Consider the following 72,089-nt stretch of genomic DNA (forward strand, 5'->3'; position numbering starts at 1 on the left):
GCTATTGATGACATTGGTATGTTTAGTTGCTAATTTCTCCTACTTAATCTTTCCTTTGTCCTTTGCCTTTAAATATGTTGGTCTCCAAATTTCAATCTGTTTCCTCTTAAACAAAACCAGTATTGAACATAGGACCCGGTCATCTATGCCAGTTTTATAATTAGCTTCTATAAGCATATCTTTATGTGGATGTATATATTAAAGCATTGTCAATTGCATTGTAATGTTTCAAACTGTGGTGTAAACAGGAAATATATTGCTGAGGTGCATAAGTTCTAAATTTACTCGTTATCCATTGACACAAAACTGTGCCCCACTGTCCCTCAGGGATATCTCAGTTATAAAAGTTCTAGATTTTCTCATGTCAGCGTATTCTTCAGAGGCTGGTTGAGCAGTTCTCTTATTATTTAAATAACAGAAAACTCTTACAAGTTGTTTTTCTTCTCATATGATGTATGTAAGAACATAGCCATACCTTGATTCTACAGATATATCTGCTGCCAGTCAAAGTTCAGCTGCCCGACTTCCAGAAAGGTCTCTCTCTCTCTCTCTCTCTGAACTGATTCTTCTATATTGTATGAATTATTTGTAAAACAAGTTGTGCATATTTTAGCTTGTTAATTTCACCAAAGTTTTCCTCCTATCCCCATGAAAGATTAGACTCTACATTGGATTTATGTTAAGAATAAATCATTTGGGGAACAAAAACTTCATATTCTGGAAAATGGACTGGCTTTTTATGTTGTAAAAAATGAATAACCATGTTTTACAACCTCCATCCCCCCCCCCCCTAGGAGGTGATGTAATGGTTGAAAAGTTGGAGTAGCAGCCATAGGAACTAAGATTTGAATCTAGGAGAGACGGGTCTAGGGGAAGTCGTCCTATCAATGTAAATGTTGATGGGTAGAGTTAACTTGTACCTGCTATAGGCATTACTCATTAGGAGATAATAGGCTATGTTGCTTAGACTCTTCAAAAATACCGACGAGTGCATGTCGGATTCTCCAAAAATACACTACTTTTGGAGAGTCCGAGCAACATAGTTATAGGTACTCAATGCTAGTGGGACAGTCGGTTTATGCACAAGTTGTCCTGGAGGCCACTTAATATAAAATGATAAAATGAGAATAATCATATAATAATATTCTTGATAGCTTTATAGATCTACGCGGGGGAGCTTCTAATCTATGATGTAACAGGGTAAAGTTGAGCACTGAGGAGATTGAGAGAGAAGAAGAAGCATGGCGTGAGGATTTATATTCGTCTAACAGAAAATTTGCAGAATACTATAATGTAAGAATGCCCTTCTGCATCATTTTTGTCTATTTTCTTCTTGCCGGCCTTTCCATTCTAAGGTTCTGATACAAGCATGGTTAGCTTGGGGCTCATTAGGATGGGCTTCTACATATGGATGATAGCTTGGAGCCCGAAGAAAGCCACGGAGCAATAAAGACACATGGCCATAGGTGATCAAGATGCTAATTGGTCAATCAAGAAGGGCCCTTGTGGGTTATTTCCTAAAATAGCCACTTTTAGGCTATGTTTGGAATAGATTATTTTTGCAAAGGCAATAACTATAGATGGTTGCCTTAGCCATTATCTTCCTTAGTTTATGATGTTTATGATGAATTGAGACCTTTTAAGCTTGTAGTTTCTAAATCATGCCTAGCATTAGATTAATCAAGTAGTTGTTAATTGTAGTTAAGTGATTAAGTGGATTTCCGATATTGCTCGTGTTAACTTCTTTCGAATGAGACTCGATGATTGATTAAGAGAAGTTAACACAAGCAAAATTGGGAATCCACCCTAATTATTCAACTACAATTAACAACTAATTGATTAATTTAATGCTACGCTTCACCTAGAAACTACAAGCTTAAAAACTCTCAATTCATCATATACTAAGGAAGAAAGTGGCCAAGGCAACTATTTATAGTTATTGCCTTTGCAAAAATAACCTATTACAAAAATAGCCCAAAGTGGCTTCTTTAGGAAAGAACTCACAAGAGCCCTTCTTGATTGACCAATTAGCATCTTGATCACCTATGGCCTTGCGTCTTTATTGCTCCATGGCTTTCTTCGGGCTCCAAGCTATCATCCATATGTAGAAGCTCACGCTAATCATGCTTGTATCAGGTTCTTCCACAGATTTGGCTAAAGGCTCACGTTACTTAAGAAAATATTTGACTTACTTAAGAAAATATTTGACTTTATATGTTTCATGTCTAAGGTTTTGGAGCAGATCCTTGGTGTTCTTATTAAACTTGTCAAAGATATAAAGTTGGACCATCAGCATAAATATGTAAGTTTACCATTGTGCTGTTGTTTCTTGTTCAAATTAAGGCTTCATCATTCCTCTGATTTGTCTAATGGACTATGGTCCCTAACACTTGACTAGTTTCAGATATTCTGTGGAGTGTGGACATTGCTGATGGTTTTTTGCTCTTTAAGATAGATGTTTGTTCTGATTATAATTATAATTCATGGATCCATTAATAGGATGAACTGCAAAAGACGTGGTTGTGCAAAAGATGTGAGACCATGCGGGCAAAATTAAGGTATGAGATACCTGATTCTTGTTCTGGTTTATTGTACCACCTGGTGACTTGCCTTTTTTTTTGTGTGTGTGTGTGTTGGAGAGAATTTGGAGAGTCGAATAATTTCTTCTATTCATTTGTGTGATCATTGACTGGCTATTAGTTTTTCAGAAGGGTTCTCTTTCTTTTCTTAGATTACTGTGAGGTTGGAATTGAGTGCAAAGCTCCGTTCAACTATTGCTTCCTCAACCTTAGTATGATGACCCCGTGTCAATTGCCTAGTTTCTGCTATGAAGGTTGTGATCTTGCACTTCAGTGTTTGAAGCCCTGGCTGGAGTTTTTTTTAAAATTTGTTTCTTTATCTATTTGGGAAGTACCTTGTTTCTCATCCGGTTCAGGGATTGAATTTTGTCATCCAGGGGACTCCAAGGCAGTGATCGTTCTCTTTATATTTCATGATATTTTCAAACTAATGTGTTCTATCAGTTTTCTCCTTTACATACAAAAGGATATAATTTCTTGAGAAATCTCACATAGTAATGTATTACTTTCAATGAGAGTTTTTTTTTTTTTTTTTTTCATGTGGAATCCCCAGAAATTTGTTTAGCATGATAGTGTTGTCATCAACTTCAATAGCTGTTTAGCATGATAGTGTCGTCATCAACTTTAATAGCTCTTCTAAAGGACATCATCTCTTGTTTTAAGACTTGTAGCATTGAGATTTGAAATACTAATATTATGATCATCAAGTATTAGTAGCTCCTGACAGTTCCTATTTGTTCCCCAGAGTTCTGGAACATATTCTCCTACTTGAGACTTATACCCCAGAAACTGTTCCTGCTCTTCACAAAATAAGGTAAAGAAAGATGACTTAATAAATATTTATTGCATTTTAAATGTCGAAGAAAGTATACTTCAGTCTGCCATCATCCCAGGAAATATTTGATTGAAGCAACAGAGGAAGCATCACTTGCATATGAGAAAGCGGTACACTTTTTTATACTATTCTAATATTGTTTTTTCAGTTTGATGGATCATTTTCATTCTTATTATATTTGCTTGAGTTGCTTACACTTGTTCCTTGGACCCTCACACTGCATTTGGGAGAATCATGGAATCTTGATCAGCCAGAGATTATTTAATGCTCGTGTTAAGAGTGCAAGTGCGTTAGGCGTACATTGCGAGTTTGAATCCTGTGGTAGACAAAAACATGGTCTTACATTCTGAAAGGTAGAGGGGTGGGCCCATTGTCCACTGAGTTTCGAACCATGTGCCAACTAGCACAGTAGATTTCTCAATTATAAACCAAAAAGACTAGCGGTAATCTGCTATATGCAATGGGAAGATAGCCTGGCACCATGTCATTCACCTTCCCAAAAACTGCGTCAATTAGGATTCTTCATGGGCATCTTTCATTTTGCATGTTATGTCATCGGTGACGAAGGACCTTGATGATGAAAAAAGTGACCTCTTATAAAATTGAAGAAAAGTATATTAGACTTCAATGGATTAGGACTTCAGGAGTTCTTTCCTGCATATTTTTCCTTGTCTTTGGTTTCTCCTCACTGTTTTGTTTTGACAAAAGTAGCTCAATACTTGAGCAAATGCCATCACTATATAAGGGTCTCTATCTGGCTGGTATGGTGTTGAATAAGGATGAAATCACAGCTTTGGCTTGAAACTGATTTATCCATTAGTCTGATTTTGTGGGGGCATGGGTTTGCTCCTAAACATCTATTCCACAAATACTAGGTGATTTCTTCCTATATGTTCTAGCCTTGGTGGACAAAGTTACCTGATACCTGTTGCTGATGGGAGGTGGCAGGTATCCGGTGGAATTAGTCGAGGTGCGTGCAATCTGACTCAGACACCACGGTTATCAAAAAACAAAAGCAGCTATTCCTGTATTTTCTCTTCTTGTAGGGTTTCTGTTTTTTCTCTGTTCATTGTGCTGAACTGTAGGTTGACAAAGAGTGCATCTGCGGCATGAAATTTAAATATACTGTCAGTAAGATAGTAGAATCTAGCTCTGTTTAGTGCTTGGCACCACAAGACTGACATGTATTTAATTGTGAAATATGTTAGGCTTCCCGCCTTCGTGAGTATCAGGGCGTTGATCCTCATTTTGATGAAATTGCTAGGCAGTACCATGACATTGTAAAGGTAAAGAAAAATCTCCGCGAGTTTTGTTAGTTATTATTAGTTCATTATTTTTCCTTTTTTGGAGATAAAGGTTAACTCTGGCTCATCCAAACAGAAATTGGAGAGCATGCAATGGACCATTAACCAAGTTGAAATGGACTTGAATCCTTTGCCTGCTCACTTCAGCACCTAAGGCATCTCTCTCCATATTCTGGACAAGGTTCATGTAATATCCATAGTGTTTTTTTGTATCATAGAAACATGTATAAAATTGCTGATTCTCATATTTGGATTTATTAAACACTTGAATATCGACATATATGATGTTCTATATTTCCGTTTGCTGGACGGTTAAAAAGCTAGTCTCTCAGCCACCTTAAAGATCCTAACAAAGAAGCGAAATGTTTTCTGAATTGCAATCTTTCTGAGGGGACTATAGAACACACACTTAGCAGTACAGATTAGATATATTCGGGGTAGTTTGGTGTAGGATACTAAGTCAAATAGTCTCGGGATAAAATAATAGTCCTGTTATAAAAAAATTGTTGCCTTATTTGGTTGCAAGTTCAGGATAGGTTATCCTTAGACTAACAAATAGTACCGGGATAAGTTATCCCATTCTTTCGATGGTTTAAGAAATTTGGAGCTATTTATATGTGAAAATAGAAATTGATTGTAAAGGCTACAGGCGTGTTTGGATTGACTTATTTTTAAGTGTTTTTAGCTTTTAAACACTTTTTAAATTTTAGTAGTGTTTGACAAAACTAAAAAGTGCTTTGAAGCACTCACCTTTAAGCTAAAAAAAATATAAAAATAAGTCAAAAATCAAAAGTAGGGTCTCTCCTACTTATGACTTTTAACTTTTAACTTATAAGCTACTTTTTAAAAAACGCTTATAAAGTTAAGTCGCTTCACAAATTATTCATTTGAATGGTTGTAATCATACAATTAATTGATAATGGGTGAGTGATTGGTGAGGATGTGGGGAAAAAAACTAGGGAATGCGGTTGTGCAGGTGAATCAAGTTAGACTAATTTATTTATTTTTTAATTTAATTCTTTTTTATCCTTCCAAAACAATTCATTATGTTACAATATTTATTGTAGATTTATTAATATTAATTTAATTATTCAAATGAAAAAAGAGTTCAAAAACGTATAAAATCATTTTTTTTCATTTCAATACTTAAAGATTTAAAAATTGTGCTTGAATAAGGCACTTCTAAGAATCAATTATTTTTTTTTATAAATGATATGCATGTATATTTTTGTTATAGATTTGTTCCAATTTTCAAAAGTAGTGTTGAAAACATATTTTTGTTTGAGTTTACAATATTTCTTTTGTTTCAAATTTTAAATAGATTATTGTTTTAATGAAGTTGTGAAGTTTTATTTATGTGTGACATAAAAGTTTTTTTTTAAATATTAAATATATGAAGGGTATTTTTATAAACAAACAATCTATTTTTAGAAAAAATGCATGCATATTATTTTTAGTACCACAAACCAAACAATCACTAAAAAATAATATCAGGATAACTAATCTCAGGCCAACTAATTTCAGTATAACTAATTCCAGCATAACTTTTTTCCAACCAAACTACCCCTAAAGGCTATAAAAATTTCCTAACATCCCAAGACAACTAATTTCGGTATAATTAATCCCAGCATAACTTGTTTTCTAACCAAACTACCCCTAAAGGCTGTAAAAATTTCCTAACTTTAGAGAGGATAAAGAAATCCAACAGTAGGGTAACATTCCAATTAATAATAACAAACCAAGAGGACATGCATTTTAACTTAGGCCAAATCCATCGATAGGACCTCAAACTTATCCCGAAAATTCACTTAGACCCCTAAATTAAAGCTTGTACCTATTAGACTCCTAAACTTCCGAATTTTGTTTCAATTGAACATTTTTTACCTACGTGGCACACTGCGTATTATGCACTCACGGAAGGCGCGTGAAAAGTATTTTTTTTAACTAAATCTTGAATAAAATGGTGCCAAGTGGCAATGTGAGCCCCCCAAAAATTATTAATGAAACAAAATTAAAAGAAACAAAAGAAAAACCTCTTTTTTTTTTCTCCAACTTCTTCTCCAACTCATTTTCTTCATTTTTTTTTCCTTAAACTTAAATTTGTTCGTCTGAGGTTCAAGGTTCCATTATAGTAATGCCTTCATCCTTGGCAAAAATAATCACGATGATGAAATTAAAGGTTTCTCATTCAGTTGAAAAAGTCAAAGTAAACTTGAAGAGTGATATATTTGCTTTTATTTCCATGAAAACACATGAGTTCAGGGCTGAATTCCTTCAATTCAAAATAAAATAACTTGTGTCCATGGTTGAATTCGATTTAAAATCTCTGCTGGCAAAGATTCTAAACTCAATGTTTTTGTTGCTGTTTAAATCTTGTTAAAATTGTTTGAATTATTAATATAGTGGCTAAAATATTAGTTCTTGAAATTTCAATGGTATTTGACAATGAAGAATATAATTTAGATTTTAATTTATTGTCTTAATTTGATCGTTGAAAAAAAATGGAGAAAAAGAATAAAAATGGAGTTGTGTGAAGACAACGGGGGAAGGGGATGAAGACGACGGGGTGGGGGGTGGGGGTGAAGACGATGACTGTGTGTGTGAAGACGATGGGGGGTGGAGTGGGGGAGAGGGTGGTAAAGACGATGTATATGTGTGTGAGGGAAGACGACGGCGGGGGTTGGGGTGGGGTGAAGAAAATGGAAGACGACAGAAGGGGGTAGGGTGGGGTGAAGAAGATGATGATTGGGGGGTGGGGGTGATTTTTTTTTTAATTAAAAAATTATTATTAAATAGAAAAAAAGTTAGCAATTCCACATATATTTTTTTGCCACGTGTTTTTTTTTATTGGACATTTTTTCCACGTCACGCGAGTGTAACATAATCTCTATACACATTTTGCTGATTGTGTAAAAAATGTCCAATCGAAACAAAATTAGGGGGTTTAGGGGTCTGATAGGTACAAGCCTTAATTTAGGGGTCTAAGTGAATTTTAAGGATAAGTTTGAGCTCCTATCGATGAGTTTGGCCTTTAACTTATTTCCACTGCGGTTTAGTGCCGGTTTGAATGCATATATTCTTTCTACCTAGGCCATTATTATCATCTTGAAAATCATCAATTTTCCTAACATTTCTAGAAAATAAAGAAATAGAAATTGATGTCATCTTTTATTGATCCAAGGTTACAGGTCAAACTTCTATTAAATCTTAATGCAATAGTGGAAAGCTACTTGACCGTAAATGAAGGATAATATAAACATTTAAACTTCAGAGGCACTACCTACTTCCTTTTCACTAAAATAGAGTATGTCACTATTGATTGGAATACTAAAAATAGGAATATTTATGGCAGCAAACTTCGAACAGAAGGACAGCCATGACATCGTCATGTTGCGTCTTTGATTTTTTGTTCATACCCCCTCTTTTTTAATATATCCGATAGATAAAATTTCTTATATTTAAAATAATTTATCTTTACATTTAGGATTTTACAAATGATTTACAACCATACAAATTAGCTTCTATGATTTACTTTAAAAAATAAAATTTTAAAATATTCTTTCTCTATTTAAAATACTAGTTAAAGCGTACGTGTCTCGCACGTATAACGTTTGATTATTTAAAATTAAATAATTTTATATATTGTGGAGATTTTTAATGAAGTGTAAATAATTTAAATTACTTTTCAAAGATTCTTCACACTTTAATATAATAATGTAAACATATACTTTAGTGTAAGCGCACGCGCACACACACATATACACACATATATAACCACAAGAAGTTCCAAGTCATTGATGGATCATCACTAGGGTGGACAAACCCTTCTCAAAGGATACTCCGGCTGTTCCGTAAGCTCTTTTAACTTAACTGGAGTCATTCTATAAAGAGGGATAGGGCCAAAATGAGTGTTCGGAGGAAGATCAATCCCAAAATCGATTTTTCCATCGGGTGGGATACCAAGAAGGTCATCAAGGAAGACCTCAAGAAATTCACTCACCACTGGGATGGAACGTAAAGAAGGACCCTCCGAGTTAGAACCTTTAACCCGTACCAGATAATAGAGACACCCCTTGGAGATCAATCTCTGAGCTCTAAGATATAATATAAACCTCTCCTTAGGAACTAGGGAACCACCCTTCCACTCAATAACCGACTTGCTAGGGAATCTAAAGACGATCCTACTGCTCTAACAGTCTAGAGACGCATAACAAGAGTACAACCAATCCATCCCCAATATGACATTGAAAACAATCCATCCCCAATTTGACATTGAAATCAACCATATCTAATTCAAATAGATCCACCACAGTTTCTTTACTACTGATAGATACCACACACCCTCTATAGACTCTTCTACCAGTTACAGAGTCACCTACTAGGCTAGAAATAGAAAAAGGGGTTCAAAATACACTCGGGACCAAACCAAAATGCACAGCCACAAAGGGGGTCACATAAGAGTGGACCCTGGATCAAGTAAACAATACACATCATGAAAAAAGAGTTTCAACATACCAGTAACGACATCAGGAGATGCCTTGAACTCTTAAGGGACAGTGAGATCATCAGGACGATCCTGACCAGTGCCGAGGCCCGAAGTAGCACCCCTTGGTGCAGGAGTTAGAAAAGTGGCAACCGGTATCCTATTTTCCCCAGTGACAATCCTTGTGGGACACTCCCACTGTATGTGACCGAACTGACCACAACTAAAACACCTATTTCTCCCTTTATAGCAATAACTGCGGTGCAACAGACTCTAAAATTGATAGGGAGGATAGGGTGGGGCTGATCGAACTCCACCAGCCCAAAAATGATATTCACCAGAAGACTGAGGATAGAGGACACTGACAACCACATGGGAACTCCTCGGATTCCCTTGCTCAGACCACTGTCCACCACCACTACCACTATTTCTCTACCCCCCCTAATCTATCTATTAGGACTTCTTGTTCTGCCTATTTCTTGACCTTTCCTTATTCTTTCTCATACCAATAGGACCAGACTGACGTAACAGGGATGCCACTATATGGGTCAACAAATGAATAGAACATCAAAACTTAGCATTGGTAACATCTCCTTGAGGTGACTGAGCATGAGTGTCACCTTCCAGAGTTGGGTCAGTGGAGACTTGTGGAACTTCATGGGGAAAATTAGAAGCAGTGAACCTTGACCGAGTCTGTACCCTATGAGTTGAATAAGATCCATCCATGTCATCCTTAGGTAGGACGGATAAGTTTCCACAAGCTTCAGATCATAGGAAAGGCATGATCTGAAAGGCAAACAGAAGAAAATTTAGGGAAAAGTTCAAGACCCTAGACTCTGTAGACCGAAAATAGAAAAACAAGAAAGTGAAACATTCCTAGATGCCTCATGGTCTCTCCCTTATAAGTGTGGTGCGCTACATACCCATAAAAGAAACTCTACTTGACACGGTTTTGTGGACACCTTATGACACCGAAACCTAGGCTCTGATACCAACTTGACACGACTCGAATCAGGGCCTTGTCAAAATGGGCATCTCAAGTCCAACAATGACCGGAGACCACCCCCGATACCCAAACCAACCAACCAAATATATACCCTAAATCTGATAAATTTCGAACATATGACAAGATAGAGTAATTCAAAATGTAATGACTTTGGGATAGGTCTATAACCAAGACCAACCCAACCAAGTCAAATCAACCAATAACAACCCAAACACAACAATAACCAAAACCATATCCATTCCATACCTAAGTCTACAGTTGTCCATACAAAGCCTTTAAATAATGACCAAGAATATCTAGTCGGGACATGCCCCCGACCATAGTAAAAAATAAATGTCAAGAGAATAGTAAAAACATAAGGTAAACTATAACATGAAATGGTCCTTTCGAAGAATGAAAGCTCACCACTTCAGTCTGACTCAAGGTGTCCCCAAATCACTAATTCACTGAGTAGGAGGTGTGATAGTATGGCTAGTTCCAGAATTGCGTGGGGATACAATGCCCAAAGATCGATTAGCGGGTGAACGCTAGTATGTACTCAGTAGTAAGGATAAAATAATGTCATTATTCAAAACCAAAGTAGATAACCATATGCAATCACATGCATATATATATTATGCTGGGAAAGAAAACTGGGTTAAGCATGTATTTGAAAGCATTACCTGGGTTGTGTAGCTTTATCGTCATAATCCACCCACTGGCTATATGGGTCCAGTGTTACCCCCTGGATGGGCCCTAGTATGTGTAGCTGCACAAAATGGAGATATCATAAGGGTAGAGGATTCCCTTAGACCCTTTGCTCTCTATGATACATATGTACGTGTATGTACTTGGGGGATTCCTTTGCACCCTACAAGTACGTGGTCATCAATACCAATCTTCATGTCGGCAAACATGAGTTTGTAGTGTCAACTTTCAGACTCTTACCTTCACAGCTAGCTATCACAACCCGTTAATATTGCCTAATTAATATATTTAACACATAACCAACCACCAGCTCCAGGAGCCAATTATTAAGGCATTATAAAATGGTATCATCATACCGACTATAGCTTGTAAGCAATGTCATTAACCAACACTTAAGGGGATTCCCATGTACCCCATAGACCCCATTATAAAAATAACTTGGGGGATTTTCGTGTACCCCACAAGGTTTTCGTTATAAGTTCACTTGGGGGATTCCCGTGTACCCCACAAGGTTTTCAAAACCATTCTTAACCAATTAACCATTTATGCCATGCATTAGTCGCAAAAAACGAACCAAACCAAGTAGTAATGCATAAACAAAAACAATCGTGCAAGTGGGTTGAGTTTATTACCAATTTCCATTCTAAAACAATTAATTGGGTTCTATGGCCACCAAGGCCTTTTTCAACCATTTAAAACCAACCAAACCAATTTAGGTTCCATTACCACATTATGCAATGCAAGGTTTTCAATAAAAGTCAAACTATGTGACAGAACTATTCTCATAGGCATTTTAAGAAACATATTGAGGGCATATAGTTTCCAAAACCAAAACCAAGAACCAATTGACCATTCCTATGAATGACATGTTCAATTCCACAATTTTAACATGAAAATCATAAGAAAAACATGGGAAAACAGTATTCATCCATTAACAACAAAAACACCCAACATATAATTCAAAACCAAACAATACCCAAAGTTAAATCATGAAAACCATTCATTAGAACATGAATTTAGGTGAACGAACAATGAGGGAGGAGTAATATGCCTTATTTATGAAGATTCACGAAGAGAATTTGGTCTTTAAGCCTCTAGATGAACACTTGAAGAAAACCCTGGCCCAATCTTCTTGAGAGAGTTTAGAGAGAGTTTCAGGAGTGCTTTGATCTTTCCAAGTGACGAATAAGAGATCAATTAATGTTATAGGACATGGGTCTTAAGGGTTTTGGGAGTGGGAAATGTCTAAAATTTCCTGAGCTGAAAAGCTGAAAAATGAGCATAGGAGGGTACGACCACACCACCCAAACTGTACCCATAACATACGAGTGGTACCCTCCGCTTGTACCCTAGGTAGCAACTTGGACTTCAACACTATCTAACATACGGTCACAAGGGCCAAATCGTATCCATAATATACGATTGGTACCCTTAAACCGTACCCTAGGAAGTATTATCAAGGCTAGACATTAAACATCATACGATTTGGCACTATACTTCTTGTACCCTGACATACGACTAGTATGATATCTATTCGTGCTTTGGACAGAAACCAACCAAACCATGTTAATTATCATACGAGTTGTGGATCCTAAATTGTACCCACATCATACGACAAGTACCCTCAAGTCGTATGATGTCCAGAAGCTCATACTCAAGAAATTCTCTAAGGGTCAAAACCCAGGGTGTTTAAGTTCCCCCCACTTTGATCATTCATCCTCGAATGACCGGTAAAGGTAAGCACAAGCACAATTTTAACACAATACTACCCATCAAACTCCCCTTTAACGAAGTTAAAAAAACAAAAGACATTAAGGAATCACTATTTCCTTTAATTGAGACAGACAACATAGATGTTAAGAATACACACTCTTTAACCACGATTATCCAAAATAGAGAGTGAATACGTATACTTGGACTTCATGTCCTCTTTCGCTTCCCAAGTAGCCTCTTCCTCTACAACCCGTGCGTCTAATCTAATATCCCCTAAATACGGCCATACCTTCCACAAAACTTTCAACATGAAGACAATACTCCTCAATTTTCAACCTCTTAACTCTCCCGATAAATATATAACTAGAGGGCATGAGTATTCCCGTATATCCATCCCATGTTAAAGACTAATTGGGAGTTAATGGTGCTAGCGGAAGCCATGAGACCCTATACTTTACACCATTTCGATAATACCACCCCGTCTATCACTATAATCAAGAAACCTCATGTCTTAATCAAAGAGCTTTATCCGCATAACACAATGGTTAGGTACCTACAAATAACCACGCTCCAGCCTATCTCTACTATACCCACTGTATGGATTTCATCACCAAAACTAATGCCCTTAATCACTATCACAAAGGTTTTCACCACGCTCTCTCTCCGCAAATAGTTCATATGACAACATTCATCTCATTCTTCCATCTACACTCATAGCCTTAGCTCCAGTAGTCACCCTAGAATTTCACAACAAAGGACATTTACTCACTCATCCAAAACATCACTATGCTTCTAAGGTTACACCATCCAAACATAAGAAGGGTCTCTGAGGATTTAAAGTATAAGCATCAAGAAAGAGGGGGGGCACTTCTCAATTACGACTCTTATCTGTCTTACTACCCAAGGCGAGACCTACGAAATGACAGATGGTACTATAGGAACGAGGTACTCTAAAGCAACCACCAGGTTATAAATGAAGGATTACTTCAACATAAACACGCCATAATACGAGTCCTTAGGACTGGGCACTAGAAAAAACACAGCTGCATACATCATAGGTAGTGTAACGTAAAGCTAATATTCATATTCAGGGAACAAAGCAAGGATTGCCGCTAGAAACTACTATTTCTTAAAACCAGGCATGATGTAAGACATGAATATACGAATCAGGAGTATCATGGCATAGAGCTTCAACACCTGAAAGCTTTGATTTTCGAGGACCATTATTATCTTTGATTCAGGGGCTGAAGTATGGACATACGCGACAAATAAAATGCGGACCTTAGGTATAAGCACTATTAGAATGTGTGCAATACTAGAAGAGTTCCCTCTTAATCAATATAGGAGAGAATCGCTAGAATAAGAGTAAATTCACCTCGACTTTCCCTTAAACTCAATCGCTAGCAAAAAATTTAAATTTAGCCCTTCGATCTCCATTTTACTATACCTACAAGCACAACACTCCGCTCTAAGGGGTATTACTACGGACATGTCTAGGGACACTTGGCTCTTTTATACCTAAAACCTCATCTATCCAGATTCTACTTGGGGTCTAGCATAGCCTCACAAACCCCATGCCCTAACCCATTTAATAACTTAGCCCCAATCCATCAGTTCAACCTAGACCTTCGGCCTTCAAGTCATAACTTTCCCACTCATGTTTCCCTTGAGTCATCAACCTTGTCTCCTCCGTACATCCCACCAAGCCTACTAATATACCCCCACAACTCTCAATAATCCTCGAACTAACATACTCCCTTCACCAAAATCAATATCTAAGGTTCAAACTTAGTATCTATCAACCATCATGCACTACCTACCAAGTACCCCACATAAAATAAGGGTATATAGTCCACCCTACAAGAAGGTCACCCTAAATTCCTTATTCGCTCACCGATAACCTATACATACTCAGAGGAAACCTTCACTCCTTATGTACAAAAGAACAAAAACATCCTATGGAAAAATACTAAAGCGGACAAACCCTTCTCAAAGGATACTCCGGCTGTTCTGTAAGCTTCTTTAACTTAACTGAAGTCATTTTATAAAAAGGGATAGGGACAGAACGAGTGTTTGGGGGGAGATCAATCCAAAAATTGATTTCTACATCGGGTGGGATACCAGGAACGTCATCAAGAAAGATCTCGAGAAATTCACTCACTTCTGGGACGGAATTTAAGGAAGGACCCTCTAAGTTAGAACCTTTATCCCAGACCAGATAATAGAGACACCCCTTGGAGATCAATCTTCGAGCTCTAAGATATAATATGAACCTCCCCTTAGGAACTAGAGAACCACTCTCTTACTCAATAATAGAACTGCTAGAGAATTTAAAAGCGACCTTACGGGTCTGATAGTCTAAAATGCATAGCACGAATACAACCAATCCATCCCTAATATGACATTGAAATCAACCATATCTAATTTAAACAGATCCATCACAATTTTTTTACTACTGACAGATACCACACACCCTCTATAGACTCTTCTAGCAGTAACAGAGTCACCTACTGTGGTAGAAATAGAAAAAGGGGTCTGAGATATACTCGGGACCAAAATCAAAATGCACTGCCACAAAAGGGGTCACATAAGAGAGAGTGGACCCCAAATCAATTAAACAGTACACATCAGGGGAAAAGAGTTTCAACATATCAGGAACGACATCAGGATATGCCTTAGACTACTAAGGGATAGTGAGATCATTAATACGATCTCGACCAGTGTCGAGGGCCAAAGTAGCACTCTTTGGTGTAGGAGCTAGATAAGTGGCAATCGATATCCTATTTTCCCTTGTGGCAATCTTTATGGGACACTCCCACTGCATATAACCCAACTGACCAAAAATAAAACACCGATTCCTCTTTTTATAGCAATAATCATGGTGCAAAAGACCACAAAACCAGCAAAAAGGATAGGGTGGGGCTGACCAAACTCCACCAGCTCGAAAATGATATTCACCAGAAGACTGAGATAGGGGACACTGACAACCACATGGTAACTCCCTAGATTCCCATGCTCAAACCGCTTTCCATCACCTGTACCACCATTTCTCTGACCCCTCCCCAATTTAAATATTAGGACTTCTTGTTCTACCTATTTCTCGACCTTGCCTTATTCTTTCTCAAACTAATAGGATCGAACTAGCGTGATAGGATGCCCTATCTGGGTCAACAAATGAATAGAATATCAAAACTCGATATTGATAATATCTCCTTAAGGTGACTGAGCATGAGTGTTACTTTTAGGAGTTGGGTCTGTGGAGGCTGGTGGAACTTCATAGGGAAAATCAGAAGCAGCGACCCTTGACCGGGTCTGTACCCCATGCATTGAACGAGATTCGTCCATGTCATTCTCTAGTGGGATGGATGAGTTTTAACGAGCTTCATATTGTCGAAAAGGCATGATCTGAAGGGCGAACAAAAAAATATTTAGGGGAGAGTTCAAGACCCTAGACTTTGTGGCCCAAAAATAGAATAACAAGAAAATAAAACATTCCTAGATGCCTTGCAGCCTTTCTTTTATAAGTGTGGCTCGCTACACGCCCATAAAAGAGACTCTACTCGACACGACTTTGTGGAAACCTCATGACACTGAAACCTGGGTTCTGATACCAACTTGATACAACCCGAACCAGGGCCTTTTCATACTGGGAATCTCAAGTCCAACAAGGATCGGAGACCGCCCCTCATACCCAAACCAATCAACTAAACATATACCTTGAATCGAATGAATTCTGAACATATAAAAAGCTAGAGTAATTCAAAATGTAATGACTTTGGGATAGGTCTATAACCGAGACCAACCCAACCAAGTTAAATCAACTATTAGCAACCCAAACCCAACAACAACCAAAACCATATCCATTCCATACCCCAGTCCATAGTTGCCCATACAAAGTCTCTATACAATGACCAAGAATATCTAGTCGGGACATGCCCCCGACCATAGCCAAAAATAAATGTCAAGAGAATAGTAAAAGCATAAGGTAAACCATAACATGAAATGGGCCTCCTGAAGAATGGAAGCTCACCACTTCAGTTTGACTCAAGCTGTCCTCGAATCATGAAGTCACTAAGCAAGAGGTCTGATAGTATGGCCGTTTCTTGCAAAGATGGATTAGCGGGTGAATGCTAGCATGTACTGAGGAGTAAGGATAAAATAATGACATTATTCAAAAGCAAAGTAAATAACCATATGAAATCACATACATATATATATATACACGTCATACTGGGAAAGAGTGCCGGGTTTAGCATGTATTTGAAACCATTACCTTGGTCATGTAGCTTTACCATCATAATCCATCTATGGGCTATATGAGTCCAGTGTTACCCCCTGGATGGGCCCACTACGTGTAGCCGCACGAACTGAAGATATCATAGGGGTAGGAGATTCCTTTGTGCCCTTCGCCCTCTATGATACATATGTACATGTATGTATTTGGGGGATTTATTTGTACCCCACAAGTATGTGGTCATCAAGACCAATCCTCATGTCGGCAAACATGATTTTCTAGTGTCAACCTTTTGGACTCATACCTTCACGGCTAAATATCACAACCCGCTATTATTGCCCAGTTAAAACAGTTAATACATAACCAAACCACCAATTCTAGGAGTCAATTATTAAGGCATTATAAAGTGGTATCTTCAAACCAACTATTGCTTATAAGCAATGTCATTAGCCAACACTTAAGGGGATTCCCATGTACCCCATAGACTCTATTATAAAAATCACTTAGGGGATCCCGTGTACCTTACAAGGTTCTTATTATATGTTCACTTGGGGAATTCCTATGTACCCCGCAGACTCCATTATAAAAATCACTTGGGAGATTCCCATATACCCCATAAGGTTTTTGTTATAAGTTCACTTGGGGGATTCCCAAGTACCCTACAAGGTTTTCAAAACCATTCTTAACCAATTAACCATTTATGCCATGCATTGGTCTCAAAACACAAACCAAACCAAGTAGGAATGCATAAACCAAAAATAATCTTGCAAGTGTGTTGAGTTTATTACCAATTTCCATTCCAAAATAATCAATTTGGTTTCAATGGCCACCAAGGCCTTTTCCAACCATTTAAAACCAACCAAACCAATTTAGGTTCCATTACCATATTATGCAATGCAAAGTTTTCAATAAAAGTCAAACTATGTGACAAAACTAATCTCATAGGCATTTTAACAAACATGTTGAGGGCATATAGTTTCCAAAACCAAAACCAAGAACCAGTTGACCATTCCCATGAAACCACATGTTCAATTCTACAATTTTAACATGAAAACCATAAGAAAAATATGGGAAAACAATATTCATCCATTAACAACCAAAACCGCCAACATATAATTCAAAACCAAATAATACCCATAATTTGCTAAGGGTCAAAACCCAGGGTATTTCAGTCTCCCCCACTAGGATCATTTGTCCTCAAATGATGGGTAAAGGTAAGCACAAGCACAGTTTCAACACAATACTACCATCCATCTCTTCTTTAACGAAGTTAGAAAAAAAAGACATTAAGGAATCAATATTTCCTTTAATCGAGACAGACAACAGAGATGGTAAGAATACATACACACTTTAAGCATGATTATCCAAAACGGAGAGAAAATATAGATACTTGGACTTCATGTCCTCTTCCGCTTTCCAAGTGGCCTCTTCCTCCACAACCCATGCATCTAATCTAATATCCCCTAAATATGGCCACACCTTCCACCAAACTTCTAACATGAAGACAACACTCCCCCATTTTCAACCTACCAAACTACCCTCACAAATACATAACTAGAGGGTTTGAGTATAACTATATATCCATCCCATGTTAAAGACTAATTGGGAGTTAATGGTGCTAGCAGAAGCTATGAGACGCTATACTTTACACCATTCCGACAATACCACACCGTCTATTACTATAATCAAGAAACCTCATGTCTTAATCAAAGAGCTTTGGCCGCATAACACAATGGTTAGGTACCTACCAATAACCACACTCCAGCATATCTTTACTATACCCACTATATGGATTTCGTCACCAAAACTAACACTCTTAATCACCATCACAAAGGTTTTCACCAAGCCTCTCCTCCATAAATATTTCATATGACAACATTCATCTTATTCCTTCATCTACACTCATAACCTTAGCTCCAGTAGTCACCCTAGAATTTCAAAACAAAAGATGTTTACTCTCTCATCCAAAACATCACGACGCTCCCAAGGTTAGACCATTCTAACATAAGAAGGGTCTCTAAGGATCAGAGTATAAGCATTAAGAAGGAGTGGGGTCACTCCTCAATTACTACTTACTTGTCTTACTACCCAAGGTGAGACCAGGGAAATGACATACGATACTATAGGCACGAGGTACTCCAAAGAAACCACCTAGGTTATAAATGAAGGATTACTTCGACATAAACACACCATAGTACTATTCCTTAGGACTGGGCACCGGAATAAGCACAACTGCATACATCATAGGTAATGTAACATAAAGCTGAGATTCATATTCAAGGAATAAAGCGAGGATTGCCGCTTGAAACTACTACTTCTTGAAACCAGGCATGACGTAAGACATGAATAGACAAATCATGAGTATCATAGCATAGAGCTTCAACACCTGGAAGCTCAAATTTTTTAGGACCATTATTGCCTTTAATTTAGGGGATGGAGTATGGACATACACGATACATAGAATGCAGACCTTAGGCATAAGCACTATTAAAATGCATGCAATACTAGAAGAGTGCCCTCTTAATCGAAATAGGAGGGAATCGTTATAATAGGATTAAATTCACCACGACTTTCCCTTGAAGTCCACCGCTAGCAAAAAATTTAAGGTTAGCCCTTCAATATCTATCTTAGTACATGTACAAGCACAACACTCCTCTCTAATAGATATTACTACAGATATGTACTAGGGATACTTGGCTCTTTTATACCTAAAACCTTATCTATCCAGATTCTACCTGGGGTCCAGCATATACTCACAAACCCCATGACCTAACCTATTCAATGACTTAGCCCCAATCCATCAGTTCAACCTGGACCTCCGACCTTTATGTCATAACTTTCCCACTCTTGTATCCCTTGAGTCATCAACCTCGTCGCCTTCACACACCCCACCAAGCCTACCAATCTACCCCCACAACTCTCACTTAGCAATCCTCAAACTAACATACTCCTATCACTAAAATCAACATCTAAGGTTCAAATTTAGTATCTATCAACCATCATGTACTTCCTATCGAGTACCTCGTGCAAAATATGTGTATATAGTCCTCCCTACAAGGAGGTCACCCTAAATTCCCTATTCGTCTGCCGATAACCTATACATACCCGAATAAAACCATCCCTCCTTATGCATAAAAAAATGAAAGCACCCACGGGCAAACACTACGAAAGACAACCCCTACTCAAAGGATACTTCTGCTATTTTGTAAGCTCCTTTAACTTAATTGGAGTTATTCTATAAAGAGGGATAGAAACAGAACGATTGTTCAGAGAGACATCAATCCCAAAATTGATTTCTCCATCATGTAGGATACCAGGAAGGTCATTTAGAAAGACCTCAGGAAATTCACTCACTACTGGGATGGAATGTAAGGAAGGATCCTCCAAGTTAGAACCTTTAACCCAGACCAGATAATAGAGACACCCTTTGGAGATCAATCTCTAAGATCTAAGATATAATACGAACCTCTCCTTAGGAACTAGAGAACTATTCTCTCACTCAATAGCCTGCTTGTTAGGGGATTTAAAGACGTCATTATAGGTCTAACATTCTAGAGACGCATAATACGAGTGCAACCAATCCATCCCCAATATGACATTCAAATCAACCATATCTAATTCAAATAGATCCACCACAGTTTCTTTACTACCGAAAGATACCACACACCCCCTATAGATTCTTCTACCAGTTACAAAGTTACCTACTGGGCTAAAAATGGAAAAAGAGGTTCGAAATACACTCGAGACCAAACCAAAATGCACAACAACAAAGGAGGTCACATAAGAGAGAGTGGACTCCAGATCAAGTAAATAGTACATATCACGGGAAAAGAGTTTCAACTTAACAGTAACGATAATAGGAGATACCTCATACTTCTATGGGATAGTGAGATCAATAGGATGATCCCGATTAGTGCCGAGGCCCGAAGTAGCACCCCTTAGTGTAGGAGATAGAAAAATGGCAATCGATATCCGATTTGTCCCAGCAGCAATCCTTGTGGGACACTCTCACTGAATATGACCCAACTGACAACAACTAAAATACCGATTGCTCCCTTTATAGCAATAAACACAGTGCAACCGACCATAAAATCATCAGGAAGGATAGGGTGGGGCTGACCAAACTCTACCAGCCTAAAAATGATATTCACCAGAAGATTGAGAATAGGTAACACTAACAACCATATGGGAACTCCCCAAATTCCCATGCTCAGACTACTGTCCACCACCTCTACCACTATTTCTCTGACCTCTCCCCCAATCTGAATATTGGGACTTCTTGCTCTATCTATTTCTCGACCTTTTCTTATTATTTTTCACACCAATAGAATCGTACTGGTAAGACAGGGATGCCCTATTTGGGTCAACAAATAAATAAAACATCAAAACTCGATACTGGTAATATCTCATTTAGGTGACTAAGCATGAGTGTTACCTATCAAAGTTAGGTCAGTGGAGACTGATGGAACTTTATGGGGAAAATTAGAAGCAGCGACCCTTGACTGCGTCTATTTCCTATGAGTTGAACGAGATCTATCCTCGTCGTTCTTGGGTGGGACGGATGAGTTTCCATGAGCTTCATATTGTCGAAAAGGTATGATCTTAAAGGCAAACAAAAGAATATTTAGGGGAGAGTTCAAGACCCTAGACTTTGTTGATCGAAAATAGAATAACAAGAAAGTAAAACACTTCTAGATGTCTCGTAGCCTCTTCCTTATAAGTGTGGCGCGCTATACACCCATAAAAGAGACTCTACATGATATGACTTTGTCGAAACCCCATAACACCGAAACCTAGGCTCTGATACCAACTTGACACGACCCAAACCAGGGCCTTGTCATAATGGACATCTCAAGTCTAGCAAGAACTGGAGACTACCTCTGATACCCAAACCAACCAACCAAATATATAATCTGAATCAGATTAATTTTGAACATATAACAAGATAGAGTAATTTAAAATGTAATGACTTTGGGATAGGTCTATTAATGAAACCAACCTAACCAAGTAAATTCAACCAATAGCAACCCAAACCCAATAATAACAAAAACCATATCCATTTCATACCCAAATCCACAGTTGTCCATACAAAGCCTCTAAACAATGACAAATAATATCTAATCGGGATATGTCCCCGACCATAGACAAAAATAAATGTCAAAAGAATAGTAAAAGCATAAGATAAACCATAACACGAAATGGGCCTTTCAAAGAATGGAAACTCACCACTTCAGTCTGACTCAAATTGTCCCTAAATTACCAAGTCACTGAGAAGGAGGTGTGATAGTATGGCTGATCCCTGCATAGCATGGGGATACACCCGAAGATAGGTTAGCGAGTGAAAACTAGCATGTACTTAAGAGTAAGGATAAAATAATGTCATTATTCAAAATCAAAGTGAATAACCATATGCCATCACATGCATACATATATATATCATACTGGGAAAGGGAACCGAGTTTAGCATGTATTTGAAACCATTACCTGGGTCGTATAGCTTTATAGTCATAATGCATCTACGGGCTATATGGGTCTAGTGTTACCCCCTGGACGGGCCCTAGTGTGTGTAGCCATACAAACTGATATCATAGGGGTAGGTGATTCCCTTGTACCCTTCGCCCTCTATGATACATATGTATGTATAAGTACTTGGGGAATTTTCTTGTACTCCACAAGTACGTGGCCATCAAGACCAATCCTCATGTCGGCAAACATGAGTTTCCAGTGTCAACCTTTCAGACTCATACCTTCACGGCTAGCTATCATAATTCGCTATTATTGCCAATTAAAACATTTAACACATAACCAAACCACCAATTCCAGGAGTCAATTATTAAGGCATTATAAAGTGATATCGTCATACCGACTATAGCTTGTAAGCAATGTATTAGCCAACACTTAATGGGATTCCCATGTACCCCACAGACTCTATTATAAAATCACTTGGGGGATTCCCGTGTATCCCACAAGGTTTTCGTTATAAGTTCACTTAGGGAATTACTATGTACCACAAAAGGTTTTTAAAATCATCCTTAACCAATTAACCATTTATTCCATGCATTAGTCTCAAGAATCAAATCAAACCAAGTAGTAATGTATAACCAAAAACAATCATGCAAATGGGTTGAGTTTATTATCAATTTCCATTCCAAAATAATCAATTTGGTTTCTATGGCCATTAAGGCTTTTTCCAATCATTTAAAACCAACCAAACCAATTTAGATTCCATTACCATATTATGCAATGCAAGGTTTTCAATAAAAGTCAAACTATGTGACAAAACTATTCTCATATGCATTTTAACAAACATGTTGAGGGCATATCGTTTCCAAAACCAAAATCAAGAACCAATTGACCATTTTCATGAAACCACATATTTAATTCTACAATTTTAACATGAAAACCATAAGAAAAATATGGAAAAACAATATTCATCTATTAATAACCAAAAACCTCAACAGACAATTCAAAACTAAATAATACCCATAATTAAATCATGAAAATCATTCATTAAAATATGAATTTAGCTTAACTAACAATGAGGGAGGAGTAACATGCCTTATTTACGAAGATTCATGGAGAGAATTTAGTCTTTAAGTCTCTAGATGAACACTTGAAGAAAACCCTAGCTCAATCTTCTTGAGAGAGTTTAGAGAGAGTTTTAGGAGTGCTTTGATCTTTCCAAGTGAAGAATAAAGGACCAATTAATGTTATAGGAGATGGGTCTTAAGGATTTTGGCATTGGGAAATGTCTAAAATGTCCTCATCTTAAAAGCTGAAAAATAAGCACTGGATGGTACGACTATACCACCCAAACCGTACTCACAACATACGAGTGGTACCCACCACTCATACCCTAGGCAGTAGCTTGGACTTCAATACTGTCCAACATACGACCACAAGGGCCAACTCGTATCCATAACATACGATTGGTACCCTTAAACCGTACCCTAGGCAGAATCATCTAGGCTAGACATAGGACATCATATGATTTGGCAGTATACTTCTCGTACCCTAACATACGACTAGTATGATGTCCATTCGTGCTTTGGATAGAAACCAACCAAACCACACTAATTATCATTCGAGTTGAGGACCCTAAATTGTACCCACATCATACGACAAGTACCCTCAAGTCGTATGATTTCCAAAAGCTCAAACTCAAAAAAATTTTAAGGATCAAAACCAGAGTGTTTCACAACCACTCTATATAATAATTGTCCTGACTCTTCGTTACCGTGCATGTACACTGAAATAATTAACTCCTCCTTCACTAAACATTTAAGAAAAAAATATTATATCAAATAAGTTCAATATAAAGTTAAAAGTGAAAAACAAAAGCTTACGTAGCAAGAAGATCGAATACGAAAACTACAAGTGTTTGATTCTAGAGAGACTAAAGATGGAAAAAAATTTAAAATTGTTTTGTTTGTGTAAATATTCAAGAACGAATTGATGATCTATGGCATAAAACTTGCCTCATCCCATTAGTTCTTCAACCTGGATTGCACAATTACATAACTTTTGTTATTTAATCATATAAGTAAAAAAGAAATCAAGTAAACTTACCATCATCAAAATACATAATATAATTCTTTTAGAAAATTCATCCTATAAATATATATGAGATCAAATCTAGTATGATTCACACACAAACACACGTCGGAGCACATATCTCTCTCCACATAAACTTTAATATATATAAAATTTAGTGTTGGGTTTTAATTTGGACTCCATAATATTTTGGTATAAAAAATAATTATTCCAACAGCAGTGGTAGCCCAATGGTAAGGGATTGGTCTACCCTACCCAGAGGTCGAGGGTTCGACTCTGGGTATGGACAAACACTCTGTTGGGAGCTCTTCCCCCTAAATGGGGCCCGACGCGGGGCGAATCCGGATATAATCGGACTCCTAAAAAGCAGGTACCGGACACCAAGTGATTTAAACTAAAAAAAAAAAAAAATTAACATGGACAAGGAATTCTAGATGAAATACATAAACGCAATTAGTTTTGGGTGGCTATTAATTGTCCTTAATTGTGATGACTACTAAAATTAGGAATTTCTATATATATAGTTTTATTAAAATAAGGAAAGTTTTTTCTAAAAAAGGTATTTAATTCATCTTTAAATCTTTATTATTTGAGAAAAATAGTGAAAAGACGATTTTATCTATTGTAGAGTATTTTAATGAAAGATAAAAAGTTCAAATAACATTTATAAAATCTTTTACACTTTTAAAATATTATAGATTATAGATATAGATTATAGATTATAGATATAGATATAAATATTTAGTCAAATGTTATAATATAAATAAAATAATTTATTAAAAAATAATAGTAATAAAAAAGGAAATAATTTTACTTGGGAAGAAAGTAAGCCACTTTAACATAATAATAATACAGGAAATAATTTTACTTGGGAAGAAAGAAACCCTTTTCAACAAAAATAATAACAATAATAAAGGAAATAATTTTGCTTGGGGAGAAAGTAACCCTCTATGAAAGTCGGCGTGTTTATAACGTCTGCGCGTTTTGCTACTGTTTGGAACTTATAAATACCGAGGCATCATCCCTTTCCAGTTCAAAAATATCGAATTCCATTCATCAAGCTTTCTTGATTAGCCATCCGAAGGTTAGCCTTTCATCAACTCCAAATATTCACAGAATTTGTCGTACAAAAACGTACATGGTCGATATCAACGTCGTGGAGATCCCAGCATCATTCGATCCATTTGCTGAAGCCGAGGAATTCAGCACCCACGGAACCAAGGAGTGTGTACATATCCGCATACAGCAAAGGAATGGAAAGAAAAGCTTGATAACTGTTCAGGGGCTGAAGTTGGAGGGTCTAAGGAAAGAGTACTCGAGTTACGAAAAGATCCTCAAAGATCTCAAGAAAGAACTGTGCTGCAACAGCAATGTCATGCAGGACACGGAGCTTGGCAAGGTGATACAACTCCAGGGCGATCAGCGCAAGAATGTCTCTCAGTTTCTTTCGAATGCTGGGATTGTGAAGAAGGATCAGATCAAGATTCATGGTTTTTAATTAGTTGCTGCATTAATATAAGTATTGTGTGTGAATTGAGTGACGGTTGACCTGTTTCCTTTTTCTTTAGTTTTTTTTTTTTTTAATATCAGCTACTTGTATTGCTCATGATATTGTCATGAATTTCATCTGTTCTTTGTTTTTCAATAATAAACACGGGTCAATTAATTTTGTAGCTCTTCATAAAATTTGTATTTAATTTTGTCCTGACTAGGTCGACCCACTTGCTTTGACGAAAAATTTTCAGTTAAATCCATGAAACTGAACCCATAACCAGCCCATGGCTTTACTAACACCTGACCACACCAACCCCATAAATGAAAAGGGGTCTGAGCGGTGTTACAATATTTTGACGCGCATACGGCACAACCGAGGACTAGCCCGGACCCAAAAGCTGACTTTTGGGTCAACCGGCCTGGTAAAGACTATTTTAATGTTAATGAAGTGTGATTTTTCTTTTTATTTCTTATTCAAAATAATTATTGTTCTTGTATTTGTTTCAAATCATAAAGGTGTGATAAAAAATATGAAACTATCATCATTTGTGTTGATTAAAAGATTCAAAAAACTTATCCTACTATATTTTACCAAGCATAGCACAAAGTTTAGTATATCATCATCATATGAAACTTTCACCCTTCAATATTTTACCAAGCATAGCACAAAGTTTAGTATATCAGATTTTTTAAAATTAAATTTGATTCAGTTCATTAGGATCCGGGTTTAGAGCTCACGCTTGGGCCCAATCCACTGGTTTGGTTAAAAGCTCAGACCGGTGGTTTGGTTAAAAGCTCAGACGTGAAACCGGACCTTATAATAAAGTGAATTGTACTGGTCCGATTCAGATTCCACACGCCAATATAAGAAAGTGAACTGTACTGGCCCGATTCAGAACCCACACACCAAGAAAATAAACTTTGTTTTTTGTAAGACATTTTTATTATTCACTAGTTACTAATAGCCCGTGCAAGACACAAGACAAACAAGAGGAACACAAAACAACCATAAACAGTCCAATACACCCTTTAAAACAGTCCACAAATCACAATAAATCGTGGACCAAATGGAGACCTCACTCGGATTCGACAAATAGAATAAGAATACAAGAAACAAAGGTGTATTTGACACCCAAAACAACCACAAATCGTGAAGAACAAGATGACAACAAGAACACAAATTTTCGGATTCAACAAGACATAAAAACAGTCCACTACAAACAATAACAAGATTATAAGAATAAAAGGATAGATAGTGAGATATAGATTTGTTACAAGACTTAGGAACAAAGTGTGATTCAAACACTAAACTCCTAATTAATGTAACAACAACACCACACTCTTACGGTGACCGCTAAGGGAATCACTCACCTCAAGATCCACCGTTTCCAAGCAAAGAACAATATTGGCTTTTCCAAGCTCTATACTAAGGATGACTTTTTCAAGCCCTAACTAAGAACTATACTAAGGTGTTTCACTTTCCAAAGAGAGAATAAGTCTTTCAAATGTTCATTATTCATCAACTAAAGAGAATTGACCTAAAATAGACTATATATAGTATATTACAAAAGAAAGATAAAATGACTCCAATGCCCTTAATGAGGTGGGTGGCAATGGAGTGTCATTTAGACAAAAATAAAAGACCAAAATGATCTTGAGGATAAGTGACCAAAATGACCTTAATAAAAGGGGCCAAAATCATGAACCATCAAATGTGGTCCAAACCCATGAGTCCTCTAGTCTTCAAGGCTCCAAGCAATCTTCCACACACGGGTTTGTTTGATGGCATGCTCAAAATAACTCCTACAAGTATGATCCATGCCCTCCATAGGACCAAAGCTTGATTTTTCACGTAGTAACTTTGAATGATGCCATTGAAAGCTAAGGCAGCCATTTCACTTGCATCAGTGTTGAAGCCTATATATTGAACGAAAGTACATCATCTTGTGTAATTGGTGTTGATCAACTTGTTTGTGAAAATTATCCCCCACTTGAATATGTGTGTGATGTTCTTAATAGAACTTAAGTGAGTGAAGTATTTGAAAATTTTGGTCAAAAAAGTGGGAGTGAACCCAAGATCTCTTCTTGGGGTAATCTTGTGTTTGGAACATCCTTGAAACTTGATATTGATCATTTAGAGCGTGAGGAACTTGCTTGTTCCAAATCTGTCCATGAGGTAGATCACACTCTCTTTAGGTGTAATGTCTTGTTTGAAGATGATTTAAACACTTCTAATAAAGCTAATGGTGAAAATGATGTTATAGCTTGCCTTGGAAGCTATAGCCTGTATTATAACCCACTTTGGTGTGAAAACATTCCTCCTAAAGATGGAAATCTCTTTTTGGAAGATGAGATTACTCTTAGGGGTAAAGAATGTGTAGTTGCGGAAGCTGCTTCTTCTTTTAATTTATGTGACTTTATTGTTGAGAGTACTCATGGTTATTATTGGGAAACTAGTAGGGAGTACACACATGAGGGCACCTTGGTAGAAGTTGATTTGAGTGATACCTTTCTCTACTCTCTATTTGCTTTGGATGATATGTATGCTATTATTGAGAGTATGTCGTGTAGTTTGGGTGTAGACCACGGGAAAGAAAAGTATTGTCTAGACCCATGTCTATGGCCACTTTTCCCATTTGACCTGGTGCCAAATGTAGAAATAGTGATGTTGGTGCACCCAACTTGTTGCTTGGTCTACATGACAAGCAAAGTATCACTTTTGGTGTATTCTATAACCAAATCCTTTGTACATCTTTCATTGAGTTTTTAATACTCACTTCAAAGGATTCTTGGTTATACTTCAAGTATGTACCCCCTTGGCGTGATAATGTTTATTATTGTTCTAACCCTAACCCTCATGCCATGAGGATGTTGTGCTTGTTTGTCCTTTCTCTTGTTTTGCAAGGTACGGATTCGAGGTCGAATCCTTTTCAAGAAGGGGAGGATGATACAATGAAATGGCCACCTTAACTTTCGATGGCATCATTCAAAGTCGCTACGTTAAGAATCAAGCTTTGGTCCCATGGAGGGCATAGGATCATACTTGCAGGGGTTATTTTGAGCATGCCATCAAACAAACCCGTGTGTGGAAGATTGCTTAGAGCCTTGAAAACTAGAGGACACACGGGTTTGGACCACATTTGATGGTTTACAATTTTGGCCCCTTTTGTTAAGGTCATTTTGGTAACTTAGCCTCAAGGTCATTTTGGTCTTTTAGCCTTGTCTAAATGACACTCCATTTCCACCGACCTCATTAAGGGCATTGGAGTCATTTTATCTTTCTTTTGTAATATACTATATAGTCTATTTTAGGTCATTTCTCTTTAGTTAATGAATGATGAACATTTAAAAGACTTATTCTCTCTTTGGAGAGTGCAACATCTTAGTATAGTTCTTAGTTAGGGCTTGGAAAAGTCATCCTTAGTATAGGGCTTGGAAAAGTTAATATTGTTCTTTGCTTGGAAACGGTGGATCTTGAGGTAAGTGATTCCCTTGGCGGTCACCGTAAGAGTGTGGTGTTGTTGTTACATTAATTAGGGGTTTAGTGTTTGAATCACCCTTTGTTCCTAAGTCTTGTAACAAATCTATATCTCACTATCTATCATTTTATTCTTGTAATCTTGTTATTGTTTGTAGTGGATTATTTTTGTGTCTTGTTGAATCCGAAAATTTGTGTTCTTATTGTCATCTTGTTCTTCACGATTTGTGGCTGTTTTGGGTGTCAAATACACCTTTGTTTCTTGTATTCTTGTTGTATTTGTCGAATCCGAGTGAGGTCTCCATTTGGTCCACGATTTGTTGTGATTTGTGGACTGTTTTAGAGGGTGTATTGTACTGTTTGTGGCTATTTCGTGTTCCTCTTGTTTTTATTGTATCAAACACTAGGAGGACATAAATTGATCTTACAAGAAGAGTCAATTTCGTCATCAATAGGATCAACTAGTGTATCCAAACTCACAATATGTACATCATCAACAAAAGGTAAGGAATTATTAGACTCATAAATAAGAAAGCTACTACTCACACTCAATGGCTTACTAGCCACACAATTGTCATTCACATGCACTAAAGTGTAAGAGTTAACTTTTGTACTTTTAAGATCTTGAGTAGACTCTTTCTTGCCGTGAGGTGAAGGTCCTCCACAATCTTGGACAACAACTTCCTTTTGGCGTTGTTCGCCTTCGCTTGCCATGTTGGTACCTACACAAATGTCCTTAGAAATGGAAGGACAACCAATGTTATCACGGTTTAGTAGCAATCCCCTCACTTCGCTCCACATATCCTCTTATTTTCCCACTATTGGATTACCACTTTGCACTCCCTTACTCCGCTCAATCTTTTATCTCTCATAATAATTCGGATTGGAGTAGGTAGGCACTTCTCTTTGTGGCTTGGACAGCAAGTAAGTCATGAGGTGATTCCCTCATTGGTCTCTTACAACACTAGGACAATTTTGCACGTTAGGAACTTGATGTCGTGCAAACCAATCAGCACCTAAATATACATGAACGTAGGGTAAGAGAAGAACATCGCACCACACCTTCTCATGGTATTCATATTGGGAGAAGACAACTTTTACCCTCTCGGTAACCTTGAACTCGTCCAATGAGTATGGAACAAGTAAAGGCTCTCGAAACAACCCCAAGTAGTTGACCATGGACGGAAGGATGTAGTTTTTATAGTACCTATCATTCAACACAATATGGCAGCCCGGTATCCCACAAATGGTCACCTTTTTGGAGTGTATACTTCTTCTCGGATCAACATTATAATGCACACAAGTACCTCTTGGTTTTGGAGATGCACACCTTCTTCTTCTCGTTAGACAACCTCCACTTGAACTAATATAACCATTCACACTATATTGACCTTGATAAGAAGAACTACAAGGTGAAGAATATGAATCTTCACACTCCTCACATGCACTCTCATCATAGCTCTCATAAGCTTCGCGAATGAAAGAGTTACACCTAACACTAAATCTAGGTTTGGAGTGAGAAGTTTAGGACTCCTCACATGCCCCAACGTCATCATAAGAACATTCATGAGGTCCTACATCATCTTCAAAATCACCATAAGCACTAGGCACTTCATTCACCTCATTTTCTCCCTCAAAATTGTAACTCCTAAATCTGCCCAAGTTTTGTTCATGGCTATTTTCATAGCCTCCACAATCTCCCTCAACTTTGTAGCCATAAAACCCCTCACTACAATCATAGTCTCCCATGTTGTAGTCATAATAATCTCCGGCTATCGAAGACATGTTACTCTTATATCACCTTTGTACCTACACAATGAACAAATAAGATTAGTAGTAAAAGCTTCTCACTAACACTCGTATACACTCACCTTTGTGATTCTCACAATTGGAGCGGCGAATATTGAAAGTTGCTTAAACTCCAGTAGTCAATAGGATATCAATTCTACTTGGTAGCCGGAATAGATTCTTGTTTGATCGACTCAAGACAGAAAAATAAAATTTACTTACGAACTTGAAACAAAGAAGTTACTACAAGTTAAAAATAAGAAAAATCACACAAATAACGAAGACACGAAAGGAGCGGATTCAATAATTAATCTACAACTAAGTAAGTGATTACTAGTTGTTAATTAATTCTAGAATCAAGACAGGAAACTAAGGAAACAATAAAGTGAAACTAATAATCTAAAATTTGAGCCAAAATTCGATGCTTGAACAGTAACTTGATGATGTGGCAGCCACGTATTGGTTGCGGTTTCTACAATTTTTATTTTTCAAACCCCAAGTCTTGACCAATTTTAATTTGGATTGGTGGAATTTGTTTTAAGGAGGGAAGAATAAGTCTTGGAGCCTTTTTTTCAAGTTTCAAATTTCAAAACTTAACTTTTGTAGTACTTTTCCTTAAAACATGGACCCTTGTTTCACGGGAAAGTGGTTGAGAAGTGATATAAAGTCTTTTAGTGGTTGGGGGTCTTTCAAGACTAACAATTACTTACACCTCTTTCCTTCACCTTTTAGGATCTATCATTCACTTTATGTTCTAACAATATATGTAGGAAGGTGAAGAACTTAAAGAAAAATAACAACCACACCAAGAACAATAACAACAATCTTTAAGAACAACAACAATTCCAACGGCCAACTCCAATCCACAACAACAAACGGCCAAGTCTCTTTAGTGTTGTGTCTTCGGTTTTAACAAGAAATGAAGGTTGTGAAAAACTTCAAGAACAAAAACAACAACAGTCCTTTCAACAACAACAACAACCAAACACACGGTTAGTCAAGTTTCTTAACAACAATGTCTACCACAACAATGTTCAACAACAATGGGCCAAGCTTATGTTCACAACAACAATATCAAAATACAAGCTCAAATCAAGATATAGACTCAATGTGTTAGTGAGGAACAAAACTAACACTTAGAGATAATAAAGATAAGTAAAAATCTCGGCCAAGACACAACAAAAACATAATTTTTAGCCAAGAACACAAAATGGACAGATTGTTCTTTTTCTGGAATTTTCAGATTTTTTTTTCAAGTGAGCTAGCCCAAGATTTGATCTTGTAGGAACAAGATCAAGCCATGCTCTGATATCAAATGATACAAGACAAACAAGAGGAACACGATACAGCCACAAACAATCCAATGCACCCTCCAAAACAGTCCACAAATCACAACAAATTGTGGATCAAATGGAGACCTCACTCGAATTTGACAAATACAATAAGAATACAAGAAACAAAGGTGTATTTGACACCCAAAACAGCCACAAATCGTGAAGAACAAGATGACAACAAGAACACAAATTTTTGGATTCAACAAGACATAAAAACAGTTCACTACAAACAATAACAAGATTACAAGAATAAAAGGATAGATAGTGAAATGTAGATTTGTTACAAGACTTAGGAACAAAGTATGATTCAAACACTAAACTCCTAATTAATGTAACAACAACATCACACTCATACGGTGACCACCAAGGGAATCACTTACCTCAAGATCCACCGTTTCTAAGCAAAGAACAATATTGGCTTTTCCAAGCCCTATACTAAGGATGACTTTTCCAAGCCCTAACTAAGAACTATACTAAGGTGTTGCACTCTCCAAAGAGAGAATAAGTCTTTCAAATGTTCATCATTCATTAACTAAAGAGAAATAACCTAAAATAGACTATATATAGTATATTACAAAAGAAAGATAAAATGACTCCAATGCCACCCACCTCATTAAGGGCATTGGAGTGTCATTTAGACAAGGCTAAAAGACCAAAATGACCTTGAGGCTAAGTGACCAAAATGACCTTAATAAAAGGGGCCAAAATCGGAACCATCAAATGTGGTCCAAACCCGTGAGTCCTCCAGTTTTCAAGGCTCCAAGCAATCTTCCACACACGGGTTTGTTTGATGGCATGCTCAAAATAACCCCTACAAGTATGATCTCGTGCCCTCCATGGGACCAAATCTTGATTCTTCACGTAGTGACTTTGAATGATGCCATCGAAAGCTAAGGCGGCCATTTCTCTTGTATCATTTGATGACTTTATAATAAATTTTTAATATTTAGATGACTTATAATAATTAACTATGGGAGATACAATCAACTTATGGGTGAAGCAGCTGAAGCACACGTGTCATAAATATCTATTTTACTTTTTTATTAAATATTATTAATTTTCTGATACATAAATAACTTATAATAATTAATTAGAGATAACATAATAAAATTACGGAGGAAGTAACTTATGAAGCAGGCAGGAGAAACAAACAAGTTGACGGAGACCTGCCTGCTTCTCCTCCCCATTCCCTCTTATAAGATATTACTAGATGTAGAAGTCCGCACTAGCGTGGACCCAATAATAAAGACCTAGCTATAATTTGTAAATGTTAGTTTTGTATGTCGCAATCAAAATTACATCAGAGTTTTTAAGAAAAAAGAGTCTCAATTCAGCTGAATTTGTAGGAATTTTGAAAAAAATCCACTTTCGCAACTCAACTCCATTTTCAGAAATATACAAAACGCACCAAAGTAACAACACAATTTCCATTAGTTCTAGCTCTTCTAAACTACAATCAGTAAATTACAAAATAAACTCAATGCTAAAACATCAATATTGTCTCTCAGATCCCAATTCTCAGAAATATGGCGACAAAGTTTGAGCCTTTGAGCTTTTCAATAGTTTCAGAATTTTCCTTCTTCCCCTGATTTCCCACCTTGGGGCTGTTCCCCTAAGAAAGCTTCATACTGTGCAGGTGGTACTGAAAAATCATCAGCTCTTACAACCAGTTGCTGTTGTAGTAAAAAAGATCCACAACTTAAATAAGCTAATCATCATACAATAAACTACTATATAGGAAGGGCTAGCTAGTAATAATCATCAATTAGTAGAAATACCAAGAAGAGGCTTGATCGGCAAGCTAGCATGCCAACCTTCAACTGCTTCCAAGGTAGCATTATCATATGATAGGATTCTCCACCCAAAAGGACAAAACATCATACTTGATATAAATGTAAGAGAAATTTAAAAGTTCTTTCAAAGCTTGTATTTTATTTTTGATGAAGTATATAAGAAGAGTTCCATTAAAGTCATTAAGATGATGCAGCAAAATTACCAAAGAGAATGACAAGGAGTTTGCTCAATTACAAAATTTTGCCTAATCTACATCTACTACTAAGGAACAAACCCCATGAAAAACTTGTTTACAACTAAACTTGTGTTTTATCAATCGTTATGGTCCCTATAATTGCTCTTTAAGTTCATATAGAACAAAAATAAAATGAAGTAAAGATTTCATAATTTAGTGGCAACTGAGAGCAAGAGGTTTTCATCAAATCCCACACAAGAGTTATTACTATCCTCTCTCATTTGCAATTCATTTATCTTACTTTTCAGTTAGTCCGTTTAAAGAAATGGCTTGCACTTTGATTTGTTTCAGTTAGTGGCGTAAATAATCTAAGAATTTTATGAAAGAACAGTATACATAAAACTTTATTTGCAATAGCATGAGATGGGCTATTTTAATATTGCTTATAGATAACAAGCCTAACATGTAAACGAAGAACATAAATGAACTACGAAATATAATATGACCGATATGAGTTCATCGTAATCTGATAGCTTACCCAACATATCAGGTTGAAATGAATTTGTGCAAACATGCCCTGTATTTAGCTCCCTTGGACTTGTTTGTTCCCGATCTGCTGATAGGGACAATGCCCTATTCCCGATACTTCTCCACCTTGACACTTCTGGGACTGTCAATTGCAGCTTTTGTAGGTATGTTAACCGAGTTTTGAAACTTTTTTCTGCTTAAGTACATCAATATCCTGTCCTGAGTTTCCTTATCATCACTGATTGTGACTTTTGTGGCACGCTTCATCCTGGTTGAGACGAACTTGAATCACGATAACATATATAAGCAAAAACAGTGCAAGAATGAAATGGTTGTCGGTCTTTGCTGGAAATCTGGTGGACGTTGGTGTATTTGCTGCTATTGGGTGGCCTTTGGTGGTCACCTTGTAAGAGTTTCAGAAGGTTAAGAGTGGGCAAAGCAGTAAATCAAAATGATATTCCTCTGCTTCTTAAGTTGTAATTTATATTTTATGGCCTGTAACTCAGATAGCAGATTGATAGGAGTCTGATTAAAATTGCTCGAATCTTGATTGTTGCTGAAGAAACATTCTTCTGAAGCTTCAGTTTTTGGCAGTTTCACACAAAGGCTGTTGAAGTTGTGGAAATTTTGTAAAGAATGTTGTAGCTATTCTGATCTAGACATGAATGCACCCTTTAGCTCTCTGTTAAGAGACACAAAACGCGTTCTGGCTTTTGGGAAGCTACCAATGTTTCCATAGTCAGTGAGAATTTGGGAGAAAGGCTTGTGAGTGACAGGATCAATCCCCATTGCAGCTAGCTTCTTTTTCAGCTTAGTGTTCCATAAGTTTTTCACATCATTATCTGTTCTCCCAGTTAGTTGTTATGCTATTATAGACCACCTGACAATGTTTGCAAGTGTGTTAAACTATAGGCTAAAGGCAATATTTGTCAATGCACCTTCAAAAATTTGTTCCTTTATAGAATCAGTTTCAGTATTTACAACATATTTTTCAACGCTTGTTGTTTATCAGCTACTTTATATTTAATCAAATATGATATCGAATATTTAGTGCATTTACTTAACGAGAAAATGTGGATATTTTCTCGTTATTTTCTAACGAGAAAAAAATATTTATAAATAGCATAATCTGGATACTGAATAAAATGTGTCTATTTAGTGCATATACTTATTTGCAATATATAAAATTTAATCTAAGTGACAATGCTGTGCCTTTCACATACGTGTCACAACTAGGGGAATAAAGGGGTTATTTATTATTTTAATTACAGTCCCTCAAGAACTGCAATTCTCTATATTCACTTCGTCTTAAATAAGTTTTTTTGAGTTCTGGGAATCTTCCCACTTTCACCTACCTTTGTGGTTCTTCCTCTCAAAAAAGAAAAAGAAAGCCATTCAAGACCTTCTAACTCTCTTACAAATGGCTGTTACGGTCTACTAGAAGTCGAAACACAACCCCGTGAAATTATTTTCCCTATAGTATTGAAGGTATGTCATTTCCCATGACTTAAAATCTATTTTATCTTTTATTTTGAGAAATCAAATTCTCAATTTTTCTCCAAATTTGTTCGACTCTGGTCAAATTCGGACGGGATTGACCGAATCCGACACGCAACCTGCATCCGCACCATTATCGTTATGAAATGGCTTCGACAGCAAAAATGAGGAGTCCATGCAACATATATGTGTGTGTACACATACGTACATATACATACACACACATACGTACATATACACGTGTATCTAAAGAATGCATATGACAGAGTTCCCAGGGAGATTCTGTGGAGGTGCTTGGAGGCTAGAGGGGGGCCCGTGGCATACACTAGGTCGATTCAGGATATGTATGATGGTGAGAAGACTCGTGTGAGGATGGTAGGTGGAGATTCGGAGCACTTCACAGTTTTGATAGGGTTGCACCAGGGATCGACTCTTAGCTCATTTCTTTTTGATTTGGTGATGGATGTTTTGACACGTCATATTCAAGGGAAGGTGCCTTAGTGTATGTTATTTGCAGATGATGTGTTTCTGATCGATGATACTCGGGGTGAGGTTAATGATAAGTTGGAAATTTGAAGTCAGACGCTTGAATCTAAAGGTTTTCGGTTAAGTAGAACCAAGACGGAGTACTTGGAGTGTAAGTTCAGTGATATGTCGCAAGAAGATGGAGTGGTTGTGAAGCTAGACTCTCAGTCCATCCAGAAGAGGGAGAGTTTCAAGTATCTAGGGTCTATAATTCAGGGTAATGGTGAGATTGACGAAGATGTCGTGCATTGTATTGTGGCAGGATGGTTGAAGTGGAGGCTCATTTCGGGAGTCCTTTGTGATAAGAAGGTGCCCCAGAAACTTAAAGGTAAGTTCTACAGAGTGGTAGTCTGGACGGCTATATTGTATGGAGCGGAGTGTTGGCCAGTTAAGAACTCCCACATTCAAAAGGTAAAGGTGGCGGAGATGCGAATGTTGCGATAGATATGTGGACGTACCAGAAAAGATAGGGTGAGGAATGAGATTATTTGGGAGAAGGTGAGAGCTGCCTCAGTGGAGGATAAGTTGCGAGAAGTGAGACTACGTTGGTTCGGACATGTGATGAGGAGGGGCCCTAATGCTCCAGTGCGGAGGTGTGACACTCTGGCTAGGGATGGTTTTAGGCGGGCTAGAGGTAGACTGAAGAAATATTGGAGGGAGCTGATTAGGCATGATATGGAGAAATTACAACTTACAAAGGACATGACCCTTGATAGGAAGGTATGGAGGACGCGGATTAGGATAGGGGGTTAGGGGGTGGGAGCGCAGAGGTAGTAATGTGGGAGTGCTCCTTTGGGTCTGAAGTTTCTGGTTCGTAGTGTTGTAGCTGTAGTTTGGGGCTAGTGGTGTTGGCTTTTTTACATCCCGTACTAGTTTATTATGCACTTATTTTTGTGTTTGTTATACGATTAGTTTGTTTTGTGTACTATACTAGTTTATATGCACCTACTTTTTGTATTTGTTATACGGTTATTGGTCCTAAGCCGGGGGTCTATCGAAAACAACCTCTCTACTTCTCTTGAGGTAGTGGTATGGTCTGCGTACACTCTACCCTCCCTTGACCCCACTAGGTAGGAATATACTGGGTATGTTATTGTTGTTGTATGATATTGATACACCTGCTACCTATAGTGGCATGAAGCTTAATGATCAGTTCCTCTTCTTGGGGTGTGAAGTTGTCCTACTTGAGATCAGGCTTCAGACGATTACTCTATCGCTGCTTCTGAATTCTCCCACATCTCCCATATCCTGTTTAAAATTGCACTCATTTAACAAAATCTTACGATTTAGTACTTGAAAAATTGTTAAACAAAATGAATCTTAAGCCTAATTAACTCAAAAGTTAACTCGTGAGGTGATCAAAATCGCCCAAGATCAAATTAAAAGGCATCCTATATCCTCATCTAATTTAGGACAATGTAGCATTTTTCACACATCTAGATCAAGACAACTGAAGCGTGGATAACATAACATTCGACCCAACATTTGAAAACACAAGAGCATGATGATGGGTCCGACTTTAATAATATATATTATAAAAATGGACTTTGAGCATAATTCAATTTCCAATGCTAAATCATGAAGTGAATGAGGATTTTACATGATCATATAAAAAATACCTGATTTCTTAGACATGATTGTCCAATTAGCAATTCTATGCTAGGTTGGGACAAATGTAGATGAGCATAGAGAAGGAGGCACGGGGCTTGAAATGTTACTCCGCTTGCCTTAATGTAGGTCATTTGGTAAGAGAGAAATAGAGGAGCTATTTAATGGGTGGAGATGAGCTTTGCACAGGGCTTGGAAGGTTAGTTCTCATGCGTATGTGAATACTCACATAAGCATGCTGATTTTCAGAACCTCCGTCAATAAAGAAATAGAGAGAGAAAGTTGAAATTTCCCTTTAACAACCAAAACAAACCAATTAAAATTCATTATGTGGTCCAGTAAGATCATCAATTACTCCAAAACATACATGTCAAGCCAAGCTGTGAAATTCAAGAAGTTGATATATGCCGTCCCTCAAATTGTGACTCATCCTCTCCAAAGTCGAGAAAATAATTAATAAGAACTACAAATGAAATCATAAGCACTCGAATACAGGCAATTTATCCTTGCAACCGATACTACCACTTTCAAAAATCGTTGGACAGAAATTTTTGTTGTACATTATTTACATTTCACACCCGAAACCCACCATAGATAGTCCACTTATCCCAATACTTACAAATTCCTCCACATTTCCTAGCTTTATGTTCTCCAAATCAATTTTTTCCTTATATTTTCATATTTAGGGACAAAATTCATTTTGTCTAAAACATTCAAATTATCCTCCATTTCCTACTTTTTGAAAAAATCCCACCAAGTTCAAATACTTCAAGAACTCAAGACAGAAAGAAAAAAAACTCGAAACATGTCATACTACAGAAAAATCTCAAATCTGTACCAAGAAGAACAAATACATTAGTCCACCAATTGTAATACTTAGAAATTCCTCCACATTTCCCATCTTTATGTTCTCCTCACCAAATCTTTAGGGCCAAAACCTTTTTTTGTCTAAAACATCCAAATTATCATCAGTTACCTACTTCTCTCAAAAATCCTACAAACTTCTGGAACTCAAAACAGAAAGAAAAGATCTTAAAACTGCCTGCAAGGGCATCGTCGAGTGGCTGAGTAATGGGTCTCCCATGTGGGAGATCACGGATAGAATTCAATCTCCATATGTCACTCAATCATGAGCTTGTCGCATGTGCTTCCTAATGTGGTCATGAGCTTGTCGCATGGGCTTCCTAATGTGGTATACATCTCTTGTGTGGTTCGCGAGTTATTGCACAGTGAGCAAGTTACCACAAAGTGCTCACCTAAAAGGCAGAGGTTGTGGCTTTGCAAGAAAAAAAAAAGCTCAGAACTTGTATATTAATGCAGAAAAATCCATAATCTGTACAAAGATGAACTATTACACAAGTATTTACTACAATAGAAGCACTAATTCAAGATGAAACGTAACAAAATTTCAGCTCGAAGTCCCTCTTCAATATTTCCCTTAAAGCTACAATATTTCATGAATTCAATTCACCACAAAAAAAAAAAAAAAGAACATTTACCCACAATAAAAACACTAATTTAAGCTAGAAAGTAACACCGTTTCAGCTAAGCAGTCCCACTTTAACCAGTCAACTAACTCCCCACTTCAATCCTCCCCATAAGAAGGCCAAAGTATCACACGAACTCAATTCACCACCAAAATAGTGCAGCATTTATCCACAATAAAACAATAATTTAAACTGAAAAGTAACCAAATTTCAGCTCAACAATTCTACTTTAACCAATCCATTAATCTACTCATCTCTTCAATCTTCCCCGTAAAATCACAGTATTTGATAAAAACTCAATTCACCACCAAAAAAATAAAAACAACATATACTCACAATTAAAACACTAATTCAAGCAGAAAAGTAACATAATTTCAGCTCAAGTGTCCCACTTCAACCACTGAAACCATACTATTTCATGAACTCAATTCACAATCAAAAAACACAAAATTTTTCTAATACTCTGACATCAATTCTCCACACTTTCGATCATAAACAGAAAAAAAATCATCAAAATAGCAAAACAAACCCCAAAAAATAATAAATTTTCTTTTTACACAGCTCCTAAATCCCAATTCTACATAATCTAACTACAATTCATGCTGAAAAGTAACAAAAATTCAAGAGAACAACAAAAAAACAATGAAGTAAAAATTTTCATCATAAATAGGGAAATAAGAAAGACAGTTTTTTCTGGCACAAGCTGCACAAGGAAACAACCTAAATTCTCAACTCAAACAAATCATATAATTAAATCCAACCAAGAAGCACAAATAAAAGCAGACTGAATCTATACAACACGACATATAAACAAATAGGCGACAACCTACAACCTAAACAAAGAACTAAGACAACTTAAGTATTCCCTTTTCCATACAACTACAGCTATACCCACGAAAAGTATCTGTAAAGAGAGCAAAGAAGTAAAAGAGGAAAAAAAAAATACAAGATGACATAAATTGATACAAATTTTCCAACCGTTCATACTAATAATCCACCCAAGGCACATGAAAAATTGAAATTTAAAATAGTAAAAATCACTATCACAAATATCTGTAGCTAACAAAGAGCAAAAAAACCCCAAATTCAGCTGACATGTAGAGCTATATGTAGTACACCACAAAGAGGAAACTAAGTAGGAACGTATTTGACGATTTCAATGGAACGGAAAGACAATTGCAGCAGACCAATTTCCTGTGAGAAGAAGCTTGTGAGAAGAGGCGGTGTAAACAATGGGCAAAAGAGTACAAGTAGCGATGTAAACAATCTGACAAAAGAATTTGTGAAAAGACTTGTTTTCCCTTGAAAGCAGGCATGACGAACTTCGCCTGCTTCCAAGGCTCTTCTATATATTAGAATATAAGAAATCTAAAAGCAACACAAGTGGTTTTTACAGGATATTTTCTCCCATTCAAATTGTAGATAGCTATATTCACCCATTTCCTCCGTCATCTTTGTGGGATAGAAAATAACTTGGTAACTAATGAGTAGACAAGTAGTTTATACAAAAGTGAGAAAAAAGAACCACAGAGAACATAGATTCTAGAAACAATAATCACCAATTTACAGGTTTCCACTTGGGAGCTTTGAAACTCCAACTAGTTAAGGTTGGCCATGTATGATGTCTTCCCTATGGCAGTGCAACAGTCCATAGTGCAAATTTTGAAGAATCACTCCCAAGGTTTGCCTCCATCAACTAGGAAAGTCGTGTTACTAGAAGAGCTTGCCTGGCTGTTTAGCTCCACTTCTCATCATTGTACAAAATTCCTCATAGTTGATTCTTCCATCCTGTAATGTGACAGAATTAGCACACCTTAAGATGACCGTTTAACCTATCAGAAAAACAAATGTTCGGTCTTTTTGGAATGATCAAAGACTAAACAAACCTACATTATCAGCGTCTACTTCAGATATTATTTCCCTTATACTAGCTGGATCGCCTATTCCATGCTCTTCCATAGATGTTTCGAGTTCATCTCTTGTGATAAACCTGCATTATACGAAAAAAAATTCAACTGATTTAACAATTCCACAGGTTTGATCATCCACTGCTGCATTTGCACAAGAGACTTACCCACTGCCATCTTTATCAAAATACTGGAATGCTTTGTATAGGTTTTCTTCTCTTTCTAGTCTATGTTTATGCATGGTGGCAGTGATGAACTCAATATAGTCGATAGAACCATTTCCATCCACATCAGCCTGAAGAGCACAAGGCATTAGTTATTTCATGGCACATCAATTGACAACAAAGTGAAGGGAAGAAGCAGTTAATATCTTCCAAGTAATTCTGCTTTACCGCTTCCATCAATTGCATAACTTCTGCCTCTGTGAGCTTTGATCCAAGTCTGGCCAATCCACTCTTCAATTCTTCATACGTGATTGTGCCGCTATTATCAGTGTCAATATTATGGAACATTGATTTGAGCCCCTGAATTTCATCTGCTGAGAGATTCTCAGCAATGACCTGGTCCCAAAATCATTTCAATTAGCAATGAGCTAGTTCTGTAAAGAGGATACTTCTACAAATGAATTCACAAGAGCGAATAAATATGATCTGCCACTTCGTATCGATTTTTGGATTTTTTTTGTAAAGAATCATATCCTTGAATTAGGTGTTCTACTGTTATATACTTTTACCTGGTACTTTTGCCTGTTATATCAATATACAATTAATTTCATAGAAGAAAGAATTCACAAGGAGGATAAAACGAATCATGCAATTGCACTAGGCCCAAATCAGGAAACTAAATATGCCCAGAGACATTAGGTAGCATGTCAAAGACAGTCTGCACCCAATTTGATCCGATAGTCGAACCTACATTTGCTTATTTGCAACAAATATTGTCAAGCTTCTGTCGGTTAGTGTGAAAAAAAAGAACATTAAAAGAAGAGTACGAAGTTTATTTCTGAAATATGCTCAGAGATTTACATCTAGAAGAACACCAACACACCAAATTCACAAGAATATGATTCACAACAAAAATGGTCGCTTGAACTCACATTATAATTATGTGGTAAAAATTGTCTGTTGAAAGAAAGGGCAGGATGAGTAAATGATAACAAGGACAAAGTAAGGAACGTATTTAACTTTCTTTTGTTTGATGTAGAAGGGGAAGTTCTAAGCTTCTACTGCTTACTCATCTAAATAATTAGGCCAAAAGGTAAGTGGTTTCCTCATCTTATTTCTTCTTTAGGCAAATAAAACAGAGAAGTGAATTTGATATTATGCAGCTTAAACCCTTTTTTCCCCTGGCATCAAATTAGGCTGAATGAATAAAATAGGTACAAATGGAAGATTCATATAGCAAACTCAACCAGCTAAAGATTGGTGTCTAGTTGTATTGAGTTACAGCAACGAAATCAGAGTTGACTAACACCAAGATTACCTTTAAAGCAAGTCTCTTGAGTTTGTTCATAGCTCTGAATTGCTTCATTCTTGAGAGGACAGCATTATCTAATGGTTTATCTGATGCGACTCCACCTACCTTGAGCCAAGGATGCTCTATCACCAGGCAAATGAAAAGCTCGGTTAGACTGCACTACATGAAAGAAAAAAAATCGCATGTGTATTTGATGTTCACGAATAAGTATGGCATTCATATATGCATGGTCTAAGTAATCTCAGTTTCAATGCTTAACCAGAATAGCAAAAGTATTTGTTCTTGTTGCAACAGTTGAGTGAAAGCATAAATCGGGATCAAACACTTTAAAGTTTTATCCATAAAACAATAATTTTCATCCAAGATTTAAAACAATGGGGAGCAGGTCCTGCTGTCCAATGATGAAATAACATTTGAAAGTAAGTAAACCATATCATTTACCTTGAAATAAAATGAAGAAATAGGAAAGGCAACTAATCCAGACTATTTCGAGCTGCAAACAGTAAGTCACCTCAAAGAAATGACATGCAAATTTTCTGTATTTCATGTTTATCCAGGCTTTCTCATGTTTGGTGTTACACGATCTTTTAGGTTTCATATCTGTTGGATATAGCATCTGTTCTTTTTCTTATCACCTGATATGACTACTTAAGGTTTACAATTCTTACAACAAGTAATTGTGTGCGGAGGTATTTGATGCCAACAAACTGAATTAGCATCGCCTGTTGCAGTTAAAATTTCCTAGGCTCCATGTGAAATCAAGTGATTTGAAATCCATCGGAACCTATGTTGCTCGGACTCTTCAAAAATGTCATTGGGTGTGTGTCGGATACTCTGAAAGTAGTGTATTTTTGGAGAACCCAATATGGGTGCGGCACTGGAAGCGAAGAATCCGCGGAACTTTGCTTTGACCACAAGAATGCCATTTTGGCATACATGAACCTGAGTTTTAACTTTAACATCAAAGCATTTTGTAACCCTTCCGAGTGAATATCAGATAATCTAAGTATTGGTGTCATTCTCAAAATCTTTTTTTCTTTCGGGTTAAGTCCAATTTGAACACCTTTATATCTCGACAAGGCCAGAGAGATAACTTCAATCTGGAATTTAATTTTCGACTTCAACTAATCTACCAATAACAACTTCAATAACAACTACGCTTCGATTCTCAGCTAGTTGGGGTGATTTAGTTAGTCATAAAATAAACTAATTTGCCGCAATCAATTTCTTGTTTTATTGTTTCAGTAACTGAGCTAAGAAATAGAAAGGAGAAGCAAAAAAAAGGTCTGGAATCAAATGAGCAAGAGAACTCACATGCTAGAAGAAGACAATTTTTGAAGAAGAAGAAGAACAAAAAGAAGAAAGAAGCAAATGTAGTAGAAGAAAAGGTGTAAACCTCGAAGAAGAAGCACAAAATGATGGGAACGATGATGCTTATGTGAAGAGGAGTCCTAGTACTAAAATTGTTAAATGTCCAATTTCCCTCCACTATTTTCTTTTCCTGAAAATTTGAGTTAAGCACTTCTCGCAAAGTTACTTTGAGCCATATAGTATAAATTGCACATTTCTAAGAAGCTCATTGCTTCGTAATAAGCAGATAACCCCTGCTTTATATCTCTCCATCATTTTAAGGGATGAAGCGATCACCTTTATAACACTATTCACAAGCCAAACCTATTTATTTATCAAGAAAGAATTAACTATGAAGCAAAACCATCAGCAAACTGTAAGACAAATTTAATTAGATTTATGCAAAACCACCAAACTCATAGAAAACTACACTTTGCATCCTTCAAGGTTTCATTTAGAAAGCAATAGTGGCTAATCTTACTACTCAATGTGAAACCATCACCACTATCAAAGTCAATAAGCTATTTTTTGAAGGATGCAAACGAGCTATTTTTTGAAGGATGCATACCAAGAACTTGAGCAGCAGAAATGCGTTCCTTTGGGTCTTTATTGAGCATCTTGCGGACCAGGTCTTTTGCACTACTTGATATAGAAGGCCAAGGTTGACTTTCAAAGTCAATGTCTTCTTTTAATATGGCATCAAATATACCCCTCTCCGTTTCTGCATTGCAGAATCCAGAAACCAATAAAAACAAAAAGTCCTAGATAAAACCACAGAGTAAACTGATAATTATTTAGATAATTATAGAGAAGAGAGTACTTGACTTTACCTGCCCAAAAGGGAGGCACACCGCTGAGTAGTATATACAACATAACACCTGCACTCCAAACATCTATTTCTTTGCCATAACTCTTCCGTAAGACTTCAGGGGCAACATAGTAAGCACTCCCAACTATATCCTTGTACACCTTACCTGCACGAATGCCATTATTTTATTACAGCCCAAACAGAGTATGAACAGAGGTAGCATCAGTAAAGAAACACAATGAATATGGGAGATTTATAAGTATTATATCTTTATATAGAGGGGAAAGGACAGGCTTAATCATACCAGAGCTTGCTTTGAATGCTGGGTGGTTAGATATTGCTTTAAAGATAGACAGGTTCATTAAATGCCAGAGGGAGAAGGTGCAAATACCTAGCACAAGGGCATCTACAGATTACCCTTATACTAAGGCTATTCAAGAAAGCAAATGGCAATCGAGGAACCTACGTGAGGCGGAGATCAAAAGCAAGAAAGGAACTGTTGAGGTTCGGGATAAAATGGATGTTCAGGTCTCTTCCTGCTAAGTAGATGCCAAGTTGGTTATTGCAGCGAGAAGACCAAGGAAAGGCCAACCTTAGCCGATATCAGAAGATGGACCTCAACAAACTGGAAGAAAGACTTTGGTATAAATATTTACGAGTTGAATGATGACATGTTTCTGTTTGAGTTCCCAAATAGAAATATGGTAGAACAGACTATTCGAGGCCAGTGGAAATGGAAGAGTAGCAGATTTCTCCTTGAATGGTGGAAGCCAACATCAGGGTGTGTCCCTGTATCTGCAAATACCAAGGAGACCTAGATTAGAGTAGTGGGAATTCCTCTTCATCTCTGTTCAAACAAGATTTTCCAAGAGATAGGAGGAATTTGTGGGGGTTGGGTGGCAACGGAGGAAGAAACAGAGCTTAAGAATCATATGAAATGGGCGAGGATTTTGGTTGCAAATGGTGGTAGTAGTATCCCAAGAGAAGTGGCTATATCGCGAAATGGCATCATATTTCATCTTCAAATATGGTCGGAATGCTTGCCTAGATTTGAATTCTTACCGGAAAGTGACATCGGAAAAGGAGAGGAAAATTACTCGGTCCATAGCTTTACCCAGAAGTTCTTCGAGGTGCCTATCCGTGATGTTGCAAGAGAATCACAGGATCTAGTCTCCGGAATGTGGTTTCAACTGAGAGAAACGTGTCTTTACCATGTGCAGGGCACGTGAATCGCTTAAGTGAGAATGTTAGAATGGACCTGGATATTGGGCCTAACATAAAGACCAAAGGCCCAGATCTGGCAGGTCAAGTGATTGAAAATAATTTTCAAGGTGAAATAAGAAGTTTCTCAGAAGAACAGAGCACGTTTAATTCATTTGGAGACATAGAAGCGCAAATGACTATGCATGGTGAAGCTCCAGTTTCTAAAATAGTGGGGAAGACAACACAACTAAGGGAAGAGATGGGGTTGTGGGGATTGCTGATAACAGATGAAGAGGAAGAACAACAACTGGAAATAAATTGTGACTGCAGTGGTGCTGAGCAGGGTAATAATGAGGCGACAGAGTAATCTGCTGACACAGAGATAGTTAATTGGGAGGTTGATGAAGCAATGCCATTAATGACACAACAACTGATCACACAAGGGACGAAAAAAGAAATCCAATTAGGTGCAACAAAATTTAATCAAATTGGGAAAAATGTTTGGGGTCGATTTTCAAGGACATGAAGAGGAAGCTACAGAACTCCTCCTACAGATAGAGAGTTGCAGACATGCAAGAAGGCTAGAACAGGGTAATGAGATCAAGAAGGCTAAGACAAAGGGAGTGCAAGAATTAAGAAGTCTGATGGGTTTTGATGTTAAATTTTAAAACAATGGGAATAGATGTAGGGGGAGAAACACAAGGAATAGTTCTTGATGAAGTTCAAGTTAGTGTCTTGGAAATGTTAGGGGATTAAACGACAGAGATAAAAAGAGGTTGGGGAATAGCATGTTATGGCGATGGAACTCAGACATCATATGCCTTCAAGAAACAAAATTGGAGGGTAATGTCACAGGATTGGCCAAACAGACGTGGGGAGGCAGATGGGTTAAGCAAGCATATTTAGAATCTAATGGGACAAGAGGGGGGATTTTATTAATGTGGGATGAGAGGGCATGTGATGCAAGTGAAAGCGCCGCATGGCCAAGATTTAAAGATGAAGAAGAACGTTGTGATCCCCCATGAGAAGGTTAGAAGAATGAAGATGCATCATGTTGAGTTTTTGGGCTTTCGGATCAGTTTTGGGCCCAATTTGCATTTAGGGTCACTTTTGGGCCCAAGTTGTAATAAATGGCCTTTGGCCTATAAATAGCTAGGACTCTCCTTATTTTAGACTTAGATGATTTTGAATGTAAGTTGACACTTGAGATTGTTTTAATGATAGCTTGTTGGGAGCTTTCTTTGATTGTGAGAAACGTGGGTTGCTCGGGAATCCTTCCCGTGGTGTCCTCGTAAGAGGTTGGTGTTTATTGGTGAATGTGAAACACCTTGGCTTTTGACCCTTAGAAAATTTCCTGAGTTTTGAACTCTTTGGACATTATAGAACTTCACTTACTAGTCGTATGATGTGGGTACAACCTAGGGGGCCCAAGTCGGATGTTAAGCAGTGTGTTCTTGATCATGTACTGTCCTAGGTACGACTAGACCCCATACAAGTCGTATGGAGATGGTACGAGAGAGTCATGCCACTCGTATGTTGGACAGTGTCCAACCCCTTTTGAATCTATCTTGGAGACAGTTTGAGGGTACTGGTCGTATGAAGAAGGTACGATTTAGGTAAAAGAGTCGTATGATTGGACAAACTGTGGTGTCCAATATTCTGATCAAGGTACGAGTGAAGGGTACCACTTGTATCATGTGGGTACGATTAGAGGGGTCAAACCATACCCTCCTGCGGTGATTTTTACAATTTAAGTTGGGAGTATTTTGGACATTTCCCCTTTAAACCCTTTTTGACCCCACGACTTAAAACATTTTTGGGACTTCATTTACCCTATTATTCTCAATCAAAAACACTTTAAACACTCTTAAATCTCTCTCAAGGCTCTTGGTTCAAGAAAGGCTAGGGTTTTTTTCATACAATCAATTTGGGGCTTACAAGGGTGGTTTCTCTCTGTATTCCTTGGTATCTAAGGCATGTTACTCCTCCCTCATTGTTAGTTCAACTAAATTCATATTTTAATCAATGATTTTCATGGTTTAATTGTGGGTATTGTTTGGTTTTAAACTATATGTTGGGGGGTTTTGGTTGTTAATGGATGAATATTGTTTTTCCATGTTTTTCTTATGGTTTTCATGTTAAAATTGTGGAATTGAACATGTGGTTTCATGGGAATGGTCAATTGGTTCTTGGTTTTGATTTTGGAAACTATGTGCCCTCAACATGTCCGTTAAAATGCCTATAAAAATGGTTTTGTCACATAGTTTGACTTTTATAGAAACTATTTATTGCATAATATTGTTATGGAACCTAAATTGGTTTAAATGGTTTTAAATGATTTGGAAAGGCCTTGGTGGCCATGGTTTTGATAAATTGGAAATCATTTAGGGTACATAGGAATCCTGTAAGTGTTGGCTAATGACATTGCTTGTAAGCTATAGTCGGTATGACGATACCACTTCATAAAGCCTTGGTTAATAACTTCTAGAATTGGTTGGTTGGTTATGTGCTAATGGTTTTAATTGGGGAATAATGGTGGGTGGTGATAGCTTACCGTGAAAGTGTGAGTCCGATGGACGGACAATGAAAACTTATGTTTGCCGACATGAGGGTCGGTCATGGTGACCTTATACTTGTGAGGTGCACGGGAATCCCCTAAGTTATACTCGTATATATGTATCATGGAGGGCGAAGGGTACACGGGAATCCCTAGCCCCTGTGATATCTTCGATTCGTGCGGCTACACGCATTGGGGTTCATTCAGGGTGTAACACTGGACCCATATAGCCCGTGGGTGGATTATGATGGTAAAGCTACACAAACCCAGGTTAAGGTTTTAAATGCATGCTAAACTCGGTTCCCTTTCCCCGGCATGGATTATATATATATATGTATGGATGTGATTGCATATGGTTATTTGTTTGGTTTTAAATGTTGGCATTATTTTATCCTTACTCCTGAGTGCATGCTAGCGTTCACCTGCTAACCCGTCTTCGGGCGCTGTATCCCTACGCGATGCAGAAACCGGCCATACTACTCCTACTCAGTGATCTTGGATTCGGGAACAACTTTGTGTTGGATTGAAGTGGTGAGCTTCCATACTCCGGAAGACTCCATTTCATGTTATGGATATCATTTCATACTTTTGGTTATTTCTTAGACTTTAGTTTTGGCTATGCCCCCGACCAGATGTTGTTTTGATTTCGGATAGAGGCTTTGTGAGACTACTTTGTGTTGGCATGGGCGGTGTCGGTATTGGTGTACGCCTTGGCATTGGTATTGGTATTGGGGCTGACACCGGTTGACTGTATTTGATTTATGATTGCTCCCATCTTGTTATGCTATATAATCAGAATTCATCCGACATCGAGTGTAGGGTGGTTATGGCTGAGTATTGGGGGTGGTCTCCGATCCCGGTTGGGAATGAGGCACCCGACACGACTAGGCCCTGGTTCAGGTCGTGTTATAATGATAGGAAGGTCTTAGGGTTTAATATACCCTTTGATTGTCCTCTCTTTATCGATTTATGTCAATCTTCTATCCTTTTACCCTTTTGAGTTTTTGTCTCGTTTTCCTTGTTTTTCCGTGCTTTGGTGTTGTTTTCGTTGTATGTATTTTGGTTCGTATCATCTAGTATCAGAGCCGAGCTTGATTTCGTTCCCACGAAGTCAATCTTGGGTCTCATTGTGTTGAAAAAAATAAAAAATCACAAAAAAATTTATTATTCCCATTTTTGTCCCTAGGTCAAATTTTGAATATTTAATTTTTGCATATTCAGAGCCTTTCCCTGTCTTGACAGGGTTGCATCAGGGATCAACTCTTAGCCCATTTTTGTTTGCGTTGGTGATGGATGTGTGCGTATTCAAGGAGAGGTGCGTTGGTGTATGCTTTTTGCAGATGATATAGTTTTGATTGATGAATCGTGGGGGGAAGGGGGTGTTATGTGAATGATAAATTGGAGGTTTGGAGACAGACCCTTGAGTCTAAAGGGTTCAGGTTGAGTAGGAGCAACACAGAATATATGGAATGCAAGTTTAATAACTTGGTGCTATGGAAAGAAAGGAATTCTAGATGTTTTGAGAGCATAGAGAATAGTGTGCTGAAGGTTAAACTCAACTTCATTTTGCTTCTATGATTCTGGTGTAATCAACTATACTCTAATGATACTGTCTCGATAATTGATGTTCTAGACTCAATTTAGATATCGAGCAGTGGATTTAGGAGTACTATTGTATATTAAGGTTTTAGTACAACCCATGTACTGTGTGATATAATACAAAGTTACCAAGTTCAAAAAAAAAAAAACATGCAAACCCTGCTAGGTTGTGGAACTTTAAAAAGGAAGTACTAAGGGAAAGGAATTATCTCAATCAGATAATGAGCTATCATCTTATGGAATAGCCAATTTTAAATAATGGTAAGATTGGTTCATAGAAGCTCAGTCAGGCCTAACATATTCTGAACTTCCTAAGCAAGGGAGAGGAGTTTAAATAGGCTGCACAAATATAACTTTACATGTCAATCTGAGTAGAGTCGAGACATTAACGACAAATTCTAAGAACCTAAGTTTAAAAGGAAATTAAAATGTGAGAAATCATTTACCATGCTAAAAAGGTAGGAGTGGATTTTACTTTTATCCTGAAATGATGACAATTATTGTTACAAAATCTTTCCAGTAAGAAGTGAGGCCTCTTTGGCATAGACACATTGGGTTAACAAGCATTTTAGTGATGTGATCATCCCCGGAGTCTAACCAGATAAAGCCATATGCTCCTAAACTTAACAATTAGGATCTTAGCCTACATAGATACAATTACTTTTTTTATGTAGATAGGAGACATAGGTCTGAAAATATGGAGGTCTGTGATTTGATGATTGCACATGAATTGCCACCAAAGAGACTCATCCAATGTTGCCAAAGGCGCGCTTAAAGCGTGCTTAAGACCTGAACTGAGGCTCAAAACGTGTTGAGCGCATCGCTTCACTTAATGGGCTATTCAGTCTCATCACCAAGGCTCTAAGACATTTTTCCTTCCTAGTGAGCGCCTCCTAAAGCGACAACACTAAACAATTTTTTTTTATAACCGTGGTGTCCGGGCAAGCTTTCGCGCACCTCGACTAAATCCATGAGATACCTGCCACCTCCCACCAGCAACAGATATCAGGTAACTCTGTCCACCAAGGCTAGGACAAATCGGAAGAATCACCTAGTGTTTTTGTTTGTCTCCGCTGGGGTTTGAACCCGAGACTCACATTCTCAATCCACTTCATTGACCACTAAAACAATTGATATTTCATTTTATCATAATTCTTTATCTAATTCTTTGTCCATATATTTGTCATCCATGCTTTATAATTGTTAGTCTCAGAATGAACATATATATATTTGTATTTTTCTCCATTTGCGCCTTTTTTAATTAAATTTCATGCTTTATTTGTGCTTAAATGCCCGATGGATCTTAGAGTTGTTTTGCGCTTTTCACTTTTGATAGCACTAGACTCATCCCAAAGCTGCTATATACAACAATAACATACCCAGTATAGTCTCACCAATGGGGTTTGGAGAGGGTAGGGTGTGCACAAATCTTACACCTACCTAGGCAGGTAGAGAGTTATTTTTGATAGACCCTCGACCACAACATTGATGAAGAAATAGGCAGTAACAACAGCACAACATTAAGGAAATCGAGGCATACAAGACAACAAGTAGTAATAAAAAACTAAAAATGATAATACTAAGAGAGAGCATACACCAGACTTACCTTCTTCAATGAACACAGACAGGCCAAAATCTGTTGCCTTCAAAGCAGCATTTTCACTCTTGTCTAACAAGAGAAAGTTCTCAGGCTTAAGGTCACGATGCATAACACCCATAAAATGGCAAACATGGACAACATTAACAATTGCTCTACACATTGATGCAGCAGCGCTTTCACTATAATGTCCTTTAGCAATAATCCTATCAAATAACTCTCCACCTGCACACAACTCCATAACAAGACACACTGAACTCTTATCCTCATAAGCACCTTTAAATGCAACAATATTTGGCTGTCCACTCAAATGCTGCATAATCTGAATCTCTCTCCTCATATCAGCCTTATCAGACTTTGTAACAAGCTTCTTCTTTGATATTGACTTGCAAGCATATTGATGACCAGTTTCTATTTCAGTACAAAGAAATGTCACCCCAAATTGACCTCTACCCAATTCTTTACCTAGTGTATAGTGTGCCTTAACGTCCTCAAATGGCTTACCTAAAATGGTTTCTTGCTTGAAAACTGGTTTTGGACTTGCTTGAGGCCTCGTGGGTAATTGAGCTTCTTGGCCTGGAGATTTTGTATACTGTATCTGAGTTTGATGGGTTCCACGATGATGATGATGTCCTCCTCCCCCACCCCCGCCTCCTGATCTATGGTGCCCATGGGACTTGGACTCTGCTGGTTTAGTTTTGCTCAAACAGATACCCATTATCTGAGGAATCAAGAATCAACAAAAGAGTTTAGGAATGAAAGTAAGGCAAAATGCTCTTCAGACATTGTACTAAGTGGGTTTCGTAAGACCTGAAACTACTAAAAAGTAATATTTTAAATTTTTTTTTAATGAGTGTAATATATTTTCCCTATGTCAATTGCCATGTTTGGCACATCTATCACGTCATTTAAAAATTAAAAAAAAAGTATTATATTAAATTCTAAGTTATTTTTAAAATACTAAATAATAAATTAAATATTAAAATTAATTTAATTAAATAAGAAAAAAATATAATTGTAGAAAAATTTGAATAATCATGTTTTTATTTTTACTCACAAATTAAATATCAAATCCATTCCAAATAATTAAAATTCTCCTCCAACTAATTTAAATTTTTAACTATAAATTCATATATACATTGAAAATTATTTCATTAATAATATATCTAATCATAACAATTTTTTTAACTTTTTTTAATTAAAAAAAAACTGTAATTAGCGGTCTTCTTCTTCGTCTACCCCCACCCCCACCCACCCCCACCCTCACCCCTCACTAGCAGTCTTCTTCTTCGTCCAAAATTAGAAAACAAGAATAACCGACAATTGTCCATCCAACTCCAACAATATAACCGACTCCTAACACCACAACTAATTTCATTCGGCAACTGAATTTTCCTCCAAACATCATTACTCAAATCAAGAACAAGCATACACAAACAACTATCCGTTAACCAATGCAACCCTCCATTAACAAACACAACTTGATTCTTATTCATATGCGTAAACTGTTCATCCTACGACGACACAAACTTTCTCCATTTCTTCAACTCCGAATCATAAACCATATGATATTTAACTGAAATTTCATTATAAAGATTTATAAAGTACTTATCAGATATCAATCTATACCAAAGTTTACATACAATTTTTGTCTTAAAAATTGATTTAACAGGTAACCTAGCAAGAATTTGAAGAATTATTTCATCGGGAAAAACCCCATATGGTGGATTCATCTCAAAAAATTGATTTTTTGGGTAAAAAAATAAAAAAAAAATGTAGAAATGGAGTAAAGACTCTACCTTTTTCACATTTTTGAGTTTTTTTGAGAATTTGAGGAAGATGGGGTGTTGAATTTAGCTTGGAAATTGAAGAAAAAATGTGTAAATGGCTATGGATTTGTGAGAAATTGGAGTGAAAATGGAAGAGGTAGTTTTCTTGATTTTGTTATACAGATATTGTAGCTGGCGTGGGTGGGGAGGGGCTGGACAGGCTGGGGTGGCAAGGGGGCATGGACGGGATTTGGGTGGGTGTGGAGGGGCTGGACAAGGGTTGGGGTGGGTGGGAAAGTTTTATTTTTTAAAAAAAAATATTATTTTTAAAAATATTTTTAAATTAAAAACTGGAGAAAAAAGGATCTTTTTTTTAATTTTAATATTATTTTTATTTTTTAATTATTTTAATATAAAATTAGTCAAAAATTGATCCCCAATTGCACTCCAGACGAGTGACTACACTCTCTTTGTCTTATTTACCATTTCAATGCCACATAGATAAGGTCAACGGTCAAAGGATGCAAAATATTGCTTTTTAATGAGTTCAAGGGTCCAGTAAAAGTGTCCAACTTATAAAATCGATACAGTACAGGAGTCTAAAAAGTCATTTTGCCTGAAAGTAATGACAAAAAGTTAGGATTTTTATTCAAGAAAGAGAGTAGGACTTTCTTATACAAAATAAAAAGAAAGAGGAATTGTTCAAGATTCTAGATGGGTGAAAATCGTTTTCCCCTCTTAAGTTTATCTTAAAAATCAACCTCTCTCGAACTATCAAGAATAATCAACCTCCCCCTTTTATCACAATCCGGCCATTGACCGACAACTTTGCAAATTTGATCGATGACTAGATGGTTAAATAGTAATTTCCACTTTCTTTTAATCTAATTAACTTTTTAAGTTAAAATGTGAAATTTAATTTTATGAAGATAATATTTTTATTTTACTGCTTATAAAGCTACACCTAGTTATTTATCTTCCTTTTTTTGATATATAAAAGCAAAGCATCTCAGGCCCACCCATTTTTATATTTAAATATCAAAATATAGTTTTTTCTTTTTAAAAAAAGCAAATTTACATATCAAAATATCACAAAAAAACAAAAACAAATTTAAGCATCTCAGACCCACCCATTTTTATATTTAAATATCAAAATACACTATTACTACTGTTTTTGCTGCTATCTTTAGTCCCTCTAACTCCTAGTTTATTATGTAATGCTATTGCATCTCCCTTTACTATGTATTTTAATATGTAAATGTAATTGTTATTAGCATTATCCATGCTACTGCTACTACAATTATTATTACTACTATTAATCCTTCTAATCGTACTAGAACGTTTTCTTTATGTAGTTCTACTAATTTGTTTTTCATTCCACTTATTCAATAGCTAGCATGTTTATATAATATAGGATTATATTGTATTATATATTTTGATGGATATGATAGATAAATTATATTCCATTGATATTATGGATGATAGGCTGTGGATATAGTGGTATGAATTGCGTACATTCTACCCTTCTCAGATCCCACTATGTGGAAATATACTGAGTTTGTTGTTGTTGTTGTTGATTATGGATGATGGAGTTTAGCAATACGAGTCCAAAAAAAGAAAAGAAATTATTCAATAATTTTGTAATTGAAAAGGCATAACATATGACAAAGTAGTTGGGGTAAAGTGAAGTTTATTCAAATTATTTACCTTGATTTTGAGAGGTTGGAGATGAACTGTCCTGTGCTTTCTCGCATGAACAAAAAAGAGAAGATCACTGTTGTATAAGATGAAACACAATATTAAGGGTAATATTAATTAATAGGGTCCTTAATTTAAAGGAAATATTAATAAATTAAGTAACTTAATTAGGTTGAAAGAAAGTAGAAATTACTATTTACTCATCTATTCATCGTCAAATTTGCAAAGTTGTCAGTCAATGATCGGATTGTGATAAAAGGGGGAGGTTGATTATTATTAATAGTTCGAGGGAGGTTGATTTTTAAGACAAACTTCGAAGGGGAACGATTTTCACCCATTCTAGATAGGAATTGTAACAAGATGTCTACAATTGTAATGAGTTGGATTGAATCTTATAGGGAAAGTAATAAGAATATTAGAACCTTGGTCACCATTAAACCCTTTAAACACTGACAAAGGTACTAAAAAAGAGGAGAAAAGAAAAGAGATTTTTTTGGAAAAGATAATTTTATTTTTGGTGGGTTGTTACAGCCAATGCATTATATAAAACCCTCAAGTCAAAATAATTAGCTTAATTAGTGGTAGCCGGTGGGTATGGCGATGGCCTGAGTTGTCCATGTGGGCCTAATTTTGCACTGGGTCAATGTACACACAGCTTATTCATTAATCATGTTTAATCCTTTCTTAAACACTTGTATACTCTATAAATAATTCAACTGAACTTTACAATATTTTCTTAAAGTCTCATTTGGTCGAGTATAATAATATATAAGAATAGTTTTAAATAGTGTGTATTAGTATTGACGAGATTAATAATGATAGAATCATTTAGTTTGCTGTACTAAGAACATTTTTGTCTTTAATTATACTTACTCATGTAGTAATACTTCTTGTATTACTAGTATCTTAATTTTCTTTGAATTAGCTATACACCCGATAGTATTAAGAGGTACAATTATACATATATAAATTGTATTTCGATTGAAACTTACTAGACAAAAAATTAAATAATATTATATATAAGACATACATTAGATTTTCTAATACATCCTAGCAAACGAATCTTAATAGTAATATCTGTACACAATAGAACGTAATAATGAAACAAGTTATCTCAAGAAATTAAGAAGTGGTATTTTATTTTGAGACCTCTGCATTGCATTTTGGCAATCGTTTTCGTAAGGATAAGATAGTAACTTAATGACACACAAGTCAATAGTGCAACACGAGCTAAATGGCAGGGTGATGTTGTTGGGAAAAACAGTAGTAAGCAACCAATAATAATAACAAAAAAAAGATATATTTTAGGGGTCTCAACACACACACAAAAAAAAAAAGTTGTGTGGAGACCCCGGTGCTGCAGTTACACACTTTCTTAATATATAGAGGAGCTTTCGAAGTAGGTGAAGATCGTCATGCTTTCAAGGGTAACTAAGTTTTTTCATCAAAAGAGGGTAATTAAGTTTTTCCATCAAAAGTATAGTATTCTTTTATTTGTTTTTCATGTGATAAAAAGCAACACATACTTTTCGTAAAATTCTTTCACCCACAATCTAGAAATTTAAATCAATTGAAGATTTTTAATCTTTCTATCTAATTCTAAACTAAGGAGATTACAAATTAAAGTTGTACTGCTGAAACTGCAACAAAAGCTCCATCTATTTCTTCAGTCAATTTTGCTTCAATGAAACTAACACAGATCTAATCTCTATTTTTGTTTGATTTTTATAATTATTGAATAATTTTTTGGTTTGATATTATAACTTATACCTCACACCAAACGATCCCTTAGAGTTGAGTGATTCATGAACCAAGTGGGAGAATAGGCGTGAGTGGTCTTTGGTGTGAAACTTCTGTCAAGGTGTTGTATTCAAGGTGTTGTATTTTAATTATGTGGTAGTCGTAAGTAATTATATTAGAAGTTAAGAAGAGTATGTTGATTCCCTAATTTTTTGTATTGGCAAATTCAAAGAACATTTAGAGTCTGTTTCATAAAGTAACTTTTTCTATTTTTTGGCTGTTAAGATCCAAGATTGACAGAGGAATTCATATATTTCTTCGATGGAACTAATACAGGTCTAATATTCATTTTTGATTGATTTTTACAATTACTGAGTAATTTTTTTATTTGATATCATAACTTCTGCCTCACACCAAACGACCCCTTAGAGTTGAGTGATTCATGAACCAAGTGGGATAATAGGCGTGAATGGTCTTTTGTGTGAAACTTCTGTCAAGGTGTTGTATTTTAATTATGTAATATTCGTAAGTAATTATATTAGGTGTTAAGAAGAATATGTTGATTCCTTAATTTATGTATTGCAAATTCAAATGATATTTGATGTCTGCTTCATAAAGTAATTTTTTTTATTTTTTCCTTGATAAAAACAATAGCATATCCAGTATAATTTCACAAATGGATGTGAGAAGGGCAGAATATTTGTATTAGTCCTTATTATTCTAATGATTTGTATCTGGGATAGAAGAAATAGGTAATTTCTTAGGTCATAATTCTGTTTCAAGAATAACTGACAGAATTGTTGAAGATAAAATAGGTGCTGAAAATATTTGTTTTATATTATATGTTACTATCTCCATAAGAAAATTCACTTTGAAATTTCTATTTGTGCCGAATGATTTTTGCTCTTGGAAGTAAGTAATAGAAAAAACTTCAAGAGAATAATCAAGAATCTTCATCCATGAAGCCTCTTGTAAATAAATTCAAGAAAAAATAGAATTGCATTTAAGGACTCACTTCTAAAACTACACTAAATATATAATTATTGTAATTCACCTCATATTTGATAAGGATCACTATAATAGGAAAATTGATACATGAGTTAAGAGTACTTTTCATCAGATAGCTAGGTTGACAGGTCATATTTTTCTTAATATATAGAAGAGCCTTGGAAGCAAGCAATACTTTCCATGTGTTGTTGGTTCAGATAAAATCACAAAAGAAGCGCATACTTTTTGTGAAATATTTATACCTTTCACAGCTCACCCACAATCTAGACTCTTTACTTTTAAAAAGACATTTCTTCATTTTAGATGCATTTATGGACTTCTATTCATTTGCTGGTATAGTTGAATTTGAAGTTGTTTTGAAGAAAGAAAAGAAAACCTTCCACATCGAAAATTTAATTTGGTTGGGAGAAGGTTGAGAGTTATAAATAAAATCCAGCTTCTTCATTGTTTAAACACACAAAAATATTCTTTTCCTTGTTTACTATTAAAGAGGTTTAGAGATAATTCTCTTGGAGATCTCTTTGAGAATAGTATTTTAAGAAGTGAGGGTGTGTGAGAAAAATATTGTGTATTGTATGGTGTAAAAATTTCCATATAGTGAATATTTTTCTGGAAAGCCTGTGGTTTGTCTTCAATTGGGGAGTTTTCCACGTTAAATCTTTGTGTTGTTATTCTCTTTAATTTCTCTGTTATTTTTTGCTTGAAAGCGATCCGGAAGGGGGCGGAAAAAATAGTCCATTTTTTCCAACAAGTGGTATCATAGCCTTCGGTGCGGAATAATTCTTTTGAAATTTTAGTATTCTCTATGGTTGTAGCTTTGTCTGATCTTCCACATCAGAAAAAATTTCTGAATTAGAATTATTGTTCTCAAGCAGAAGTTTCGTCCCGGTGGAGTAGCAAGTGGAGTCTGATTCAGGTGGAGTTTGCTATTCTGGTGGAGTTATTTTGGGGTACTTGTATATCTGGTAATAGTGGGAATAAGTACAATCTAAAGAGGTTCTAGCTAAGGAAAAACTTGGTACTTAAGTGTATCCCGTGTGATCCATCTCTCTTTCTTGGAAACTAATTTAGGGGTACTTTACATTACTATTGTCCATTTATTAGTACTGATAAACAAGATGGGGACAAAATTTGAGATTGAGAAACTTGATGGGAGAATTAATTTTGGCTTGTGGCAAGTGCAAGTCAAGGATGTGTTAATCCAATTTGAATTACACAAGACATTAAAAGAGAGACCAAAAGGTGATAAAGATTCAGAAAAATCTGAAAACAGTAAAGACTCAAAAAAATCCAGAATTAGTGATGAAGAATGGGAAGAGCTAGACATGAAAGCGGCAAGTCAAATTCGCTTGTGTTTAGCTAAAAATGTTCTTGCTAATGTGATTGGATTGTCTACAGCAAAGGAGTTGAGGGAGAAACTTGAAGAATTGTACCAAACCAAAAGTATTTCAAATAAGTTATATTTGAAGGAGCAATTTCATAAATTACAAATGGCTGAAGGTACAACTATTTCTGATCATCTGAGTGTCTTGAATGAGATTGTTTCTAAATTGAAATTTATTAGAGTGAAAATTGATGATGAAGACAAGACACTTCGACTCATCTGGTCTCTTCCATCTTTCTACAAGCACATGCAACCCATTTTAATATATGGAAAGAAAACTGTGATTTTCTCAGAAGTGACAAGCAAATTGATTTCTGAGGAAAAAAGATTAAAGAATGGAGATGAAAAATCTCTAGAAGATTTAGCTCTTGTTGTTAAAGGAAAATGGAAGCAAAACTCTAAGAAGATGGTCATCTGTTGGAATTGTAAACAAACGGGACATGTTAAAAATAATTGTCCAAATAATGGGGCTAGTTCGGCTGGAAGCTCCAAAGAAAATGTTACCAATGTTGTCTCCCTAGCACAGGGGGATGATCTTTTGTAAGAAATATGAAAATTCTCATGGCATGAATGCTACCTTTAGAATTGCCATGGAAGAGGATGTTTAATTGGTAGCTGGTTCACAAGTTTGCACATGGGCATTGGTTGATAAGTGATGCAAGGTGTGTGGTGGAAAGAATGTCGATGGCTAATGAACTCTCAAGAAATCAACAAGAGGGTTGCACCATAAGTTATTAGCAAGTTTCTCGACATGTGTCGAAAATAAAATTCTTGAAATTAGGAGGTGATTTCAAGTGAAAATTCTTGGATTTGTCTTTCAATCTGAGTGGATTTACTCTTTATGGTGGGGGTATGATAATTCTTGAATTTAGAATTATGATTGTCAGTAGCAGACAATGTGAAAGTTGCAGTTACACATGGTTGACCGAGTTTAGAGTCAGGTGGAGAACTGATTTTGTTATGTGTAGTTGTACAACTATAAAGGGCCAACTGATTGCATTTTTCTTCTCTTCAAAAGGTGGAGATTTGTTGAAGTTGAAGTTGTTTTGAAGAAAGAAAAGAAAACCTCCCACATCGGAAATTTACTTTGGTTGGGAGGAGGTTGAGAGTTATAAATAAACTCCACCTCCTTTATTGTTTAAACACACAAAAATATTTTTTTCTTTGTTTACTATTAAAGAGGTTCAGAGATAATTCTCTTGAAGATCTCTTTGAGAATAGTATTTTAGGAAGTGAGGGTGTGTGAGAAAAATATTGTGTATTAGATGGTGTAATAATTTCCATATAGTGAATATTTTTCTGGGAGACCCATGATTTTTCTCCAATTAAGGAGTTTTCCACGTTAAATCTTTGTGTTGTTATTCTCTTTAATTTCTCTGTTATTTTTTATTTGAAAGTGGTCCGGAAGGGACGGAAAAAATAGTCCATTTTTCCCAACAGGTATGACAATGTTCATTTAAATTATTTTGTAACATAATTTATTGAGGAAAGAGAATAAGGGCATTAATGCTTTGAGAAACGGTTATATTTTCATTCTCTTGTAGGTATTATTTCACATGTCATTCCTATGTAACAATATTTTATTTGAATAATTGAAAGATTGTTATGCTAATGTAGATTTTGAGAGCAGATAACAATCTGTTTGACTAGGCACAACCTGTTGGTTCCACTGACCAAGCTAGACAAATGATAACAATACCTCAAGCTATTACTGCATTGTAAGTTTCTCCTCTTGGTACTTTTTATTTTCTCACTGGTCAGTTGTATTTGAATTACCAAAGGTTGTGTGAAATGGATAGGATGTGATTTACAAAAATTCATTCTATACTAAAATAAAAGCAAAAGAGGTTAGCAGATCTCATAAAGACACATCTTCAATTAGTTGTGAATCTCATTAGTTATACAACAAACATGATCACTGGATAACTAGATTTAGCATTAGAATCTTTTCTAATGATCAATTTATTAAGAAATTGGTGTTTAAACTTCTCTATAACCTTTGGCTCATCTTTTGTTAATATTTTTCATATAGAGTCTAACCTTGTGGTATTGTGGAACTTTTGCCTATTTGATCGATCACCCATTCTTTTATTGGAGTTAGTTATTCTTTGGCATGAAAAACGTTTGACTTTATGTTTATACAAAATCTCCAATTAGATTGTGATGCCTTTATAGCTATGAGCATTTTTTGAGTGTATCAACATAGAAAATATCAACTTTGAAAGCAATTGTAAATGCACAAATATCCAGCCTTATTAATTTTTTAATTTTCTTTCAATTTAAAAGCATCTGATAATATTCTTGCAATAACAGGTGTAGACACTGTAAGAATCTTGCTCCTGAGGTACTACTTTTTTTCTCAAATGTTTAAAGGGAGGAAGATCATTCTCCTCCGCCATTATATTTTTCTAGACACTTTCAATCTCTGTCCTTGATTTATCGTAATTATTTTTTTTCTAGTATGTAAAATCCACGGCAGAGATGAGTAGTCACGATCCTCCAATTGTTCTAGCCAAGTATGATGCAAATGATGAAGCTAATAGAGAAATAGCCACAGTATGAGATCCAAGGCTTCCCAACTATTAAGATCTTGCGGAATGGAGAAAAGAAAGTTCAAGAATATAAATGCCCTCGTGAAACAGATGATGGTATTGTAGCCTATTTGAAGAAACAATTGGGTCTGACATCTGCTGAAATCAAGTTGAAGGAGGATACGATAAACATTATTGATGGAAAAAGCATCTTTGTTGAAAGTGGTGACACTTTTTGATTTTTTTCATTATCATCATTATGAAAATTTATTCTCAGCATGTCGTAGCTTCTTATTTTCTAAAATATAACTATGTTTCTTTAGGTTGGTATATTTCCAGAAATATCTGAAGAGAAGTTTGAGAACTATTTAACACTAGCTGGAAAATTGCGAGCTGAGATTGATTTTGCTGACACTGTTGAGGCTAAACAACTCCATCGGGGTAGACCAGTCAATAAGTCCACTCTTCATCTTCTAAAGCCATTTGATGAACTCTTTGTTGATTTTGAGGTATTACCATTATCTATGTAGAATTTTTTTCTTTGTTTGATACGAGCTAAATGGTCAACTTAGCTTTTGATGACATCTTTGGAGGCCAACACATAGATACTCAAGACTTGATCACCTTGAATATATAAGAACAAGAATGGAGGACCGGTTTTGAGCATGCCATTAAGCAAGGTCGTGTGTGGAAGATTGCTTGGAGCATTAAAGACTTGAGGACTCACAGTTTTGGTCCACACTTAATGGCTCACAGTTTTTGGAGCATTGAAGAGCCTTAAAATACTCTAAAACCGCCACTCTACTTAAGGGTGTTTTGGTCATTTTATGCCCTTTTCTTACACTCCATAGGAGCTCCTTTCATTAAGGGCATTAGGGTCATTTTGTAATAACTATAAGTAGGCTCTTTAGGATTCATTTCATACTTGGTTGTTTATTGATATAAGATATAAAATACTTGTAACACCTAAGACTCTCTCAATTGAGAGTGTATCACCTTAGAGTAGGGCTTGGAAAAGCCATCTCCACCGTAACTAGGGTTGCCCAAGTGTAGTTACACTTGAGTTGCGTTTTGTCTTGAGACGTTAGTGCTAGAGGAGGTAAAGTCCCTCTTGTGTCTTCGTAAGAGTTAGGTGTTATCTTGTGTAGGTGTTAAGGGTCTTTAGATTTCATATATTTTAGGGTTCTTAGGATTTACATCTTCATTTGTCTAATGATCTATCCATTTATCTATTTCAAATCGTGTGTTTTGTGTTTGTGTTCTTGTTGCCTTTTGTGCTTAGTTTTAGTGGACTATTTTTTGACATTTTTGTGGCTGTTTTGTGACTTTGTTGGTTGATATTGTATCATTTGGTATTAGAGTTAAGGCTGGTTTTATTCCCACAAGAATTATCTTGGCCTCGGTTACTAGAAAAATAAAAAAAATGTTCTAAGTGTTGGTGTTCTTGGCCGAAAAGTGTTGTTGTTGTTGTTGTTTTGGCCGAGATTTGAGTCTAGATCTGGTGTCTTTTGATTTTCTTAGTTGTTTCTAAGTGTTAGTTTTGTCTTCATTAACACCCTTGAGTCTAGATCCAAGTTGAGCTTGAACATTGTTGTCGGTATTATTGTTATGATTTCAAGAACTTGAGCATTGTGTTGTTGTTGTTTTTAAATCCAAAAACTTGAAGGTGTTGGCTGGAACTTGTGTTGTTGATATTGTGTTGTGGGTTATAAGCTTAAAAAGGTGTGTTTTGATTCTTGGAGGTTCACGTGAGGTTTGGTTTTCAAACTTCTATTGAAGGTTCTTGTTGTTCTAGATCAATCTTTATGTCTAGTTGTAAGAAGACTCTTCAATAGTGTTTATTTTATCCAAAAGCCAAGTAGAAAGAAGTGAAGTCGTTGTTAGTATTGAAAACAAGTCCCAATGACCTACCAACAGGGAAGGGGGACAAAAATATATACCAAAAGACTTGTTTCCAAAAGGGAGAAAGAACACTATCCTAGGTGTACAAAACAGGAAAAGTCCACTAACCCCTCAAAAAGGTGTCTTGCCCAAAAGGTATAAGACAAGTCAAACATTTTTGACAGGTGAAAAAGGGCTCTAATCTTGTTGTTTTCTTCTCCTAGGTCGAATTATACACTTCAAGAATTGAAAATTGAACCAAAATTTTAAAGTTGGGAAAAATAAGAACCTTTCAAAACCGCAACCAATCCTAGACTGCCACATCACCAAATTCTGTACAATACCAAAACTTTTAGCTCTAAATCTTGGATTCTTAGTTTCTTGTTGTTGATTCTTAGTTTTATTTTGTTGATTCTTATACTAATTGACAACTAGTAAATACCTACTAAGTTGTAAATTAGTTTTTGAATACGTTTCTTTGTGTTAGCGTTATTTTGTGCTTTTCTTATTTTTGAATAGTAGTATTTCTTGGTTCAAGTTCGGAAATTATTTCCTTGAGTTTTCAAACAAGAAATTCATTTTGACCAAGGAGTAGACTCACCCCTCGACTCATCATGAACTACAACCCGAGTTGCAACACTTGTGAATCCAAGTGTGAGATGATCAAGTGTGTGAGAGTATGGTGAGGTTGTTTCGAACTAAATTGTGTTTTATTTTGTAGGTTTGTCTTTTTTCCTTTTTTTAGGTACAATTACAAGGGAACCCCCAGCTTTAACATCTCAACCTATGGACAACAATGTCACCAATGTCATTTTGGCCTACCTTAACATTATGTCCCGAGACCTAGCTAAGATAAATAAAAGGTTGGATCGTATGATAGGTCAAAGGGAGCAAGTGGGCTGCCTGAACACATGTCAAGAGGAATGTCGTAGCTCATGTGATCTACAAGGTAAAACGCTATCCCCTACACTCCTATGAACTTAGAATGTTGTGTTATGGCTAGTAGTAGCCAAGTAGGTGTAGTTGTGGCTTTGCCTAGGGTAGAGGTGCTTGAGTTTTCCTTTGGTGATACTCTTGGTATTATTAGGTCGCATGAGGACCAAACTCTTGTTGTAGGTACGCAAGCACTAGTTGATCCTTTAGATGACGAAATTGATTCCCCCCGTGAGAATGATTTGTGTCCATCTAGTGCTAGCACTTATAACTTGACTAAGGTTCCATTACTAAGTGGTGAGAGTATTCACACACTAGTTGACCCTTATGCGAATCAAGGTGAGTCTACGTTGGTATATGAGTTGCCAACAACTAGTGAGGATGTGGACAATGATCAATCGGGTGGAAATGACCTTGATGTGCTCGATTATTTAGGAAACCCAAATTGTAATTGTCTTGGTAAAGATAGTTTTGCTTGTGATCCCTTTACTGCCGGTGATGGTTTGTGTCTAAGTGAGGATTGCTCCTTTGAAGAGAAGGTGATATGTGCTTAGAAATTCCATCTACTTCTTCTTTATGTGTTTATTATATTGGGCATACTCCTAGTGGAGATTTTGAAACTTGTAGTAAGTGCATGCATGAGAACCCTTTATTTAAAGTTGACTTGTGGAACACCTTTCTCAACCCTCCTTTTGTTCATGATATTTCTAATAGTAATAAAGAGAGTATGCTTAACTTTGAGGATGGCACCCTCGGGGAGAGTGAGAGTGGCCGAGACCTAAGCCCTTGGTTACGTCTTCCATTTGACCCCAGTAACTTCTTAGTGTGTGAAGGACGAATAGTTGTTGGTCGGTCCACTTGTTTGAGTGATATTGCTATATGTGTTGTATGGATTTACTTTTAATTAAGGCACCCCCCTTGATGGTGATTCCTTTTGCCAACTCCTTTGTAATATTTTTACTAAGTTCTTCATGATTAAAACAAAGGATGCGTGGTTATATCTCAAGTGTGTACCTCTTTGGCATGTTGATATTGTTTATTGTCATAACTCTAACCCTCATGTCATGGGGATGTGGTGTTGTTTGTCTTCTGTTTATTCTTGCAAGGTTTGGATTTGAGGTCGAATCCTTTTCAAGAAGGGGAAGATGATACGAGCCAAATGACCAACTTAGCTTTTGATAACATCTTTGGAGGCCAACACATAGAGACTCAAGAATTTATCACCTCGAGTATACAAGAACAAGCATGGAGGACCTATTTTGAGCATGACATTAAGCCAGATCGTGTGTGGAAGATTGCTTGGAGCATTAAAGAATTAAGGACTCACAGTTTTGGACCACACTTAAGGCTCACAATTTTTTGAGCATTGAAGAGCCTTAAAATACTCCAAAACCACCACTCGACTTAAAGGTGTTTTGGTCATTTTGTTTCCTTCCCTTACACTCCATATGAGCTCCTTTCATTAAGGGCATTAGGGTCATTTTGTCTTCATTTTGTAATAACTATAAGTAGGCTCTTTAGGATTTATTTCATACTTGGTTTTTTATTGATGTAAGACATGAAATACTTGTAACACCTAAGACTCTCTCTTGAGAGTGCATCACTTTAGAGTAGGGCTTGGAAAAGCCATCTCCACCGTAACTAGGGCTGCCCAAGTGTGGAATCACTTGAGTTGCATTTTAGCTTGAGGCGTTGGTGCTAGAGGAGGTAAAGTAACTCTTGTGTCTCCGTAGGAGTTAGGTGATTGTCTTGTGTAGGTGTTAAGGATCTTTAGATTTGATATATCTTAGGGTTCTTAGGATTTACATCTTTATTTGTCTAACTATCTATCCATTTATCTATTTCAAATTGTGAGTTTTGTGTTTTTGTTCTTGTTGCTATTTGTGCCTTGTTCTAGTGAACTATTTTGTGACGTTTTTATGGCTGTTTTGTGACTTTGTTGGTTGATCTTGTATCATTGTTACTCCATGCATTATGGTTATGAACACAATTTTTTTCTTATATTATTTCTTTTCCTATACAGAAACCAAATGGGTTTAACATATTTTTCCCAGACCGCACTTATGACATATTGCATTAGGTATGTTATTGTTGTTTAATTGAACTCTGTTGACATATGGAAATATCAACTACGATGAAGTTAAACTATTTTGAAACTGATAAGAAAGTTAAATAAGGTTGTGTTTGTTAAATGTATTAAAGTGTTCTTCTTGGATTCTATGTATTTATAAAGAGAACTACAAATCTAATTCTGATGAAAATTTTGCAACAGAGAAGATAATTTAATTGGAGCCACCACACATAGAATTCTTTACTCGCAGGTAAAACTACTAAAATTGCTTAAGTTTACCGTGGAGAATCATATCATATGATAATGATAACATATGCTTTTACATTATCGAATAATCAACTCTTTCAAATTGTTTCAGGTTATATTGGCGAAACCTCAATCTCTATGTTGGTTTGCAAACAATGGTTATAGCGAGGTTGATATGGACATAAATCCAACTTACGAGGCGACTGCTATAATTTCAGAGTTTCGTATGACTTGACATGACTAATTGTGAACGCAACAACATGTGCTCTTTAGTTTGAGTTTACAAAGTGGAAGAAACGCCTACATACAAGGAAATCTAAACAGTGGCCATGGCGACAAAAGATCAACAACTAATGACTCAAACACACTAACAAAAATTTTTGATGTAATTTTGATTGCGACATACAAAACAGACACTTATAAATCACAGCTAGGTCATTATTTTGGCCCCGCACTAGCGCCGACTTTCCTATCTAGTAGTAACAAATAAGAACTCGTTGTGCATGTTAACATTTGGTCACACATACAACCAATTTTAATACTCTTTCTTTCCCAAAATTATATAAAATAATTTTATTTTTAATCAGTCCCAAAAGGTGTCTTACTTTTATCTGTCTAATGTGTAGTGAACTATCAATACTTTACACATGTTGAATGCTACTTATTTAGAAAATTATTTCAAAAAATTGTAAATTTTTTGAGTTAATTCTTTGTATGGTCATTCAAGTATTGAAAAGATTTTACTAAAGTAATTTTTTAATTTTTGTTCCTTATATGATCCTTCGAGTATTGATAAGATTCATTTTTGTGTTTTCTTCCTACTCCCCCAGTTCGATTTTACTTATCATTTTTGACATGACACACCCATTAAGAAAACAATAATTGACGTAGTGATTTACCATATTACCTCTATTAATTATTTTTTTAGTAATAGGTATTGAAAAATAATTTGAGGAATAAATAATTAATGCTAAGAGTAAAACATTAAAAAAAAATATTTTCTTGATTTTTCAAAAACGACAAGTAAAAATAGAAATTAAATTAGAAAAAAAATGACAAGTAAAAGCGAACGAGAGTATAAGGTCATTTATCTATAACTTTATCTCCAGGAAAGAAAACAACCTCCACAAGGCAGGCTCAAGCCTAAAGCAACTAAAGTCGTTGCTTTAGGCCTCAAACTTTCGGGGCCCCTAAATTTTTTAATATGTGTATATAGAATCGTTTATAAATAAATGATGTTTCTAATTTGAGAAAATTCCTTAAAAAAATTATTCTTGAAAATAAAAAATATTTTTACTAATTTACTTCCAATTAATTATACGTCTTGAAGAAAAAAGTAATTCTTTAATGGTATAGAATTTCATGTACCCTTTCCTTATCATTTTACTTGGTATTTTTTAAATATGTTTGTTTCACATTAGTTGTTCATTTGACAAATCAAGGGTGTTTTATTACTTCTTTTCCCATATTACCCTCAATATTAAATAACTAAAGGGAGTAGTAATTGTTAGATATAGAGTTTCAAGACATCAATAATAAGTTAATTTGTAAAATAAATTTTAGATTAATATTTTTTAATGGGTGTGCCAAGTCAAAAGAGGCCGAGTAAAATGAAACAAATGGGGTATTAAAACAAGATTAATTTTGAAAGACTACACAAATTCTTTCCTTAATCTCCAAAACACACCTATTTTGGAACAAAATGAAGAGGCTAAAACACTATTTATCTCAATTTATGTCGTTTTGAATTTTTAAAAAGCTAAAAATCCTATGTTTAAGCACATTGTTAAAACCAAAAAAATTGAATTTTGAAAATAAAAAAATATCATGTAAATTAAAATAGAGGGAGAAACTAGAAAAATAAACTGATATTATATATAACCTATTATTATTATTATTTTATAATAAAATATCAGACCCCTCATTAAAGTTTTGCTTTAGGTCACCATATTTATTGAGCCGCCTCTAGCAACGGATTTCTTAGTTGACATTTTATGTCATATTAATTTCTTATTTTTCATACCATGTAGGATAAATTAAATTAATTTTGAGTACAAAATATTAAATCTAGTCATTAAATTTTAAATATATGTCAATTTAAGTCATAAATCATTTAGACATGAAATCTTATTGTCCTAATGAGGATGATTTTCGATGCAGTGACTAATTAAATTAGGTATAAAATAAATATTCTTGTTAATTTCGAGAGTGAACTTTTTATATACATACTGTAGACACCTAATTTTGTCCCTCCTAAATACAATTTTATTCATTTTTATCTCACATTACTACATGCCTTCACCCGTGTGATTATATCCCACAAAAATACAAAATAACAATCCATAGAAAAATCCCTAACAAATTTTATCTTGTTTTAATCTATCCTAACAAACTTTATCCTAATCACCTACCTCACCTCACTATACACGCCACCTCACCCAATTCTCCTCACATTTTTGCTATTCTTTGGCCATAACAGAATACAAAAGAAAAGGTAAAAGGGGGACCCACAGAAAGAAAACCATTCTTCATCCTCCATTTTAATACATAATATATAAACTCCACTCACAGAAAAGGAAGGGGATTTCTTATATTTTTCATTTAAAAAATGGGCCCCACTTGAAAGATTTCTTGATTTTTCAATTCATTAACCATAAAAAGGGGACTCTCCATTTTCACACTCTCAACACCCAACACACACCTGGATTTCATTTTCATCTCACCATCATAATATATAAATTTCCATCACTGAACACACACACTGGTCACACAGAAATCACACATATACTCTCTCAATGCATACGAATACCTACAATAATGGGAAAGACAGAAGTGGGTCGTAGTTTGAGCAAAAAAAATAGAGTGACACAAGGAAGAGGGAAGCAATAGAGAAGGATTAGGGAGGTTTGACTGTGGGAGAGGAGAGAAATCATGAGAAGAAAGAGAGAGAAAATGCGCGAGAGAAGGTAGATCGAAAGTAGAAGAGTTGAACGGAGGAGTGGGGTCTCTTGAATTTTTTGGTGAGTCCTCACCAGAAACTCGCCGGATACACCGACCAGTCACCTCACATCCCCGCTTCTATCCTCAACCAGTAATCCCAACTGATTGTTCTATTTGAATCATCAGAAAACACCGTCAATCCCAAAGCACCCAAACCCGACTCAAAAATCCAAAACCAGCCAGCTAAAAATAACCCTTCATCACTGTAATCATTAGAGATTGACTTTTTCAGTCTAATTTCGTCAAATCCTATTGGGTTAAGTTCGATTGCGGGGTTTCTACGGCAAGGTGGTCCAATTTCTCTTTTAGCCAACATTCGATTCTCGTCCGAACTAGTCAACGTTGATTTTGGATTGTTCGGGTTGCGGGTTCGTGGATTGAGGTCTGATTTGAGGTCTTCGAATCCAGCTCTATATTCTAATTACATAATTTGTCTCAATAAAATCAAGGTCCAATTCTTCTTTCTCTCCTTTTATCTTCTCGTTTACTATAATTGGTATGTTGATTTAAATATGGGTGTTGATTGATCTTGATCGATGATTGAATAACTACTCATTTTATTTATTGTTTGATCCTTTTGAGTTATGAATTGTGTAATAAAGTAATACCTCGTTAAGAATTAAAAGGAAATTCGGGGAAGGAATCGAAAAATCGGCAAAAAAGTGAATATTGTGGTATTTTTATTCATTGTTGTTGTTGAACTTCGATAGTATCATGTTTTACACCATGAATTGGTAGGAATATCGTAGGTTTTGGGTAGGCAAAGTTTAGGACTCATGGTTTTGTTGAATGTTTGAAATTTTGTTGAGTGGTTTGATTTTATCGCACCGAAAAATATATTCATTTAGCTTGGGAATGCCCCGAGTTCATTTGTATTTCTTCACCGGGGAATGCCCCACAGTATCTTGTACTCGGAGGACATTCATGATGAAGACCTGAGGTATCGGGTAAAGCACGGGAGCATGGTTCAGGATTAGCGTAGGTTAGAATAAGATTTATTTTTCCCATTTTTATTCTTGGGATTGTATAATTGGACTGAACATTATATTTTGAATTTATTTTGTTTTGCATGTTTGATTGATTATTTTATGTAATATATGTGATATATACATTCATAGTGTTCAAATTAGCCGATACGCTCCACCAAGGGACCATGGTCGAACCACGGGATCGAGGGGTGCCTAACACCTTCCCTTCGGTCAATAGAATTCCTTAATCGGAATCTCTT

The 72,089-nt window shown here is 36.2% G+C and overlaps 3 protein-coding genes and 1 pseudogene across 3 annotated transcripts in view; 2 read left to right on the forward strand and 2 right to left on the reverse strand.

Moving 5' to 3' along the window:
- LOC107863642 (AUGMIN subunit 4) overlaps window positions 1-5,037 on the forward strand; it is a 7,968-nt gene extending 2,931 nt beyond the window's left edge. The window contains exons 5-13 of the mRNA XM_016709667.2: window positions 1-16; window positions 489-534; window positions 1,200-1,293; window positions 2,231-2,302; window positions 2,500-2,558; window positions 3,325-3,393; window positions 3,473-3,524; window positions 4,623-4,700; window positions 4,795-5,037. The exon at window positions 1-16 is cut by the window's left edge and continues 84 nt beyond it. Of these exons, the coding sequence (XP_016565153.1) occupies window positions 1-16; window positions 489-534; window positions 1,200-1,293; window positions 2,231-2,302; window positions 2,500-2,558; window positions 3,325-3,393; window positions 3,473-3,524; window positions 4,623-4,700; window positions 4,795-4,872 (564 nt within the window). The 3' untranslated portion in view covers window positions 4,873-5,037. The remainder of the gene's footprint in view (window positions 17-488; window positions 535-1,199; window positions 1,294-2,230; window positions 2,303-2,499; window positions 2,559-3,324; window positions 3,394-3,472; window positions 3,525-4,622; window positions 4,701-4,794) is intronic.
- A 20,496-nt stretch (window positions 5,038-25,533) lies between these two features.
- On the forward strand, window positions 25,534-26,047 carry LOC107866292 (protein translation factor SUI1 homolog 2-like). The gene has a single exon (XM_016712413.2). It carries the CDS (start codon window positions 25,534-25,536, stop codon window positions 25,891-25,893), a length of 360 nt encoding a protein of 119 aa, XP_016567899.1. The 3' UTR covers window positions 25,894-26,047.
- Window positions 26,048-35,409: 9,362 nt separating this feature from the next.
- On the reverse strand, window positions 35,410-39,670 carry LOC107865290 (annotated as a pseudogene).
- Window positions 39,671-41,382: 1,712 nt separating this feature from the next.
- On the reverse strand, window positions 41,383-53,426 carry LOC107863643 (calcium-dependent protein kinase 2). The gene is made up of 8 exons (XM_016709668.2): window positions 52,610-53,426; window positions 45,667-45,810; window positions 45,405-45,557; window positions 43,493-43,608; window positions 42,403-42,570; window positions 42,178-42,305; window positions 41,994-42,093; window positions 41,383-41,891 (listed from the first exon to the last, which is right to left on the reverse strand). The coding sequence occupies exons 1-8, from the start codon at window positions 53,316-53,318 to the stop codon at window positions 41,817-41,819; spliced, it is 1,593 nt and encodes a 530-aa protein (XP_016565154.1). The 5' UTR covers window positions 53,319-53,426; the 3' UTR covers window positions 41,383-41,816.
- Window positions 53,427-72,089: the final 18,663 nt, after the last annotated feature.

Source organism: Capsicum annuum, chromosome 3, assembly GCF_002878395.1.
Source record: "Capsicum annuum cultivar UCD-10X-F1 chromosome 3, UCD10Xv1.1, whole genome shotgun sequence".
NCBI classification, from domain to species: Eukaryota; Viridiplantae; Streptophyta; class Magnoliopsida; order Solanales; family Solanaceae; genus Capsicum; species Capsicum annuum.

Coding starts and splice junctions, on each gene's coding strand:
- LOC107866292 (XM_016712413.2), top strand. CDS start 25,534: ATGGTCGATATCAACGTCGTGGAGATCCCAGCATCATTCGATCCATTT.
- LOC107863643 (XM_016709668.2), bottom strand. CDS start 53,318: ATGGGTATCTGTTTGAGCAAAACTAAACCAGCAGAGTCCAAGTCCCAT. Junction 45,811..52,609: donor GTCTGTGTTCATTGAAGAAG/GTAAGTCTGGTG, acceptor GCATTCGTGCAG/GTAAGGTGTACAAGGATATA. Junction 42,094..42,177: donor TTTGATAAAGATGGCAGTGG/GTAAGTCTCTTG, acceptor CGTATAATGCAG/GTTTATCACAAGAGATGAAC.